This window comes from Rhynchophorus ferrugineus, unplaced genomic scaffold (genome assembly GCF_030347505.1).
Source record: "Rhynchophorus ferrugineus isolate W39M unplaced genomic scaffold, kcgeb_rfMv2 rfM1, whole genome shotgun sequence".
NCBI classification, from domain to species: domain Eukaryota; kingdom Metazoa; phylum Arthropoda; class Insecta; order Coleoptera; family Curculionidae; genus Rhynchophorus; species Rhynchophorus ferrugineus.
The window spans coordinates 35,494,088-35,566,176 of NW_027472580.1; the positions used below are offsets into that span (position 1 = coordinate 35,494,088).

General features: G+C 32.0%; 2 protein-coding genes and 1 non-coding gene across 5 annotated transcripts; 2 read left to right on the top strand and 1 right to left on the bottom strand.

The window, feature by feature from the left end:
- The first annotated feature begins 9,071 nt into the window (after positions 1 to 9,071).
- Positions 9,072 to 27,949, top strand: LOC143206768 (uncharacterized). Of its 3 annotated transcripts, XM_076419461.1 has the most exons (3): positions 9,072 to 9,249; positions 9,335 to 9,474; positions 27,358 to 27,529. In XM_076419461.1, exons 1-3 carry the CDS (start codon positions 9,208 to 9,210, stop codon positions 27,383 to 27,385), a joined length of 210 nt encoding a protein of 69 aa, XP_076275576.1. In that variant the 5' UTR covers positions 9,072 to 9,207; the 3' UTR covers positions 27,386 to 27,529. The 3 variants fall into 3 exon arrangements, 2 of the variants coding, with proteins under 2 accessions (XP_076275576.1, XP_076275575.1); XR_013008516.1 differs by lacking the exon at positions 27,358 to 27,529 and having other exon boundaries at positions 9,125 to 9,249; positions 9,298 to 9,409; XM_076419460.1 differs by lacking the exon at positions 9,072 to 9,249 and having other exon boundaries at positions 9,438 to 9,474; positions 27,358 to 27,949.
- A 23,700-nt stretch (positions 27,950 to 51,649) lies between these two features.
- Positions 51,650 to 51,721, bottom strand: TRNAD-GUC (transfer RNA aspartic acid (anticodon GUC)). The gene has a single exon. It is a non-coding gene; the product is annotated as a tRNA-Asp (tRNA).
- A 16,715-nt stretch (positions 51,722 to 68,436) lies between these two features.
- On the top strand, positions 68,437 to 69,655 carry LOC143193769 (uncharacterized). Its single transcript, XM_076400138.1, has 2 exons — positions 68,437 to 68,724; positions 68,779 to 69,655. Exons 1-2 carry the CDS (start codon positions 68,476 to 68,478, stop codon positions 69,571 to 69,573), a joined length of 1,044 nt encoding a protein of 347 aa, XP_076256253.1. The 5' UTR covers positions 68,437 to 68,475; the 3' UTR covers positions 69,574 to 69,655.
- The last annotated feature ends 2,434 nt before the right edge of the window (positions 69,656 to 72,089 follow it).

Sequence of the window (72,089 nt, forward strand, 5' to 3'; positions counted from 1 at the left end):
CCCGAAATATAGTAGAACTATGTATTCAATAAAGTGAATCAATTCAAATCAAATTACGTAAATCCGTTCCGAACATAATAGATTTCATAATGAGGCTCAAAAATAGAACCAAACGAGGCCATAATGATGGAATCGTGCAGCTAGTCGATCAATGTCAGTTACCTCAAACCAACCCGCGGCCACCCACGCCCCCCAGGCTCCGTTGAATTTCCAAAAATAGAAAGTTCATTTCCAACGGCCTTTCGACTCGACCAACCGAAACCCCAAAAATACCGCTTAAAACTTTGTTTCCAATTTTTTTTCCTTTTCACATTTTGGCCGCCTTCACCTTCGACCCCTTATTGGTTTGTATTCTCGGTTATTGTATATCGTTAAAAAAATTTCGACTTAGAAGATAAAAGTCATTGTCGATAAGTTATCGAACTTACTCAGACCGAAAAATGATTTCAACTTTAAATACCTTATAAAGTCTGGAAAAATTGGTGGTGCTTTTTTTACGGTGGATAGAGTCAATTGGAAAATTCAATTCACGAAAAACAGATTGCAACAAAACCACGCTTGTTATAAAAGAGGTTACTTCGAGAGTTATTTTGAGCAATGTAAAATTGTGCTATATTTAGATGTTATAGCGACAAAGGAAAGAATAAAATCCTGGCTTGTGAAGAAATTATTGAAGAAGTTAAAGAGAACGTTAAAGTTAAAGAAAATTATTAAAGACGTTAAAGTTAAAGAAAATTATTAAAGAAGTTGTGTCCGAAAACATCGAGTAATTTAAAATATGTCTTGCAGGAATGGAAAATTGGTTCACATACCTGGAAATCAGCAGCTAAGATTCCAAATGTATTAACAGATAATAATGATAGGTTCAATGGAAATAATAAGCTCATTTTTTAACTTAACAAATTGAAACGAGTTCAACAAATATCTAAAAATTAATTTGGTGCTCAGCATTGATAATTTTTCTAACATTCACTATAGCATTTTGACCGTCACTTACTATTGTCACAATATAGGTATCTAGTGAGATATCCAACTAAGTAAGACGCTGCTTTAAGGGCCTATGCTAATAAAGACATTAAAAAAATCGATTTCCTTTTCATATTATGGAAACTTAACCTTTTAGGAATATGTCTAAATGGATTTTTGAAAGCTTAAATTATTTTGTCACCAAAATTAATAATCTTATCGATAGTATCAAGATTGATGTATTCTTAACAGGCTCACAGATATGAAAGTTAATGGATTGGCAGTATTGATGTATTCTACTTATAATATGGGCGTTATACCGTTGAACTAGTATTTAGTCCCAACCTTCCTCTCTTCTTCTCTTAAGAGGGTTATTTTAGTACAAACACTTGAAAAAATCAATTTTCTATTCATATTTTCAAAGCTTAGCCGTATATTCTCTTAAGATAATTTTTCAAAATCTAAATTATTTTCGGAGTTATAATTATTTTTAGTGACGTGACATCTAAACCTACATTAACTTTATCCGAAGTTTTAAACGCGTTTTTGTTAAAACGACTTGTTTCAAGTTCTACCAATTTACCTATTTTTGAGAAATTAGAATTTTTTTATAAGTTCTTCGGTCTTATCACATTAAAACTAAAACAAAATTGGAATTTTAATTATTTAAAAAACGGCAAAATATGTATCTTTTTCAAACAGCCGTAATTTATTTAAAAAAATAGTTCTATAATATTTCTTTAGATTAAGAACTAATAACGCTAGTACATAGGAGATACACTTCTAATTCATCTGTGTTTTGTGTATCTGGCGTATTAATACTTACGTGTTTACAATGATTCTCTATTAAATACACATCACTAGACAATGTTACACAAGATCAAATGGTTTGATCGTTTAGAGTCTCTATCCTGGACTGGCGTTATCAAAGACTTTTGATATTTTGAAATTAACATGAGTATGATGTCTGTTCACATGTCTCCTTACAAATCTCTTGATTTTCTGAGTGACAACAGGTATCTGAAGGTCACGATGTAGGTATCAGTCCTATACTATCCGGGTGCACATGCAATACTTCTCATGACTTTGTTCTGGAGAAATTGTAATGTATTTAAATTAGTTTTCGTGGAATATCCCCTTAATTTGAATTACGTATGTCCATGTAGGTTTTAATACTTGCTGATATAATAGCATTTTATACCTCTAAATGTCTGTTTTTTCCTATTAACTAATACATTTTCCTTTATTTGGACTCCAATTCTCTCTTTCCATTTTTTATATTTGGGTCCTATTATTTATATTTTTACTCGCCTGTTGCAATTTTCGTGTGACTTCTTAGCTATTGTCTCCTACAGCAAGAATCGCATTGTAATCAGCAAATGTAGGTATCGCGATATTTTCCATTCCATTGTGGTATATCACATGTCTAGAGTAGATAAAGAATTTTCCCAATACATTTCCTTATACTTTACCCACTTTTATTGTAGAGTATAAACTTTTCCATAGCTTAGAAACAAGGCCATACCTTACCATACCTTATCGAATGGTTGTGCTAGGTATCAGCAGTAATGAAGCACATTTTGTTTAAATAAATTAATGTTTAGATTTCACGAATTCTTCACCCTCCCCCTTCCCCCAATATAGGTCCAGACTTACGATTCATTTTGCCGAAGGTTTTCATGAGAAATGGGCTTTTCAGGTTAATGTTTCATCCCCCGCTTTTACTTCAGGGTCAGTGGACTTGGGCTCCATCAAAACAGATTCAATAAAAAAGAATCCAGGCAAGCACATCGATTTATGGAACTAACTAGACGACGAGCTGAGCCATATCGCGAACCCCGTCGTCCATCGATGTTTCCCTCGGGTCCTCAACTTTATTAGTCCCCGTGTTATAGACATAATAAAAATGGTAATAAAATTAGTTTCTGTCTCTCTCGCGCTCGTTCCTATCTACTTTGTGATCATATACATCAGGACGGTGTGCTGTAATGGCGTTCTCTCCGTCTCGCTCCTGTGCGGTTATCCATCATCAGGGCCCTCTTCGTTTCCCGGGCTAATATGTGACGATCTCGCAACTGGTCGGGCCTTTTTTTGCGTGGTGATTTACTGGCCTTTTTGATTGGTTTTGGTAACGTGATTTAGTAGGAAAATGTGCGCTGTTTTATAGTAAGTTCGATAAAAGAGCCATCTATAATATATGTTTTTTTTTCGTATATAACTTGTTAGAAGTAGCCGTTTATCTAATATTATTAGTTTGATTTTATGTTTTATTATTGGTTTTACGTTTATAAAATTTTGGCAGGTTGGTCAGAATGAGGACAATATTTTTTTACAATAGCGATAATCTGCTCTTAGAATAACTACAAAACTGAGCGTATATGCAGGAGAATCCATCGGTCCTTATTTAAATCTCTACTCTACAGTAGTAATGTTAATTAATTTGCTGTTAAATACTCTTCACTGCTTTACACAATATCAAATGATTTAATTATTTTGAATCTGTGTCTTTGTCGAGTGTTACCCAAGAGTTGCAATACATCCTTGCAATACATCCTTATTGACATGAGAATGGCATCATCTTCTCTATCCAGATTTTGTAAGTAACATATTGTCTCTTGTCTGTTATAATACGACAGTAGTCAAGAAACAACAAGAAAACCAACAGCAAATATTCTGATGTCATCACCAAACATAGATATGGTAATATTCTTTTTTTGAATCATATATGTACATCTGATAAACAACTGACTCCTGTACATTTACTTGAAAGACATCTTCTTTAGTTTCTTTAATTATACATTAGGCTCCTTCTTTCTATTTCTAATATTCTAATATTTGTATTATGTTACAGTAAAATAACAGATCATTTGAAAAGTCCATGGTCAGACACATAGATGGCATTACTAGCATTAAGTACATATGTTTTTTTGTTAGGTCTAATCCTCAAAAGATGCATGTACAAATTTGACAGCTGTCGGATCATTAGTTTGTGAATTATAGCATTTTGAGTGAAGCAACTTTTATTATTGTGAAAAAAATGGTTCAAAAGGAATTTCGCGTGTTGCGAAAACATTTTAAAAATCCACAAAATTGCGTTGATTGGTCATAAATTGAAATTGAATGAAATAGCAGATACTCTAAGGATATCAACTGAACGTGTACATCATATCATTCACGAATATTTAGGTATGAGATAGCTCTGTGCAAAGTGGGTGCCACGCGAGCTCACTTTTGACCAAAAAGAAAGACGAGTTGATGATTCGGAACAGTGTTTGAAGATGATCAAGCGTAAGACCATCAACAGCTACTATTACATAGCGTTATTGGACCGTTTGAAGGATGAAATCGCCGAAAAACGGCCGCATTTTAAGAAAAAGGAAGTGCTGTTTCACCAAGACTATGCACCGTGTTACAACTCAGTGAAAAAGATGGCAAAAATCCATGCATCCACCGCATTCTCCAGATCTGGCGATTATTTCCTGTTCTCAGATCTCAAAGGAATACTCGCTGGGAATAAATTTTCGTCGAATGAAGAGGTGATCGCCGAAACTGAGGCTTATTTTGAAGCAAAGGACAAGTCTTACTACAAAAATAGTATCGAAAAGTTGGAGGGTCGCTATAATCAGTGTATCACCCTTGAAGGGAATTATGTTGAATAAAAAAAACTAATTTTGCTAAAGAATGTGTTTTACTATGGTAGGTCGGGGACTTTTCAATTGACCTGTTAGTACAATATATTTCCTTAATTTTCTTAAACATACAAATAGTTTAAACCCTTTCTCAAGGAATAATAGACCATATTAGCAGACTTAAAGTTTTATTCAAAAAATTAAATGATTAATTGAAAAATTAAAAAAGGTCTGCTAAAGATTTTATTTAAATTTAGTTCAGTTTTATTCAGGCTCCCACGTGAGTATGAAAAACCGTATATAGAAGAGAGCATACGGATAATAGAACATCAACGGTCTGTGAGATTCGGACATACGGGCAGGGCACCTTTAACCGAATACTAATAGATACAAAGACATTATATTAGTGGTCAGAAAAATAGTTTGATATACAAATTAACAAAACTAAAAAATATCCGTCAAAATGGTAAGCTTTAGAAGAATATTTTTGTACTATTTTAATAAAAATAAATATATTATTATAGTTAGTGAGCAAAACAGAAAATACTTAACTGCTAAATTGTGTACTAAATATTTTTTCTCGATGTCGTACATTGTCAATTTACAGAAATCATAATTAAATAACAATTCTTTTTAATCGGCATATGGAGAGGCTTTTTGAGCTGCCCCACTAATACCACTTTAAATATTGAATAAGTTGTATTTGTATGCTGCCTGTAATTGGCTCGTTACAAATATTAAAGCTTCGACAAAAAATCGGTTATAAAATATTCCTTTTTAACCATTTTAATTTTTTTAATAACTGAATCTTCCTCGTTAATAATCTTAGACTTTTGCTTCCTTTTTTTAGACTACCTTTTAGCCATCCTCTGTACCATGAGAATATAATATCGTTTTCCTTGCCCTGCTTTTACACCATTCGTTTGTACATTTTTTCTGTTACGGTGCAACAAACTGGTGAAATTATGAGCGTAGATCAATACATGAAAAAAGATTTTGTTTCCTGTAAATACAGCTGATGGATCAGAGTGGGATTTTGAGAATAGCAATTGAAGCTCAGAGACTGAAGGACTGTATCAAGAACTTATAAATTTCGAAGATGAGGAACTGTGAGGGTAGCTTGCTTGAAGACTAATTGCTGGTAGGAATGTTGATGCTAATTTATGGGATTGGATTTTAGTTCATGTTTTATCTGTAGTTCTAGAGAGTGCGAATCGGTTTTCGTGTTATTGTTATTGGGTAAAGATAATATCTTTTGAAATGGGTTTCTGTTTTTAACCTTTTGTGCTGGTTTGAAAACAGCCTCTATCTGCTTAAATTAATTAGATCAAGTAATTTTTATATGGACAAAAAAGTTTCCTCCATATATCCAAAAATTACCTTAAAATATGAAATAAGAATAGTAAATTATAGTAATGTGAATGTCACGTGTAATTAGCCATAGCAACGTGCAATGCATTAGGACTGGGGCGAACTAAGCTACACCAATTTGTATATATACTTTATTATTACTTGTGTAAGTGTTATTTTTTAGTATTTATCTTGCAATTGTCATGTTTGTGTGATATGCAAAAACAACAGAACAAAATTAATAAAATAATTTGTAACTTAAGCATATAGTACAATACTAAGCATATCAATCCAATATAAAGTCTGTTCAATAAAACAGTGAACTCACGTCATCTAAATTTATGACGTCTAAACGGCGTATTAACTCCGAGTTTTAGTTAATTTTGGCTCTAACATTAGTATTATATTTACATTAAACTCTTTTTCACCTCACCTATGTGGTGGAGTTTGTTTTTTATGTAGCCCGCAAAATTAACAATTGTATTCATTAGAGAGAGAAGTGATTTCATTAGAAAGCATATTTGCCTTTTACGTTTAGTTCTTATTTATATCGGTGCAGTGTTACCTTGTACGTTATATTGTGTTACCTTGATAAAACTAGATTTAATCACCGCATTCCCCCTAACGCATTTGCCGTATCAGTTAGTATTCTTTTACACCTCATACATTTTAACCAAATGATCGTGTATAACTTGAACAACTACACATTCATATCTATACACATACATCTTTTAGACTCTGTCATACAATTTCCTACAGTTATCATATATTAATTATATACGAACCTTTAGTTGTTTCCACTCTCATCAAATATCCAGAAAGTTTCTTGCAAGTAAATAACTGAGCTGTTGATTTCTAATCTTTCTAACAGTTGTTCACGATTCCATTATTTGTCAATTTCTTCTTGAATGTGTCTAATCGAATTTGTCGAAACCAAAGGCGTTATTAACTATTGCACATCCGGCATTAAGAACAATATATCTGCAATGAATTATTAATAAATGTTTTGTCTAATAAAACCTTCTACCGGTTACATTTTTCCATCAAATTTTATTTCTTTAACACTAATTTTATTATCATCTTGCCATGTGACCCAATGTCCCATTCGGAAATATCCCTGTCTCATCTAAATACACAAATTCAAATATTAAGTCTGCATCGATTTTATAATAGGCTTTTAAAGTTGTATTTTTTAAATGCAATGTCTGGAAGTTCCATTAAACCTCTTTGTGGGTTATCTTTACACAATTTAAAATCTATATTACTCAAAAGTGGTACTTTCCCGATTTTCTTTGAAAAGTTTCCTTTGAAATAGTTGTATTAAATTATGTTTATATTGAAAAAACTACTCATTATAAATTTTATATATTTGATCTCTGAGCTGACATCCAGGTGATCTTGATTATAAGGACAGTTTCTTTTCGGCAAATCCAAGGCTATATTTTTCATTTTTGAGATATTTTAGTGGCCGTACTTAATAGTAAATATGCTTACCTCTCTAACACAATTTACTGGCAAGTAAGGGCTTCTAATATTTCGTTCCTTTTCGAAGTAATTGATCGGAGGTGCAATTTATTCTGCTTGGTTTCGGCATTTTCAACCAGAGCATTACTAAACAACGATTTGAAATTTATCGGAACAAGTAAAGCGGTAAAACAACGTTTGCCGGTTTATAATCTACAGTTACTAATATTTTGAGGAATTTTGCAGACATTTGACAACGGCTTTCGTACGCTAATTCTATTATATGTTTGAACTTATCAGACAACGCTGTATCTGCTTTTAATTAGAATGAAATGAGAAGGAAAATATCTAATGCTAAAACGAATTTATAAATTATGACAGGCAATACAATAAACATCTTAATGTCGTGAATTCACTGTTATTTTGTAAAGACTATATGTTTCTCTTCTATGATTTAACAGAAATATCCAATAGTAAAGATTGACAATTTTATTATGCTAGATATAATTAATTTAACAAGATAGTAAATTCGAGTTAGTGTAAAAGCTAACTGCAAATATAATTCTGATACGTGTAATTTGACCTTTTCTGTCATCCAAATACTAAGACGCTTTTATACTGAATTATAGACTATACATATTTTGCTTTGAAACATGATTCATCACAATTACGATAGCCAGCTCTCTTTAAAAATTGATGAAACTAAGGCAACAGACGTTATATTAATCTATAATTCAAGACGATATTGATTCTTGGCTGCTCGTATTCTATATAACGTAAATCTGTTTGTTGCTTGTATCCCACAGCCACATACAATTTACGTAACCTTCGCAGGTTTCGATTAAATTATACGAAAAAAAAGGTGGTACGCGTAAGGACGAAAGAGCGAATTTACCGCCTCTCTCCGTCCCTACAATCAAATTAAAGAAACAAACGCGTACGCCCCGTTGGCCTCAAATTTATGAAGTTTTTGCGCTGTTGAGTCTCGCGCCGTTCCCCCCATGACCCCCGCTCTCCGTCGGTCGCCATAGAATTTAATAACGCCCTCCAGATAGGCATTCTCCAAATTGTGCCAGAAATAAAATTCGACGTACCTTTTTGTTCAGTAAATTTTCCCCCTAATGTTGGACAGCGACGTAAACAACAAGGGTGATAATGTTTAGCATATGAGATTTGTAGGGAGCCCGGGGTTGGTAAAGGTGTGGCAGGTAGGCCACTCGATCGTAATTGGAACGTACACCTGAGGAAATAAAAAGAATGCTACACAATTAAAGCTTATGTTGTCTGAGTCTACTTATATATGGTCAGACGGTCGTCTCTAAATTTAGGACGAGGTATTTTTTCTTGTATATCTTCAGATTACTGCGTACTCTTATTAATTTTTTCCTTCATATCGGGCGCCCAATATGGTACTGGATAACTTCGAAATTGGTGTATTAATGTTTGATTCAAAAATGATGAGTTTATTTATATAAGATAAGCTATAGCTAAGATATAGCAAGCAAATAATCTAAATGAATCGTTAAGTTTGAATGCTTTCATATTTCTCTACATAAAGTGACAATTTTTGATTGAATTTGAATCTGTAGCTGAATCTGCTGCTAAAAAGACTTATGGCAATTATTGATTTTAGTTGAAGTTGTCATTTTAATGCCAACAATAATGAGTGACCTGGAGGACCAAAACATCTCAAGGAATATTAATTTTAAATTTTATTGAACGAAAACTTAACGAAACCCAATAAAATCATGGGTTAGTCTAGGAGAGCCATCCATATCAACATCAAAGTGGAGTATTCATGGCCATAAAGTATTTCTGCACATGTACAGTGATCAGCAAGGTGTAGTATGTTACGATTTGTTAAAACCGAATAAAATGCTTACTGCAGGTGTATACCGATGACAATTGAAACGTATTCACTATAGTGCCATGAGTACTATATGCTTAGGTCGATACAGCATGTCTTGGCTCGCACAAGGTTTCAAAATGCAGGAACCAAACAAAATGAACAAACTACTTCAACTGTTTTGTGGAAACCGGACAAACAGATAGGAATAAGTTGGAAGTATGTTGGAAATTATTTTAATTTAATTTTTATTTCAATTTAATATATTCAATATTATCACAATAATGTATCACACATACAATATAATATCACAATAACACAATAAAATAATATTGTAAATAGATAAATAGGTTTAGGTAGGTATTAAGCTAAATTGTGTGTATATAGTAGAATATAAAATACGTGTAGCAGATGGGTTCAATAAGGTTTTTGTTTATTTCTATTTAGTTATTACATCGATTATTATGTACATATTTTATTTTGAAATATACTTTCTGTGTAAAAAATATAAGTTTGATTATTTTTTAATTTTTAGTGAGTTCCTTGTCTATTTTTTGAAGTCGGTTAAATTTTTTTTGTTAAAATATTTTACTTTTTTTTTTTAGTGTAAGATATCTACTAAATAAATTACACAGTTAGTTTATTTAAAATTACAATGGGCAGGCCAAGTAAAGGTGCAACTCGAGTGACGAAAAATAGGAATAAAAGAAACAATGATTGAAAATAAGGAGCGCTTCGGGCCCCGTAGTCCGCTACCTAGCCTAGGTGATTTGATAAAGGTTATATAAACTAAACTAGAACAACAAAAAGATAATGACCGCGCCGGGATTCGGACCCGCGATCTCAGTTTGGGAGCTAAACGCTTTAATCATTGCACCAGAGAAGCAGTAGTTTACAATATTTCTACGAGGTCTTATATGCTATGGTTAATGCTTAAAAAGCAAACTGAATAACTTTTGCACTGAACGACTTCCTACTTTCCGTCACATCAGCTTAGCAATGACATTATATACAAATATCTGATTATTTTAGATAAAAAATATGTGAAAACTTTGTACATGCCCTTGAAATTTAAGCTTTCTCCCGATTTCCTCCCCTTCCCACAACCGATCCTGACTTGGTTACAACGGGATTACCTCGGAAGTTTTACTCTTTCGAATAAAACCAACATTAAAAAAACATATATACAGCCGAATATAGGATCTACACCTTTTTCAAAGTCGGTTAAAAAGGTAGATGTGTGACGCAATAACTTCCTTAGCCATCAGACAATAACCTTGACATTGTTATTATTTATTCCCACTTCATAGCAGCTAATTTCGACCGAAAAAAGTTTAATACATTAGATGATAGGTATTTAGATTTCATTATTAAACCAGCACATGTATTTTATTGACTGAACCAAAAGTATCATATTTTTTTACCTTATACTTCGTCCGAATATATTTACATATTATATTCCTTATACAGTACCGAAATTCGTCGATTATTGGTGAATTAAACTTCCTCGCGTACTTACTGGCAGATGTTTTATCATGTTTGATGGCAATATTATGGCTGTCAGTTGATATTTGATCCAATCCTATTTTGAACATTTAGTCAAATGTCGTTGCTCTGATGAAGAAACGTTTGTAGTTCTTGGACCATAGTTTGCTTCAATTTTGGATTTTATCTGTGGAGGTGCACAAAATAAATGTCTGAGAGAAGGATCTGCAGGTGATAGTGGTAGCAATGCTTCGAGTAAGTAATGACTTTCCCGTAGTATCTGCAAATGTTATAGATTTTGTGTATAGAACTTATGTGTATTTCTGATACAAATTTGAATTTTACCAAACTTTATGGTATCATAACTTGAAAGTGACCATGAAATTATCCTGTACAATATGCGTTTCATTACTATTATATTTTTGAATGTTGGCTCCAAGACGTGGTTAACATCATTTTGATGCCAGAAATTAATGAGAGCCAGGAATCTGGTGATGGTACCGATCATGACAATTTTACTTTTTCAGCGGCACAACATAACTGATATTATTGAATAACTGATTTGAAGTAGAATGCTGCTCATATTTGACTACCATATTTCATCATACAAGTACAAGTATATAGTTTCATCAATAAGTCATTACATATTTCAACCCTATATTCTTGGTAAATGTCTACTCGACCGGAATTAGAATATGGTTTAAAATTACCGTTGGCACATAGTTGTAGTCCGTTTAATAAAACAGTGAAATCACGTCATTTGAATTGATGACGTTAAAATGTCACAATGTTGCCGTATCAACTATGAGTTTTAAGTCATTTTGACTTTGACATACCACAAAATTCTAATATAAATAAAATAATTAAACTGTTAAAAATAAAAAAACTATATAATTAATTTTTTTATTACTCTTCGTGAGTCCATAATCTGCCCTATTGGCAATAAGTATTTCTTATGTCTATATTATATATACATGGCATGTAGAAAATCACTTCATTAAGCAATCTTCTGTATAAAATATTTTCTTAATTAATTAGTCTTATTCTAAGGCTTATTCTAAAGTCTACATATGTTCAGTAATCAGATCAGGTGGTGTTAAACGTTTTAGTCTACGCACTTCACTATCACGTCGCATATTTAGCTGATTAGCGAGTACATTGGGATGCACTGACACTCTTTCGAAGTACTTCACACAAACACGTTGAATTACACTCGTTATAGGTTCTAGAGGAATATCGCGTTGTATTACTTTATTTGAAATATAGTACGGAGCATCAACAATGGCACGCAACACCTTATTTTGGAAGCGTTGAATGATGGATATATTAGATTTGCTAGCGGTACCCCATAGTTGGATTCCATATGCCCAAATGGGCTTGAGTATAGACTCATACAGCAATACCTTGTTATCTAATGATAACTTGGATTTGCGCCCGATGAGCCAATACATTTGATATAATTTTAGTCCCAGTTGTTTCCGTCTAGAGAGTATGTGTTTCTTTCCGGTTAGGCGTCGATCCAAGTGCATACCAAGATATTTAACATGCTTTGCTTGGGGGAGTTGACGATGATTGATATTCACTGGTGGATATGTTCTTCTACGCAGGGTAAACGTTATATGCGTGGATTTTGTTTCATTGGTTTTAATGCGCCATGTCTTCAACCATAATTGTATTTGCTCCAGGTGGATTTGTAGGTTTATTGATGCTGTGACTGGATCTTCATGGGATGCTAAGATTGCTGTATCGTCTGCATATGCTGCCACAGTAGTTAATTTTGTGGTGGGTAGATCAGCCGAATGCCTATCAGTGAGATACGATTTTAGTAACTGATAGTCCAGATGAGAGAGAAGTTTCTTTAGTTTAACATGCAAGCCCGTATGCCATACTTTGTCAAAAGCCTGAGATATGTCTAGAAAAGCAGCCGAACAATATCGTTTGGCATTTAGGTGAGCGTTTATTTTGTTTACAAGTCTATGCACTTGTTCTATAGTCCCATGCTTATTGCGAAAGCCAAACTGATGTTCTGGAATAATTTTTCTTTTTTCTATTATATAGTTTAGCTTTTTATGTATAATTTCTCCAAAACTTTCGAGATTATCGGTAATAAACTTATATGTCGGTAGGAGGTCACATCTTCTGGTATTTTTCCTGGTTTAAGAATCACTAATATTTTAGCTACTTTCCAGATACTCGGGAAGTAATTAATTCGTAGCATAGCATTAAATATAAATGTTAATAGTTTTATACCCTTTTCTGATAGTTGTTTTAAAATTTTGCCCGTAATTGAGTCATAACCAGGAGCTTTTTTAATATTAATCTCTCTCATTATTGTTTGTTTAACTTTTTTGACCATTAATTTCTCGTGCGGTAAATCCATTTGAAATGGCGAATATAGAAAGCTAGTAATTTTATTTTCCTCATATATAATTAATTTAAAAAATATTGTTATAAAATATAATTTATTTTAATATTAAAAGGACAAAAGGGACAAAGGTAATACAAAGGACTTAAAACTATAATTAAGTATACAGTTATAATAATTTGTAGGTTAGGGTTGTGTTTTATTATATTTACTTTGATTTTTTCCATACCACCTATGAGTTACAATTCCAGGCGTATGTTTTGAGGTAGTGATATATCAAATTGACAATTATATATCCAAGTAATATGTGTTACTTTCATTAGAGAGCATATTTACTTTTTACGCTTTGTTCACATTTCCTTCGCTGCAATGATTCCTTGTAAAGTCATTTTGATATCAATGTATTTCTCCTTAATTTGTTCTGTGACAACCTGTATATTTCTCTCTTGATAACACTAGATTTAGTCACGGCATTCTCATTAATGAATTTGTTATATCTGCAAAACAGTATTTTTTTCTTTCCTCGCACATTTTAAGCAAATGCTCATGTATATTCTCAACAATTTCACACCTATCTGTACATATAAAACTTTCGCACTCTACAATAAGATTTGCTCCAGTTATCATATGTTAATTATATCCCACCTTTAGTTGTTTCCATTCGCATCACCCTGTCTTGGAGATTTTCAGCATTGAATCATAATTCCATATTCAGAATGTTTTACTCAAGTGAATAACTAAGCTGTTAATTTCCAATCTGTCTAATATTTGTTCACAATTCCATCAAATTTTAATTTGTTCTTCAATATTCCTGATCGAGTTCTTCCAAACCGAGGGGGTTACTAAGTATTCCTGTTTCCAGTATAAAGAACAGTTTATCGGCAACGAACTAAAAATGTTATGACTATTTAAACCTAATCAATTTTTATTCCAGCGTTTACCTTTTATACATCAACCTTTGTTGTCTTAAGACTATTTTTATTATCATCATGCCATGAGTGACCATTGGGTATATGGGGACCAATATTCATTTCTCATCTAAATATACATATTGAAATAATGAATATTCATTAACTTTATTATATGCCTTTAAATGTCTGGAAGTTCCATTCGACCTCTTCGTGGATCATCTTTGCGCCATTTGAATTCTATATTACCTAACGGTTTATGAAAGGATGCTCTACATCCCTAAAAAAACTGCATATCTTTGAACTGAAATAATTGTATTAAATTAAATTTATATTGAAAAAACTACTCCTGTTTTTATACATTTCATATATTTCATCTCTGAAAGGGTTAACATCAAGCTGATATATCATTGTCATGTATAATCTAAGATTATATCATTCATTTTTTGAGAAATTTCAGTGACCCTGTCCATACTAATATTTAGAACAGCTGTAACACGCTAAAATATGTTCAATAACAATGGCAGCAATTACAGTAAAATGCTTACTTCTTTAAATACTTTTACTGGCAATTTTTTACTCGATTATCTCGTTCCTGTTCGAAGTAGCTGATTAGAAATGTAATCTGTCTTGTCTAGCTTCGGAATTTCGAATCAGAGTAAAAATAGGCAATGATTTGAAATATATTAATACAAGCAAACATTCAGACGATTGCTGGTTTATAACCTGTAATTGTTATAATTAATATTTTGAAGAATTTTGCAGACGTTTGACAACTGGATGACTTTGGCAAGTTGACTCGGTTGGATGTTCGAACTTTTCAGACAGCATTCTATCTCTTTTTAAGTAAAATAAAATATTCTCTGACTCTAAAACGAATTTAGACTTTGGGACAGGCACATATTGATGACGTGAGCTCACCGTTATTTTGAATAGACTATATATCTTATTTGACATCTGTGACATTATTATTATTATTCAATTGATTTTCACTTTATCTAATCGACGAACCTATAAAAAATATTTATATTTGTATGAAATATAAATAATTGTGAAGTATTAAACGGTCAAAACCGATACATTATCTTTAAGGTTTAATACATTATATATTCTAATCGCTCTTTGACAATAGTGGGCGGTATTTTAATTAGTATTCACCATTTTCAGTCAGAAAATAAATTTTCAAAAGTAGCCATAAATATTAGATAACCAACAGCAATGCCGATACTTCGTAATCAAAATTGTTATTTGTTGTATTATTCTCCTGGCATTATCCCATATTTTCTCACCATATAAAGCTTCCCTGGACTTCTACAAATATTTTAAAACCAAAATTAGCCAAATCCGTCCAGTCATTCTCGAGTTGTAACAAAACTAACGAACAACAATTTAATATTATTATTAGTAAACGGGTAATATAACAAAATAAATTGAAGACATGTGATTTTATTCACATTCAAAAAATTAAGCTAATGAAACTCAGAGAAATAATGATGTTTAAAAAAGCGACAGTTCATTTATTTTACCAGTTTTCCATTACCTAACCTTCTCCGTCTAGCAACCAAGACAATGAAGCTTAGCGATAAAAACGGAGCAATTTTTTCGGCATTCGATACCTTGCCATCACCCGTTCTCTTCCATCGTGCCCTCCCACATTCCAACGACAACGAGAACGGGTCTTAAAAAAACTTAATTGATATAAAGTTAATTTAAAGTTGTCTCGAACATCTTCTCCCATGTAAAACCCAACCGACCCTCCCCCCGTACCGTCGACCTTCCCTCCCGGGACTCCATATTCTCGTCCTCCACTTTTGTTACCCTTAGTCCTTGGCTATACCAAGCCCCGTCACCCCGAAAACCTGTCGTCCGCCCCCGGTACCGCGCCTCTCCTCTCCTTTGAAAAAATTTGAAGTGTTTAATAACGTAAAAGGCGGCGGCCGTTGAATGGAACGGAGAAAAAGTCCCGTCAAAGCGCTTATTTACAAAATGTCTGCTTCGTTTCGCCGTTATCTGGTTCGGTCTGGGGGTTGCTATGGCATCCCGATTCTCCCGAGAGGGGAGCGTGCGCCCTCGGCCCCGCGATCCCCGGTCTGGCGCTCCCTCGGCTCTGCTGGATCAGGGCTCGAGTGTTTTTGCCGGGCGGAATTCCACCGTTCGATTCCCGTCGTTCGACGAGTAACTGGGATTTGATTCCCGCCCATTGTTTGTTTTTTTGATGATTCCTGTAACGTTTCGCTGCCATGCACGGTATTCAGCTTCTCTGGTACGGCTATAATGTAACATTTATTACTCAGATTTTAGTGTGGTTCTAATTTTAAACTATAAAAATTATATATAAAATGATTCCCAATAAAACAGTCATCAATGTCGTCGAATGTATTTCCAGATTCACTCACTAAAGGCGAAAAATTCATTTTAAACGCGATTTACTCGGAAGCAGTTTTTCCTCCTCATTGTACTTATTAGCATTACGCTAGTTAAAAGAGGGCAGAATGAAGTTTGATGCCCATGATGATGTCCGAACATGTAACCGAATCAGTCTATAAAATTCGATTTACTGGTTGACCCATTTGTGTCAGATAATCGAGGTTATAAACCCGCAAATCTTTTGGCGCTTGTTTTGATAAATAGTTAACTGTTGTTTAAAATTTGTTTTCGACTGAAAAGTGTTTTCCTGATCTTGACCTGGAAAGATCTCTCCGATAGGTAGGACTTGATGAAAGCAGTTAGGTCATCTGGGAGGCCTAACTGCATACACTTTGCGATCAAACCGTCGTGCCAGACCTTGTCGAAAGCTTTGGTTAGGTCTAGGAGGACTGCTTCAAGCATTTTACGTTGGTCAAGAGCATGGTGGATGTGTGAAGCCAGACGGGTAACCTGATGGACGGATAAATGGTGAACGCAAAAGCCGAATTGTTAATCAGGAATGATGCTGTTTTCTTTTGTGAAATGGTTGAAAGCGTAGAGTATTGCACTTTCAGCAAACTTCGAAATAGCACTGAGAAGGCTGATGGCTCTATAGTTAGATATATTATCTAGCTCCTTTCTTGGGAATAACCGCAACATGTGCGTGTTTCCAAGACGCCGAGAAATGTTTCCATGATAGAGTTAATGATGTTTGCGATTACGGCTAGAGCGGTACAAAAGCAGGTCATGAATAAAGTTCAAATTGATATGATGATTGAAACGCAATAAAAACAGTGGGTTATTTTTTCATACGAATATCATTATTTTGGAAAAAACTGTTAATCTGAAAATCGATAGGGGGAATAAGGAGAAATTAGAGATATGCAGATCTTTCAGGCATGTAAGTCATCACTTCATACACTGTTAGGTTATTTTTATTGTCTTACAAACATTCTCTAGCACTGAAAAACTATGTTACTTATACAATTTGTTTTTAATAAACAGCCTCTCAATAAAATGTGATAGAGTTTTGACATGCATATAAATACAACATTGGCCGATTAGTAGTTCCACCATCATTATGCTCTAAATTGAATATTGTGGTCTATTTTTAGAGCTCTGTTTTATTTTAATGACGACGTTTATTCTATGGAATTTCTAATAATTCTGGAAATACCCATATAACATTTTGTTTGACTAAGTTAGAATTATAGTAAAATTTCCATTGATTCACGCTATCTTTATTCCATTTTATTTATATAAATATATGAATACTAAATATAAGCAGCTTATAATAAAAAGATTACGAAATCGACTACAAAAGTCTAATTGATACCATCGTATCGAAACCTTATTAATCCGATTATAATAAAAGAACAATATAGTTTTTTTCATTCTAGCTACACTTTTTCTGGTGTTTCTGAAAAACATTAGAGTTCTATGTCGATCAAATAATATATATTTTTATGAGCTGTTCTAGAGTAGCATTTTCAACGAAAACGTAATGTTATTTTTAGATAATAGAATACCACAATTATTGTGTTAAATAGCCCCACCAGATAAAAAATTAGGAGTCTGGAAACATTGATAATCGATTTTCTAAACACATCTTCACTGGTGGGCGGTCAGGGACAGGTCTACTTCTATATCTGTTTCTTAACTAATAAGCTCAACCAGCTCTTATTGCTGCCTCAATACTTCCATTTAAAAGGTAGAACTATATATTGAAAATACAGTAGACACAATAAAGAATGAAATAGATGTGGTAAAAATAATAGGAACCACTTTGGGATAAAGAATGACCAGTTGCTAAGTATATATTATTTCTACAGGAAAGGAAATAATAATTTGTCACCGTCAGGCGAACAACTAGTTCAAACAGATCACCCGTGTTATATGACGTCAGTATATAGTTAGTAAAATCATACATTTTGAAAAAATATATCTATTTTTTTCGAATTTCGAAAATATATAAAAAAAAATTTTTTTCAATAAACCAATTTTATTTACCCCATTTTTCAGACCAAAGCCCTTTATTGTCGAAAAATAATAACAATAATAACAACATATCAATATTTTTCCTTTTTTCTGCTTCCAATATATCTATTTCATTCTGCCAATAAACAATGAATATTCATTGGTATTCGTCGAACTGCTATCCAACTTTTTAGTTATCTTTTTTTTACTACATATGAAAATAAATTTATTTTTATATATCCGTATATTGTTTTAATCAAATAATAATATCAGAATACCAAATATACTAAGGAACCAAACCAATTTTAAAGGAACCCAAATAAAAATTCAGAAAGATAAAATCATCTGTAATGGAAATAACAGGATAAGGAAATAGAGCGATAATTGCGGATAAGAAATTAGAAGAATTAGAGACAGAGAGGGACATGGGCGTGGAAAAAGCGCAAAAAGTTAATATCTATACAGTTCTTTAGACGAAAATTTAGAAATAAAATATTTGTATCAAAAAAATTGAACCGAAAAATTAAAAAATAATCAAACTTAGATTTTTAACACAAAAAAAACATTTTGAAATAAAATATGTACATAATTATCGTCATAATAACTAAATAAAAATAAACAAAAACTTATTTAATTTATCTATTACATGTATTTTATATTAAACTATATACACACAATTTAGCTTAATACCTATCTAAACCTATTTATCTATTTATAATGTTATTTTAACCACTACTAACTGACTACTTTGATGTCGGTGCAGAACAACTGAATAAACTGAACTACGCTTTATTACCAAAAAGACCAGCAATAACGAGTCAGAACAGACGCCAGTCATCTTCATGCATACACTTTTGGACCTTGAATATCATAATAATGTATCACAATATCACAATAAAATAATATTGTAAATAGATAAATAGGTTTAGGTAGGTGTTAAGCTAAATTCTGTGTATGTAGTAGAATATAAAATACGTGTAGTAGATGGGTTAAATAAGGTTTTTGTTTATTTTTATTTAGTTATTCCAGCAATTTTTTTGTTAAAAATATTTTATATTTCTCTTTTTAGTGTTAGATATTTAATCAATAAATTACAATAAATAAAATTACAAATTACAATAATATAACAATGGGTAGGCCAAGTAGGAGTACAGCCCGTATGAGGAAAAATAGGAATGAAAAACTATGATTGAAAATAAGGAGTGCTCCAGGTTTCGGGATCCGTTACCTAGCCTAGGTGATTTGACAAATGTTTTAACTAAACAACAACAAAAAGCTACTATCTCCGCCGGGAATAGAACCCGTGACCTCCGTTTGGAAGCTAAACGCTTTAACCATTACACAATAGAAGCAGTTGTCAACAATATTTCTACGAAGTCTTATATGGTATAGTTAGTGCTTAAAAAGCAAACTGAATGGCTTTTGCACTGAACGACTTCCGATTTTTCGCCACATCAGCTCAAAAATGACTTTAATCACAAATATCTGATTATTTTAGGTAAAAAATATGTGAAAACTTTGTACGTGCTTTTAAAATTTTAGCCTTTCCCTCAATTTTCCCTCCTTCACCGCAACAGATCCTGATTTCTTCCAATGGACCACCTAGGAAGTGCACTTTTTCAAATAAAAAATAATTTTGAAAATCCGTCAAAGTCGGTTAAAAATATCCCTTCGTGGATTGTTTAAGTATATACCTATACAGGTATAATTTCTAGTAAATAATAATCGCAAACCCAATGATTTTAATTCAAATATTTACCGAGTCTAATATACCAGTGTCTCGCCGAAAGGAGACGAGAACACGATCCGTTCGCTCTCGCTACCCTCGCTCCCTTTACCATTTCCAGCAGCCGACACTGCTATATTGTCTTATAATTACGTCGAAACTGTTTCGGAGGGGGGAACGGCTAAATAATTTGTTAAATAAACTGGCCGAAGCCGACCTCCCGACAGTCCTCGAAATCTCCTCAAAACAAAGGCCATAATTTAAAAGGCGGCCGTGGCGGGATTACGGGGAGAGAACCCCGAGGACGCCGGAATCTGGCCCGAAAGAACGGCACGAAGATTCGGCCGAACGAACAATAAGATTCCCGGACTTAATGGCGAACGGCAGCTCCGAATCGTTATCCCGTAATTATTTCGAGAGTCGGAGGGTGGGGAGGGACGGACGGACGTTGTTTCGGAACAATTTGACAATTCGGGACATTTGTTGTTCGTGGAGTGGGTGGACCTTTTTCAGTTCAAACGAAGTTTAGTGATGTTTAAATATTAGCTCTCACTTTATTCTCCCCGTCAAGGAACTTTAACAATATTCTTTAGCAATTGGTTTTGCTCATAACATTTGAATTTAATAATTATTTTTTCTTAAAACACCATATGTGTTACGTAGTTCCACTGGTACGCCGCTAGTAATTCCTTGAGATCTGTGTGGCGATATTTTTAGGTGTTGGTCTTCAATTGGTGACAAGTTTTTGTTATTACATTTTACGTTAGAAATGATAGTACAAGAAAATCTTAACTTACAAATTAATTTAATACTATCGTTCTCTAGTACTTCATCACAAGCAGATCACAAGCAAGATGAGACCTAGATAAATATTTCAGAATATATTAGTCCATAATTAAAATCTAATTATACTTCCCATAGTTGAAATTAAATTAGACCACTTAAAGTAAAGTTAAGAGTAATAACTTAATAGTTCGTGTGATTTGGTTCGCTTCCATCTCCTGGTTGCCTGTGCGTTATCCAGTAGCTGTATTGCGTCCGCGTAACCATACTTCAGTTTTAAGACCGAATGGTGCAGTTGTTCTTTGGTTACATAGCAATAAGCATGGGTAATTAAACGAAGAACTTTTGACGCCTTAGATTACTGGTCGTATTAATATCTTAGTGTAATACCATATTTGTAGATTCATAAGACCAAATAAGCTTTCTAATTGACTGAAAAACGAAGTTCTTTCATCTTGTGTCAAGTTCCAAGTCAATCTTCCGACTAACCAGTACAGTTCTTTGTTTTTGACTTTGATCTGCTCTGCTTTTTGTCTAACGTGATGTTCCAACTGAACCTGTCATCGTGATGAACGTCGATATATTTTACTTGAGATATTGGTTCTCAAATCATCTAATTAGGATTATAATTATTTATATATAAAGATTCATTATTTATTTAATCCTTATTTATAAATATTTAATATATTACCAACGTTGTAGTTCGTATCCTTGAAACAAATAAGCAAATATTAAATAGAATAATCAGAGTTTACTGGAGTTCGGACAGAAGCTTGTGGTTCAGGGGGTAATGCCACTAAAGGCAGTCTGAAGTAGATTAGATGCTCAACTATGTTCTATTGAAATATGGGAATAAAATTTCGGACTTTGGAAAACCACTCTAGTCCATGGATTCCTAAGATTTATAAATTCTGAAGTTGAGGAAACATTTTCTATCCCTATATTACTGTTATTTGAATACAAGCAAGTGGTTCAAGGTATACAGCCACCAAATTAGGATTGAAGTTGTCAGTGTACAGATATTTTGCCTTCATTAAACCTTCTCCAGAGTAACTTCTTCGGTAATTCTATTTTCAGTTTATGAATTAATTAAAAAAACATGAGCTTGTAATCCAAAATTTGATTATATTTTCATTACTGAACATTGAGTTACAATAGTGTTATTGATTCTACATTTCAGTTCTTAAATTAGAAAATTTAATTAGAGCTATAATTAACAGTTAAGTTAATAAGGTTTGATTGGGTTATTAATTAGTTATTAATGTAAACGATTTGTATTTTTCTTTAAATCAAAAAATATAGCCTTAAAAAATTAAAGGCGCAAATATTCTCGCACCTACATAACTCAGACTTGTTTGTGATGCTTGTATTTTGGAATCGTTGCACTATCAGTTACGTGAATTGGCTTAATTATGTACCCTTTAAGATGATGTTAGCTTCATGTGCTTGGTCGAAAATTTTTGACCGATTTTCAGGAAAAGTTTTGGCGAAAACCTCTAATATCGTAAATGCTTCTAGGCCTTATATTTACCGAATCACTGTTGTAATACTCTAGTAAGCACAATACACGAAGGTTTAAGAAGCATTCCATATATATATTTTTATAGACATTTTAAAGATCTTTTAATTATTTTTAATAAACTTAATTTTCAAAGTTTGGTGCATTTTTTATGAAATATCGAAATTTTTCTCAGTGGCCGACATCTCTAATCCTAGTGATTGACTTTCCAAGAAAAGCTTTCCTATTGATAATTCCTCCATGTCCCTCGGATTAAGCGATTAAACAGACAAATAAAAATTATCATCATATCACAAAGGGTTTTCTTGAACAAAGTTTCTCTTGAGGAAATATTTAAAAGGGCGCAGTCCCACCATTTAACTCCAGTTTTACTGGACATTGCTAATGATACTCATAAACTAAACCAATAATTCAACTAACCGTTCTCCCATGACCAAGACTTACTTATTCATCAATATATAATTTAATGTTTATACATTGTCCTTCTTCATAAGTTCATTGGTAGTATTAGCATGGAAAAATCAATAATAGAAAAAAAGGAGATGGTAAGCTTCATAAAAACTTTTGAGGAATAAGTACCCTATCAACTGTTGTAAAAGGATTTAAATATAGCTAGAGCTTGTACAAGGAAACCAGCCGAGAAGAGCAGACAGTGTTTAGATCTATTTTTGGTTGTGTATATAAGATTTTAACATACCTCCAGTTTATGGAGGAACATGTTAAATGTGTAAAGACCGTGGTGGTCATTTATATTAATTTTCATTCTACTTTCCACTATACACACTGACCTTCACTTTGGTTAACTTTGGAAATTGAGCATCTTTCCGCAAAAATTAATAAACTTTTCAAGCATCGTTCAAGAATGGTTTCATTAGTGTTCTTCTAAAAAATGTTGTTGTTTCTTCGCTATTTTTAACATAGCCGTGGACGAAATTTTGCGAAAAAAATAGCGCATTCAGTATGATGCTATTTGCAAATTCCTTATCCGATCTGATATTTGTTGATGATAACGTTATATTTAATGATAAATGTGTTCTTTATGATATATTTTTCATTGCTTTAAAATTAATATTTTTAATATGTTTTATTTGAATGTTTCCATTGCCAATTTTTTTGTATTGTTGATGACATCTATTGATGATGAGCTTGACATTTTTCAAATCCTATGCAAACTAGGGCGAGATTCAAGTCCTGCAACACCAGCAACGACGTATTGCTTGAGAAATAGATAACCTCCCGAGTGGCAACCATAGACTGATGATGACATTTGCTTTTTTAATTGTAATTGAAAATATTAGGTTTCCTCAAGAACAACCCCATTAATTTCAATTAGTAGGTCGCCCGTGCCCTTCCTTGTTGGGGTAGTGTTGCGACGACACGTTGGGGTTGTTTCATTTTAAAAATGACCAATTAATTTAGCCGGAGACGAGGTGAGCGCCGTAATCCAAAAGACGGGAGCGGGGAAAAAACAACGATCCCGGCACGGGCGTCCTTATTACGTACGACAATTTGTCGAGGGCGGCCGGGCCAGCCATGGCTTGAGCTGCAGAGAGAGAGACGGGCGACTCGTTTTCGCTCATTAATCCAGAAACATACACCAGGTGGCTCTGCGCTCGTAATTTACGACGCTCAGCCCTTTAATGCCCGACACGCTCATTAAGCTGCACAATTAAAACTACACAATGGCTGCTCGACAATCGGCCGTCTTGTTTTGTACGGTCTCGTTGTTGTTACTCTTAATTTTTTCATTGCTTCCCATCTCTAACACATTTCGCGCAAGAGTTACAATATATATAGCACAATTCTGTCACAACATGTCAAGGTTTGACGTATTAACAGAATGTTATTTGAAAATGTTACATATAGTTTAATCAAAGTCTTTTTGTATATACGTCATCTAAATTTGTGACGTCAAAACGTCGCAATATTGCCACATCAACTCTGAGTTTTAATTTATTTTGTCTTTCGCCTAATATATATTTGACAAAATTCTAATCTAAATAAAATAACGAATCAAAAATATTATCAAATATAATTTGTTTCAACATTGTAGTATATCTAAAAATGACAGTTAATTATACAACCACAATAGTTTATAGGTTAGAGTTATACCCTCTTATTATTTTTTATACTATTATTTTCAAGAATTTTGCATACGTTTTACAACAGGATGACTTTGACAGGCTGGTTCGGTTACAAGTTCGAACTTATCAGACAGCATTGTGTCTCTTTTTAACTAGAATAAAATGAGAAGCATTATTGTTATTGTCTGATGCTGAAACGAATTTAAAAATTGCGGCAGGCAATACATTAAACATCTTAGTAATGTATGTACAAAAAACGTCGAATATGCAATATACATTAGGTGGCCAAGTTGTTAGGAACAATATTGAGTATATTTATCTACAGTGTATAGGTGTCCCATGCCTTTGTGTGAAATAACAGACTAACTGGGTGTTCTAACCTCTCTACAAGGGATTTGGAGTAGAATTGTTCACCAAGGCGTGGTCTTACATAATAACTTATGGAAGGTTGATTCGTCAGAAGAGCATACCAGTAAATTAATAGTATTAATACTATAAAATCGTTATTGACCAATTGTATTGTTTAAAGAAGTTATCCTTATTCGAGTCCAGTCGGCAACATTCATATTTCGATATTGTCAAGCCCATTGGAGTGATTTCTTTTTCATGCTGTCGGTTAGGTGTGGTTTTTTGGAAGGTCGCCGTCCTATCAAATTCTCTTCAACCAACGACATTATCCTCTCCTCAATCGATATTTTTGATATTTTTTTGACCTTTATATATCGATATTTTTCGATATTTTCTGAAAAAAAAATTAATTATATTTCTTAAACATTATAAAAAACCTTTGATGGTTTCTTAAATATGTCGCCACATGTTTTTTTTAAATATTTAAAGAATATCGATAATTTTTGGGCCAATATATTAATACTTATAATTTTTCATAAAAATATCGATATATATTTTGTAAAATATCGATGTATTTCCTAGTTATTTTCTAAATATTTCTCGACAATCAAAACCCCTACTACGAAGTACAACAAACAGAGGACTGTACTTGAAGAACAAAACTTGAAAGAAGGTTACTAAATTACAGAAATAAAGACAAGCAAAAAGTTCCATATAGAAAACCATATAAATAGACGCAATGCCTTAATTAGACGAAAATTTAAAAAAAATCGAATAAAAAAACATTTTCAGGTCCTAATTAACATTTGAGGGAAACATTTTCCAACACACAGAAAAAGCATTATCTAATTTAAAAATTATTAAATTTACGAAATGTTTTCATTAACCCAATAATATAATTTTGAATGGGAATCTACTGAAATGTTTATTCTTTAAGAGATTAAATATAATGTAAGCAGATAATATGGTTTTCATTCAACATTAATAAAAAAAAATTTCTATATTAACCACAGTTAAAATGATAATATATATAAAATGGCCCATAGAAATTCTATTAACTTTTCTCTTTAACCAAAACAAACACTTATTTTTTGGTTATCTTATTGCAATGTCTTGCTGAAAATGCTCACTTCACAAATGAATTAAAGTTGGTTCCTTGTACAGTTAAATAAAATTTAGATAACATAATAAATATGTCAGAAAAATGAAAATATATGTAACAATTATTCCCTGCTAAAGTATCACAAATACTCTTGCTCTTTTTGGTACTACAGATCTACTACTGCTGTACTACACTGTTCGTATTAGCACAAATAATCTATAAAGAAACAAATATTACAATGCTCAGTTTTCAAAGCTATTAATTTACTTCTTTTGACAAAAAGTATTGAATTTATACTTACTGCTAATTCTCTTTGGAGGTTCTAATGTGAACTGAAAAACTTCTGTTGATTCCAATTTTCAACTGGTGGCCATATTTTCTTTTTTCGATTGGTTAAAGTAACAGTTTTGTTAATAAATACATGTTATGTATGTCAATTCCATGGCTGGATAACATCACGTACTTGGGTCTCCACTTCGACCGACGATTCGGTTGGCATCCCAAATCCAGAAAGCAATCCATAAAGGTTCGGGGATAGCAACCCTGCTACCTTCTCTAATCTACCCTTCTAGCAGACTTTCCATCTGCATCAAATGCTTATTATGTTAATTTGATCCGTACTCCTCTACGGATCTAATGTCTACTTCAAGTTTGTTATACCCAACCAGGTCAAACGGCTTCAAGTTTTCAAAATAAGCTCCTCAGAAGAATCTTAAACGTTGGTTTGTTAGAAATAATCAAATTCATAGGGAAACTAACACTTCAGAAATCAAGCACTTCATATCCCAATCATTCCACAAACAACAACTCAGCTCAAGTTCTTCTGAAAATCAAGTTTACTCAAGTTCGTGAATCAATAAAATCGCTGGGTCGTCATGCCCAATAACGGCTGCCCGATCAGCGGATGACAAATCACCAAATTTAATGCAGTTGTAGTAGCGATCCACAGGGATCAACTGTGAGGCGGTTTCGGTTTAGGGTATTGGTAAGAGTCAGTCCCACATAACCCGGTCCAACTTGTCACTCCAGGGCAGCTCTCCGCGACAAAACAAAAACAATATGCAACTCCGAAATAGATATAATTCGGAATTTCATATTGTTTGAGCAACGCTCTTTCACATTTGGATCTATAACTACCAGGTCTGAAACACGTTGGCGTCATAAGAGATTTTCTTAAGTTTATCCTTGTTAAAGACTCATTCCTGCACTAGATCAGAATCTTTTGGAGAAAATCATTATCAATTTAAATAGGTAAATTTGATATTAATAGGAAAAAACAAATAATGCCTAAGAGATCTTACGTAATAATGACGAAAAAAACCTCAGACCAAAACGAAGAAGCAAAAATATCTGTCAGTTGATCTTGATTTTATTTTATTATATATTTGTTATATTTTAGAGTCTCCTTCTTACCAACTAGGGTTTAACTAGAATGGACCTACTGCCTCCTCGTTACTTATACGTTCCTCGGTATACGATCCAGCTTGCCGACTGGCGGGTAACCAACTTTAGAAATCATTCCAGAAGACATCAGGTCTTACCCAGTCCAGTAACTGGCTTGACCGGCACCATTTTCCTTGTCGCATTTTACACTCTTGCATTTTGGACAATTATAATTATAAACAATCACAAACATAAATTTACTACCATGCCGAGCAGGATTCAGATAGAAGCAGTAACTATCTCAACAGTAGGAAAACCGCCCTGTCGCCTTGACTACTGCGTCAATCAAGTCAGCAGTCCTTGCTTTTATAGGTCTCTGGTAACCAGGGAGTACAGTGAGGACAAGGTGGACAGCGAGAAGGAAACCCAAATATTGAAAATACCAAAACCACACGAACTTGTACAGTGTTACTATTAACTTTAGTTGAGGTTAATAAACGACTATTAAGTTTCGGGTCTTACTTGTGAACTGATGATATATATGAATAGTTGGAACAAATTAATTTATAATTAACAATGTATTAAGTGATCGTATACGAATAAGTGTATCCAAGACTAAAATATCAGATACTAAATATAGGACAGTAGTGACGAAAGAACAAACTTGTTTCTATTTCCATCTTGTTTAAACCAATTAATCTGATTTCAATAAAATAGTCTAGGATGGATTTATAGTTCAGTTAATGGCTAATAAAAACGAAATTTTACAGGCATAGCAAGAAGTAACCCACTTTTATTATATATAAGCTTAAAACCCTTTTTATTTTCATTGTTAATTACCTTAAAGATAATGAACGTAACCAGAACTGTAAGCTCATAGATTAGAACATTTTAATTGGAAATATGCCTAATTGTATAATATAATAATATTATATTATATTCTTAATTATTATCAATAAGACCATTCAGTTTTAAATTTTTATAATGTTCCATAGATATAAAAATTAAAATAAATATCTTTATATCAAGTATAATTAGTGTTTTTGTTCTTTCCTTCATTTAAATGTTTCTTTACATAACATCATGAATCTATCATCTAAAATCATTAAAGTTTATTATCATTAAATTATGGTCATCAATTGTTATTTACTATTAATACAGTATAACGAATGTATTATCACAAATACTCTTGCTTTTGTTCTTTTTGGTACTACAGCCTTACTACTGCTGTACTATACTGTTCCTGTTTGCTAAGTTTGTTTATTGATCAAAAAAATAGTAACCTTTTTAAACAAATATCAAATATGCATTTTTTTTTAAATATATGCATGTATTTCATGTCATCATTGAGTAAAATTGACTTTTGGTTACTTTTTCTTGGAGTTTTAAACGTTTTAAAATTTGTTGAATGTGATGTCCTCGAGACGATTTTTGTAGATTTGGGAATAACCAGAAGCTTATCGGCTCAACTATCCAAATTAGGGGAACAAAGCAATAGCACTCATATTAGTTGTTTTTTTATGAAGAAGTCGCGAAGAACCAGTGCCGTATGAGAACGCATTGTCGAGTTTTCGGGTATAATTGCAGTCCACTAAGACGAATAGATTCAGCTAGATATAGCATGAAATATCAATTGTACAAAATTTTGAAACGAAGAGGACTATCAGCATAATCTTGATTTTCAACTGCTTCTGATGTAGATTTCTTTTCGCATATTTCTCTTGTAAAAAAATTGTAAAACCATATCTCGTCTGCCTTAATGACGCTTTTGATGATATATTGACAGCCAGAGATCATGAAGGTGGCATCAAATCGGAATATCTGCACCCTGATTCGAAACGTGCCTTCTGGAAAGGGAGAAAATCAGGAATGGGATAGAAAACACATCTGGGATTTTTTTGTCTGGATGTGAAATGAAATCTTACAAATTCTCCTGAAGTTTATACATTTAAGCACAAACATTTTCTCAAGATTTCATTACTAAAATCAGGGGGTTTTCGTTTCGCGAAATTGCCGTATTACATGTTTCGTAATTTTTTAACTACGTAATATATTCAACAGTGTAAAATAATATCAAACAAAGCATTGCATATTATATAAAACAAATATTGTTACGAAATAGAATTTTTTCAATTTTATTTTCATGTCAGAGTACCAAACAAATATTTTGTTTAAAAATATCATAGAACTTCTTTGCTGAACTTTTTGCTCTATGTAGGAAACATTAGTTCAATGGACATTGACACAAGAGTCATTAAATATTGTTGGAAATAGAGTTAATGAAATTAGGTGCGTGTATGTTCATGGAGATTTAAATAGCAATAATTAAAATATTTTGTTGAATTAGCTCATAGTTGGAATTTAAGGCTGAAACGAAAACTTGTGGAATTGGAATATTAAAGCGAAAAAAATATCTATAGTACGTTGCCAATTGTTGACATTTAATTTCTTTTAGTCTATGAATACTCTTTAAATACTCGCACTGATTTACGTTTTAGCTTTTACCTTATACATTTATTTCTATTACTATTATTCGTTGTATTTATTCGATGGTCCTCATTAGGACTTGCTCAACATTTTCTAAATTAGAAAAATAATAAAGCATTTTGCATTCATTTTTACTTTTCTGTTAAATTCAATGGACATTGATACAAAAGTCATTAAATATTTTCGGAAATATAGTTAATGAAATTAGGTGGGTATTTGTTCATGGAGATTTAAATAGCAATAATTAACATATTTAGTTGAATTAGTTCATAGTTGGCATTTAACGCTGAAACGAAAACTTGTGGAATTAGAATATTAAAGCGAAAAAAATATCTATAGTACGTTGCCAATTTCAGTTGATTATTATACAAACATATTTTTTGAAAAATTTCTTTTATATCTTCTTTTAGTCTATGAATACTATTTAAATACTCGCACTGATTTATGTTTTAGCTTTTACCTTATACATTTATTTCTATTACTATTATTCGTTGTATTTATTCGATGGTCCTCATTAGGACTTGCTCAACATTTTTTAAATTAGAAAAATAATAAAGCATTTTGCATTCATTTTTACTTTTCTGTTAAATTCAATGGACATTGATACAAAAGTCATTAAATATTTTCGGAAATATAGTTAATGAAATTAGGTGGGTATTTGTTCATGGAGATTTAAATAGCAATAATTAGCATATTTAGTTGAGTTAGTTGATTGTTGACATTTAACGCCCAAACGAAAACTTGTGGAATTGGAATCTTGAACCGAAAAAAATATCTATAGTACGTTGCCAATTTCAGTTGATTATTATACAAACATATTTTTTGAAAAATTTCTTTTATATCTTCTTTTAGTCTATGAATACTCTTTGATGACTCGCACTGATTTATGTTTTAGCTTTTACCTTATACATTTATTTCTATTACTATTATTCGTTGTATTTATTCGATGGTCCTCATTAGGACTTGCTCAACATTTTTTAAATTAGAAAAATAATAAAGCATTTTGCATTCATTTTTACTTTTCTGTTAAATTCAATGGACATTGATACAAAAGTCATTAAATATTGTTTGAAATAGAGTTAATGAAATTAGGTGGGTATTTGTTCATGGAGATTTAAATAGCAATAATTAGCATATTTAGTTGAGTTAGTTGATTGTTGACATTTAACGCCCGAACGAAAACTTGTGGAATTGGAATCTTGAACCGAAAAAAATATCTATAGTACGTTGCCAATTTCAGTTGATTAATATACAAACATATTTTTTGAAAAATTTCTTTTATATCTTCTTTTAGTCTATGAATACTCTTTGATGACTCGCACTGATTTATGTTTTAGCTTTTACCTTATACATTTATTTCTATTACTATTATTCGTTGTATTTATTCGATGGTCCTCATTAGGACTTGCTCAACATTTTTTAAATTAGAAAAATAATAAAGCATTTTGCATTCATTTTTACTTTTCTGTTAAATTCAATGGACATTGATACAAAAGTCATTAAATATTGTTTGAAATAGAGTTAATGAAATTAGGTGGGTATTTGTTCATGGAGATTTAAATAGCAATAATTAGCATATTTAGTTGAGTTAGTTGATTGTTGACATTTAACGCCCGAACGAAAACTTGTGGAATTGGAATCTTGAACCGAAAAAAATATCTATAGTACGTTGCCAATTTCAGTTGATTATTATACAAACATATTTTTTGAAAAATTTCTTTTATATCTTCTTTTAGTCTATGAATACTCTTTGATGACTCGCACTGATTTATGTTTTAGCTTTTACCTTATACATTTATTTCTATTACTATTATTCGTTGTATTTATTCGATGGTCCTCATTAGGACTTGCTCAACATTTTTTAAATTAGAAAAATAATAAAGCATTTTGCATTCATTTTTACTTTTCTGTTAAATTCAATGGACATTGATACAAAAGTCATTAAATATTGTTGGAAATATAGTTAATGAAATTAGGTGGGTATTTGTTCATGGAGATTTAAATAGCAATAATTAGCATATTTAGTTGAGTTAGTTGATTGTTGACATTTAACGCCCGAACGAAAACTTGTGGAATTGGAATCTTGAACCGAAAAAAATATCTATAGTACGTTGCCAATTTCAGTTGATTATTATACAAACATATTTTTTGAAAAATTTCTTTTATATCTTCTTTTAGTCTATGAATACTCTTTGATGACTCGCACTGATTTATGTTTTAGCTTTTACCTTATACATTTATTTCTATTACTATTATTCGTTGTATTTATTCGATGGTCCTCATTAGGACTTGCTCAACATTTTTTAAATTAGAAAAATAATAAAGCATTTTGCATTCATTTTTACTTTTCTGTTAAATTCAATGGACATTGATACAAAAGTCATTAAATATTGTTTGAAATAGAGTTAATGAAATTAGGTGGGTATTTGTTCATGGAGATTTAAATAGCAATAATTAGCATATTTAGTTGAGTTAGTTGATTGTTGACATTTAACGCCCGAACGAAAACTTGTGGAATTGGAATCTTGAACCGAAAAAAATATCTATAGTACGTTGCCAATTTCAGTTGATTATTATACAAACATATTTTTTGAAAAATTTCTTTTATATCTTCTTTTAGTCTATGAATACTCTTTAAATACTCGCACTGATTTATGTTTTAGCTTTTACCTTATACATTTATTTCTATTACTATTATTCGTTGTATTTATTCGATGGTCCTCATTAGGACTTACCCAATATTTTTTAAATTAGAAAAATAATAAAGCATTTTGCATTCTCTTTTACTTTTCTGTTAAATTCAATGGACATTGATACAAAAGTCATTAAATATTTTCGGAAATATAGTTAATGAAATTAGGTGGGTATTTGTTCATGGAGATTTAAATAGCAATAATTAGCATATTTAGTTGAGTTAGTTGATTGTTGACATTTAACGCCCAAACGAAAACTTGTGGAATTGGAATATTAAAGCGAAAAAAATATCTATAGTACGTTGCCAATTTCAATTGATTATTATACAAACATATTTTTTGAAAAATTTCTTTTATATCTTCTTTTAGTCTATGAATACTCTTTAAATACTCGCACTGATTTATGTTTTAGCTTTTACCTTATACATTTATTTCTATTACTATTATTCGTTGTATTTATTCGATGGTCCTCATTAGGACTTACCCAATATTTTTTAAATTAGAAAAATAATAAAGCATTTTGCATTCTCTTTTACTTTTCTGTTAAATTCAATGGACATTGATACAAAAGTCATTAAATATTTTCGGAAATATAGTTAATGAAATTAGGTGGGTATTTGTTCATGGATATTTAAATAGCAATAATTAGCATATTTAGTTGAGTTAGTTGATTTTTGACTTTTAACGCCCAAACGAAAACTTGTGGAATTGGAATATTAAAGCGAAAAAAATATCTATAGTACGTTGCCAATTTCAGTTGATTATTATACAAACATATTTTTTGAAAAATTTCTTTTATATCTTCTTTTAGTCTATGAATACTCTTTGATGACTCGCACTGATTTATGTTTTAGCTTTTACCTTATACATTTATTTCTATTACTATTATTCGTTGTATTTATTCGATGGTCCTCATTAGGACTTGCTCAACATTTTTTAAATTAGAAAAATAATAAAGCATTTTGCATTCATTTTTACTTTTCTGTTAAATTCAATGGACATTGACACAAAAGTCATTAAATATTGTTGGAAATTTATGTTCATGGAGATTTAAATAGCAATAATTAGCATATTTAGTTGAGTTAGTTGATTGTTGACATTTAACGCCCAAACGAAAACTTGTGGAATTGGAATCTTGAACCGAAAAAAATATCTATAGTACGTTGCCAATTTCAGTTGATTATTATACAAACATATTTTTGAAAAATTTCTTTTATATCTTCTTTTAGTCTATGAATACTCTTTGATGACTCGCACTGATTTATGTTTTAGCTTTTACCTTACACATTTATTTCTATTACTATTATTCGTTGTATTTATTCGATGGTCCTCATTAGGACTTGCTCAACATTTTTTAAATTAGAAAAATAATAAAGCATTTTGCATTCATTTTTACTTTTCTGTTAAATTCAATGGACATTGATACAAAAGTCATTAAATATTGTTGGAAATTTATGTTCATGGAGATTTAAATAGCAATAATTAGCATATTTAGTTGAGTTAGTTGATTGTTGACATTTAACGCCCAAACGAAAACTTGTGGAATTGGAATCTTGAACCGAAAAAAATATCTATAGTACGTTGCCAATTTCAGTTGATTATTATACAAACATATTTTTTGAAAAATTTCTTTTATATCTTCTTTTAGTCTATGAATACTCTTTGATGACTCGCACTGATTTATGTTTTAGCTTTTACCTTATACATTTATTTCTATTACTATTATTCGTTGTATTTATTCGATGGTCCTCATTAGGACTTGCTCAACATTTTCTAAATTAGAAAAATAATAAAGCATTTTGCATTCATTTTTACTTTTCTGTTAAATTCAATGGACATTGATACAAAAGTCATTAAATATTTTCGGAAATATAGTTAATGAAATTAGGTGGGTATTTGTTCATGGAGATTTAAATAGCAATAATTAGCATATTTAGTTGAGTTAGTTGATTGTTGACATTTAACGCCCAAACGAAAACTTGTGGAATTGGAATCTTGAACCGAAAAAAATATCTATAGTACGTTGCCAATTTCAGTTGATTATTATACAAACATATTTTTTGAAAAATTTCTTTTATATCTTCTTTTAGTCTATGAATACTCTTTAAATACTCGCACTGATTTATGTTTTAGCTTTTACCTTACACATTTATTTCTATTACTATTATTCGTTGTATTTATTCGATGGTCCTCATTAGGACTTGCTCAACATTTTTTAAATTAGAAAAATAATAAAGCATTTTGCATTCATTTTTACTTTTCTGTTAAATTCAATGGACATTGATACAAAAGTCATTAAATATTTTCGGAAATATAGTTAATGAAATTAGGTGGGTATTTGTTCATGGAGATTTAAATAGCAATAATTAGCATATTTAGTTGAGTTAGTTGATTGTTGACATTTAACGCCCAAACGAAAACTTGTGGAATTGGAATCTTGAACCGAAAAAAATATCTATAGTACGTTGCCAATTTCAGTTGATTATTATACAAACATATTTTTTGAAAAATTTCTTTTATATCTTCTTTTAGTCTATGAATACTCTTTGATGACTCGCACTGATTTATGTTTTAGCTTTTACCTTATACATTTATTTCTATTACTATTATTCGTTGTATTTATTCGATGGTCCTCATTAGGACTTGCTCAACATTTTTTAAATTAGAAAAATAATAAAGCATTTTGCATTCATTTTTACTTTTCTGTTAAATTCAATGGACATTGATACAAAAGTCATTAAATATTTTCGGAAATATAGTTAATGAAATTAGGTGGGTATTTGTTCATGGAGATTTAAATAGCAATAATTAGCATATTTAGTTGAGTTAGTTGATTGTTGACATTTAACGCCCGAACGAAAACTTGTGGAATTGGAATCTTGAACCGAAAAAAATATCTATAGTACGTTGCCAATTTCAGTTGATTATTATACAAACATATTTTTTGAAAAATTTCTTTTATATCTTCTTTTAGTCTATGAATACTCTTTAAATACTCGCACTGATTTATGTTTTAGCTTTTACCTTATACATTTATTTCTATTACTATTATTCGTTGTATTTATTCGATGGTCCTCATTAGGACTTACCCAATATTTTTTAAATTAGAAAAATAATAAAGCATTTTGCATTCATTTTTACTTTTCTGTTAAATTCAATGGACATTGATACAAAAGTCATTAAATATTGTTGGAAATATAGTTAATGAAATTAGGTGGGTATTTGTTCATGGAGATTTAAATAGCAATAATTAGCATATTTAGTTGAGTTAGTTGATTGTTGACATTTAACGCCCAAACGAAAACTTGTGGAATTGGAATCTTGAACCGAAAAAAATATCTATAGTACGTTGCCAATTTCAGTTGATTATTATACAAACATATTTTTTGAAAAATTTCTTTTATATCTTCTTTTAGTCTATGAATACTCTTTGATGACTCGCACTGATTTATGTTTTAGCTTTTACCTTATACATTTATTTCTATTACTATTATTCGTTGTATTTATTCGATGGTCCTCATTAGGACTTGCTCAACATTTTCTAAATTAGAAAAATAATAAAGCATTTTGCATTCATTTTTACTTTTCTGTTAAATTCAATGGACATTGATACAAAAGTCATTAAATATTGTTGGAAATAGAGTTAATGAAATTAGGTGAGTATTTGTTAGATTTAAATAGCAATAATTAGCATATTTAGTTGAATTAGTTCATAGTTGGCATTTAACGCTGAAACGAAAACTTGTGGAATTGGAATCTTGAACCGAAAAAAATATCTATAGTACGTTGCCAATTTCAGTTGATTATTATACAAACATATTTTTTGAAAAATTTCTTTTATATCTTCTTTTAGTCTATGAATACTCTTTGATGACTCGCACTGATTTATGTTTTAGCTTTTACCTTACACATTTATTTCTATTACTATTATTCGTTGTATTTATTCGATGGTCCTCATTAGGACTTGCTCAACATTTTTTAAATTAGAAAAATAATAAAGCATTTTGCATTCATTTTTACTTTTCTGTTAAATTCAATGGACATTGATACAAAAGTCATTAAATATTTTCGGAAATATAGTTAATGAAATTAGGTGGGTATTTGTTCATGGAGATTTAAATAGCAATAATTAGCATATTTAGTTGAGTTAGTTGATTGTTGACATTTAACGCCCGAACGAAAACTTGTGGAATTGGAATCTTGAACCGAAAAAAATATCTATAGTACGTTGCCAATTTCAGTTGATTATTATACAAACATATTTTTTGAAAAATTTCTTTTATATCTTCTTTTAGTCTATGAATACTCTTTGAAGACTCGCACTGATTTATGTTTTAGCTTTTACCTTACACATTTATTTCTATTACTATTATTCGTTGTATTTATTCGATGGTCCTCATTAGGACTTGCTCAACATTTTTTAAATTAGATAAATAATAAAGCATTTTGCATTCATTTTTACTTTTCTGTTAAATTCAATGGACATTGATACAAGAGTCATTAAATATTGTTGGAAATAGAGTTAATGAAATTAGGTGGGTATTTGTTCATGGAGATTTAAATAGCAATAATTAACATATTTAGTTGAATTAGTTCATAGTTGGCATTTAACGCTGAAACGAAAACTTGTGGAATTGGAATCTTGAACCGAAAAAAATATCTATAGTACGTTGCCAATTTCAGTTGATTATTATACAAACATATTTTTTGAAAAATTTCTTTTATATCTTCTTTTAGTCTATGAATACTCTTTAAATACTCGCACTGATTTATGTTTTAGCTTTTACCTTATACATTTATTTCTATTACTATTATTCGTTGTATTTATTCGATGGTCCTCATTAGGACTTGCTCAACATTTTTTAAATTAGAAAAATAATAAAGCATTTTGCATTCACTTTTACTTTTCTGTTAAATTCAATGGACATTGATACAAAAGTCATTAAATATTTTCGGAAATATAGTTAATGAAATTAGGTGGGTATTTGTTCATGGAGATTTAAATAGCAATAATTAGCATATTTAGTTGAGTTAGTTGATTGTTGACATTTAACGCCCAAATGAAAACTTGTAGAATTTGAATCTTAAACCGAAAAAAATATCTATAGTACGTTGCTAATTTCAGTTGATTAATATACAAACATATTTTTGAAAAATTTCTTTTATATCTTCTTTTAGTCTATGAATACTCTTTGATGACTCGCACTGATTTATGTTTTAGCTTTTACCTTATACATTTATTTCTATTACTATTATTCGTTGTATTTATTCGATGGTCCTCATTAGGACTTGCTCAACATTTTCTAAATTAGAAAAATAATAAAGCATTTTGCATTCATTTTTACTTTTCTGTTAAATTCAATGGACATTGATACAAGAGTCATTAAATATTGTTTGAAATAGAGTTAATGAAATTAGGTGGGTATTTGTTCATGGAGATTTAAATAGCAATAATTAGCATATTTAGTTGAGTTAGTTGATTGTTGACATTTAACGCCCAAACGAAAACTTGTGGAATTGGAATATTAAAGCGAAAAAAATATCTATAGTACGTTGCCAATTTCAGTTGATTATTATACAAACATATTTTTTGAAAAATTTCTTTTATATCTTCTTTTAGTCTATGAATACTCTTTGAAGACTCGCACTGATTTATGTTTTAGCTTTTACCTTACACATTTATTTCTATTACTATTATTCGTTGTATTTATTCGATGGTCCTCATTAGGACTTGCTCAACATTTTTTAAATTAGATAAATAATAAAGCATTTTGCATTCATTTTTACTTTTCTGTTAAATTCAATGGACATTGATACAAGAGTCATTAAATATTGTTGGAAATAGAGTTAATGAAATTAGGTGGGTATTTGTTCATGGAGATTTAAATAGCAATAATTAACATATTTAGTTGAATTAGTTCATAGTTGGCATTTAACGCTGAAACGAAAACTTGTAGAATTTGAATCTTGAACCGAAAAAAATATCTATAGTACGTTGCCAATTTCAGTTGATTATTATACAAACATATTTTTTGAAAAATTTCTTTTATATCTTCTTTTAGTCTATGAATACTCTTTAAATACTCGCACTGATTTATGTTTTAGCTTTTACCTTATACATTTATTTCTATTACTATTATTCGTTGTATTTATTCGATGGTCCTCATTAGGACTTGCTCAACATTTTCTAAATTAGAAAAATAATAAAGCATTCTGCATTCATTTTTACTTTTCTGTTAAATTCAATGGACATTGACACAAAAGTCATTAAATATTGTTGGAAATTTATGTTAGATTTAAATAGCAATAATTAGCATATTTAGTTGAGTTAGTTGATTGTTGACATTTAACGCCCAAATGAAAACTTGTAGAATTTGAATCTTAAACCGAAAAAAATATCTATAGTACGTTGCCAATTTCAGTTGATTAATATACAAACATTTTTTTGAAAAATTTCTTTTATATCTTCTTTTAGTCTATGAATACTCTTTGATGACTCGCACTGATTTATGTTTTAGCTTTTACCTTATACATTTATTTCTATTACTATTATTCGTTGTATTTATTCGATGGTCCTCGGTTTAATTCCTAGTGGTGGTTGTTGACCAAATACACCCTCTACACATTGGCTCGCCACATGCGTGCTGAGGATGTACATCCATTTCTTCAATGCCATTTATTTGAGATATTGGTGAAAAAGTAATTCAGTTTTGTCAGAAACATATTATTTGTATTTGTTTGTTATTTGTATGTTATTTCAAAACAGACAATTATCACTCTAAAGAAAACTTGAGGAATTGAAACTCAGAAAAATCCACGTGATTTTGAGATATTTCTCTTATATATTAGGCAATACATTTATTAGTGTCATCTTGACTTATTTTGGGAAATACATACTGATATATGAATCCCGTACTGGCCTGGTTTGTGTATTAATGAAAGTACAACAGAACAGTGCTAATAATTCAATTTGTAAATTAGGACTGTACTAAGCATATCTAATGTAGGATGTACTTAATTAAAAAAAACTTGATTTATGTCTATCGAATTTCATTAACTGAATATATTTACGTATTTTGGACGACACACCATAGTTATTTAAAAATTTACCAGGGGTAAATCAAGTTCAAAACTCGAATATTAAAAAATACACCAAATCCAGCCATGAAAAGGATCGCTCGGGCGACACATCATCTCTCGGGTACGTCGTTTTTCTTGTGAATCTTTCCGCGCATTGTCGGGGAATGAAAAGGGCGCGTTTCTATCCGCAAAGACATCCTTCACTGTCGTCTGGCCTTCACCCTCCGGGCCTCGATCCGGGCCGACGCTCGTATTATTCCGTGGAGGGGGGGCGGTAGGACGACCGACGGGCCGGGATTTGGATAGCGAGATCCTTCTGATGGCCGTCTTTCAAAGCGCTCTAAATCCATTCCCCCGCAACCCTAATTATATGTAAGTCCATTCGAAATCGCCGGATCCCGATTCCGGACGGGTTTTGACAGGCCGGATTTGTAGGGCAATTCGACTTTAATCATAAATAACCTTAATTAAAGAAAAATAAACGGTATTCGAAGGTTTCGGGTCGACCTTATATCGATGGTATAAAGGCATTAGACTCTGACATCTAGTATTCTTCATTCGGTCAATCCGACATGGATTTTTCGGATTTAGGATCTTTATTGCCTTTTAAATTAATCACTACAGATATGTCAAGGGGAGTAAAACTTTTTATTGATGGTAAAAATGTGGTAAGGTGGTAAAAATAATAAAAGTAAAAAGGTTTCTTAAGATTGGTTTTCTTATACTATAATTATTTTCCAAGTTTTTGTCTTTATTAAACTAGTGATGTATGGTAACATTAATTTTGATCCTAATGTTCAATACACTACTTTTAATATGATTGTATGAGTATTGAATGAGATAATAGTACGAGTATGGACGAGATAGCAGAAATATGATTACTCATAATTTAGTAAAGTGTATCTCGGTTAAAAATAAAAATAAAACTGTAATTTTTTAACAAGAATATTTACCAAACAGTGAATTAACTACTGTGCATCAATGATTTCTTAGAAGAACCGCAAAATATGACATAATTATGAGTGGGGAATTTATGGTTTTTGTTTTATTTAGCTTTGGGAACTTTCGAAAATTGACTATCGATTATTTAGTAATTGACTAATTTTTACTATTGACTGTTTCATTGGCTATTTTTGGTTTGACTGATATTACTACTACTACATATTACTTTTTGTCAGTCACTGTTTTCAATCGCTATTTTCGGTCCGACTGATTTTTAACTTTCCGGCTCTGTCGTCTTAACCGCGACCTTAACAAAATTGTACCCAATTTATGCTTACTATATGTAATGTATATATATATATATATATATATATATATATAAATGTATATATATATATATATATATATATATGATTTTTTTGTTAGTTTATATATTCTATATTAATATTTTGTATGTTTTATATAAACAGCATTTTGGAACGACATTTTTCAAGATTTTTAATGTAATACGGTGAAAAGATTAAAATTGTGAATGATACATAGTAAAATACTTTTGACTGTTTTTATGGTAATAATAGATTACTCTCTCGATTTTTTTCAAAAATATTTCCGATCAATAATAAAGCATTTACTTTATTTAAAACAGTTCTAGTAGTTACTGTGCGATCATATTTAATCATGTCATGGATTCTTTTTTTTTTCTATGATTAGTTATATGTTTAATTTTTATTTAGTATTTATGGTTATTGTACATCTTTAGCTTTTAGGTTTTGTTTAAATTCTGTTGTGTTTTCTATATTTATTATATTATATTGTTTAAAAATAGCAATTAACATATTAAAATACAATAATAAATTTGTGGAGTTTTATTCGATTCCATAGAAAAATTCGATTCATTTTTACAGATCCACAGTCCGTTAATAGTACTCAGTAATATTTTTTTATTTTTCTTTTTGAAAGTTAGTACCTGTTTTTACATATGTACATCTCCGTCTCACTTATACTACCGTTGAACCGTTACAAGCATATATAAAATTAACTGCTCCAAGCAATTATCTCCATCCTTTCCTCTCTCACAATTTATACAGGAAAGGATTCATACATCTTCGTCTGACATCACGAATTGAAAACAGTCGAAGCGTCCATTTAACTGAAAATATTAATTATTATTTTCAGTGGCTAGGTTTTTGAATATAGATTGTTTCGATTATTTTGCGACAATCGACAACTTCGACTGTTTTCAGTCGATAATTCCCAGCGCTAGTTGTTAGTTCATGTCAATTGAAAAGTCCCCGGTCTGACACATAGATGGCGGTACTAGAATTAAATCCATATATATTTAGTTAGCCCTAACCCTGAAAAGATGCGTGTATAAATTTGACAGCTGTCGGTTCAATAGTTTGTGAATTATAGCATTTTTAGTGAAGCAACTTTTAATATTGTGAAAAAAGTTCATAGAAAGGAATTTCTCGTGTTGATAAAATATTGCTTTTTGAAGGGGAAAAATACAGTTGAAGCAAAAATTTGGCTTGATGCCGAATTTCCGGACACTGTCCCAAGAAAATCAACCATCAAGCATTGGTATGCTAAGTCTAGACATGGTGAAATGAGCACCGAAGACGGTGAACGCAGTGGACGCCCAAAAGAGGTTGTTACCGACGAAAATATTAAAGAAATCCACAAAATGTTATTGAATGAGCGTAAATTGAAATTGAATGAAATAGCAGACACTCTAAAGATATCAACTGAACGTGTACATCATATCATTCACGAATATTTGGGAATTTTGACCAAAAACAACCACGAGTTGATGATTCGGAACAGTGTTTGAAGATAATCAAGCGTAATAAACCCGAGTTTTGCGTCGGTATGTGACAATGGATGAAACATGGCTCCATCACCAAAGCTCAAGCTCATCCACCGACAAGTCATCATCAAGTCCGATCGACAGTCATCCAAATAGTCGCCGAAAAATGGCCGCATTTGAAGAAAAAGACAGTGTTGCTTCACAAAGACAATGCACCGTATCAAAAATCCATGAATTGGGCTTCGAATTGCTTCCTCATCCACCGTGTTCTCCAGCATTTCCTGTTTTCAGATCTCAAAAGAAATTTTCGTCGAATGAAGAGGTGATCGTCGAAGCTGAGGCCTATTTTGAAGCAAAGGACAAATCGTACTACAAAAATGGTATCGAAAAGTTGGAGGGTCGCTATAATAAGTGTATTATCCTTAAAGAGAATTATGTTAAATAAAACAAAACTAGTTTTGCTAAAAAATGTGTTTTACTATGGTAGGCTGGGGACTTTTCAATTGAGCTGCTACTTAAAGTGAATTTTGAAAATCCTCGAAAATCTACAATGTAATGTAGTGCCTGTTAATATTGTAAGGTAATTGAGTAGCTTATTACGACAAGTCATATCAACCCTACAAGAGTGAAGCATTTTATGATATTAGTAGGACATAACATAACGATAACATTATAAATAAGAAAATGGTTGTTAATTCAAAATATTAGATGCTTGCATGAATTTCGATAAGCGATATCTATGAGTGAAAATCCAAACATCTTCTAAACAGTATCAAAAACTAATACTAAAAAGTATCAATATAAACAACTACTAAACAACCTAAGCTAATTGTTAGACAATACAATTAATCGAACCTTTAAAGGAAAATATGTATATTATAACAAAAACGAACGCTAAATTAAATAGCATAACATTAAATTTAGAACATTCTACTTTAATTTAGAAGGTCATACAAACAAGCAAAACTGCACATATTGGGCCGAATATTGCGTATTTGGGAAATCATTCTAGGAGATCACAGTTAACTACCACTGACTGGTTTGGATATTCCTATAAAGAATAAAACCATCATTACTGAAACACGAATGGCCCACATGTTTCATAAAAACTTAGTTGGAGCTAAACTAAAAGAAACTAAAAGAAAATTTCGAAGAAAACCTTGTAATATGATGATCGCAAAACACAAATTATCCCTAAATAATGTATTTACTCGTAAAATAAATTAAGTACGGGAACAAATTTTCTTCAAAGGGCTTCAAATTTGCTTTACATATTCGTCAGATATTCCACCAGTTCCGGGCGCCGAACGTTTCCCGAGAACCTTGTTCCAGATCGACCAAAACACGCTTTATCTATGCGGGACGGAGTTCAAAGTTCATTCGGTTACTTGACGTCAAGGTCCCGTCAATTCATTTCAGAAAATGCTATTTTCATATAGAAGGTTGTATTGACGAGCCTAACTGTAGATATTAGACTTCAACTAACTCAAAAGTGAAACCTTACGTTTTTGATTGTTATCCAAATCCAAATTTATTTAAAGCTTTAGACTGCGTGACATAATTTATGCTAGATTGAACAAGCTTTGTATTTGAAATTTAAATACTATTTGTTGAAACAAATGTGACGGTTATAATACCATCGAATATTGTTAAAAATGTTACAGTATAGTTGACGAAAACAGATAGTTGTTGTTGTTGTTGTTGGGAATTTTAAAACAAACGATAAAAAACTCAAAACAAGACGAAATCATCTTGACAGATAAAATATATGTAGATAACACATAGGTTAAAAAGTCCCGGGAGTAACAAAGAAAACGCTTTTTTGTTTTGTTCAACATTGGCTTTGTATAACGTAAATCCAGTACATATAAATTCCAGCGAGCTAACATTTCAATACCACTTGTAGAACGATTCATCTTTTGCATCAAAATAGACCTGTCACCAGTTGCTGTCCACTCAGATGATGATCGTTTTGATTCCGGAGTGAAGTGATGGATCCATGTTTCATCCATTGTCACATATCGACGAAAAAATTCCGTTTTGTTACATTTAAATATGATCGAACACTGCTGAAAATCATCAACACGTCCTTGTATTTGGTGAACAGTAAACAAACGTGGCACCCATTTTGAACAGAGCTTCCTCACGGTCAAATACTCAAACAATATAAAACCGACAAGTTCATTTAATATCTTTACGCTGTTAGCTAACTCATCCAACCTCGCGTTTCGATCATTCAAAATGATTTTGTCGATTTTTTATGTTTTCTGGTGTTACCACTTCATATGGACGTGTCTCTACGACAACGTTTGAAGTCAGCAAACCAACTTTTTATTGTTGTTTCTGATGGAGCGGTGTCCTTATAACACTTTTCAAGCCATTGCTTCGCTTGAACGGTATTTTTCTCATCAAGAAGCAGTGTAAAATTAAAACATGAAATCGTTTTTGATCCATTGTTTTAATAATAACAAAAGTAGTGTCACTCTTAGCATAATAACTCACAAACTTATGAGTAGAATATCATGACATTTTAACAGCTTTTTTTTGAAGGCTAGTACTAACTGCAAACCCGTTGAATGCAAGAGAATTAGCGCCATCTATGTGTTAAGCCCAGGACTTTTCAGTTAATATGTTAAAAGGTTAAAGATAAAATGATTATTATACAAAAAAGAGCGATCTATATGAAAACATAAATGGGACCTATTAAAGGAAAAATTCTAAGAATCTTGTATAGCCCGTACAGTGAAGTCACGTCATCTACATTTATTACGTCAAAACCTCGCAATGTTGGCGGTACAACTTTAAATTTTAGTACATTTTGGCTTTGACCTATAGGAAAATTCTAATCTAAATGACATAATGAAATAAATGTTCAATGTTCAATTAAATATAGTTTATATTAACAATATAATATATCTAAAGTCTATATTATCAACTTATATATAGTCACAAAAGTGTATAGGTTAAGGCTGTGTTTTATTATATTTATTATATAGAACTCCTTTCCTCACAACCTATGAGGTAGAGTTCTATGCGCGTCTTTTATGCAGTGGTATGCCCTGAAGGAATTTTTTAATAATTATATACACAAGTAAAATATTTTTACATTCACCAGAGAGCATATTTAATTTTTAAGTTTAGTGCTTGTTTCTTTCATTTTAATCTTTCCTTGTCAATTCATTTTGAATTTGTATTTCTCCTTAGTTTCTTCTATTACTACCTGTGTACACCTTTGTAATGCATTTTCCATATATGCAAAACAATTTGTATTCCTCTTGCCAATTTGGTCTTCAATATATCTGCTGAAATTCATCCAAACTGATGGTGTTATTGTAGACAATTCTTCTTTCAACACATCCACACAGTTATTGCTCGTATATCTCTCTCGGCTTACATGTCCACTGCAATAATTATTTGCCACGTTATATTCTTTTAAAAGCAATTCTTGAAAGTTAAGTTAAACATCTTCATGGACTACCTTTACACATTTTAAATTCTAGGTTTTCTTTTGCAAATCCTATTTTTCTACAGATATCTTCCACGCTAACAGTTACCTCCGATTTTATTGTATTTAGCTACGTTTATATTAAAAAACTACTCACTGTATTCATGCACTTCATACATTTGATCTCTAATAGTGTTAACATTCAGGCTATCTTGATTCGGCTCCATATAAGGTCACTTATAGGGTTTAGTTTTTTTTCGGTCAATCCAAGATTATATAGCTTTTCTTTTTTTTCTGGGATATTTACAGTGCAGCTGCAACATGTTAAAAGATATTTCCATTTATCAGAGTAATAATAAGAAATAACATTTTAGGTTCAGTTATTGTTTCCTGTAAAGTTATTTTAATATCACTGTATTTCTCCTAAGTTTCCTTAGTCGTTCTTTAAAGTCATCAAAACAAACGAAGCGACAAAATAACATTTGCTGGTTTATAACCTATAATTTTTATGACTAATATTTTAAACAATTTTGCAGACATTTGACAAACGGACGACTTTTCTAGGCTGATTCGCTTACATTTTCGAACGTATCAGACAGCTTGGTATCTCTTATTAACTAAAATGAAATGTGAAGAAACAAATGAATTTATGAATTGAGTTAAACTTACATTAAACACCTTGATGACGTAAGTTCACTGTTATTTTGAATAGCCTATATACTTATTATTATATACAAAATATCCCCAATTGATGTATTTAAAATAAATTAAGTACGAGAACAAATTTTCAAAAAGGCTATCAATTATAAAAATGACCCTATTATATTATAAGTGTTAAAATTTCAAATTTGCTCCAGATATTTGTGAGATACTCCACCGGTGCCGGTCCTCGAACGTTTCGCGAGGACCTAGTCGAGGGCGACGTTCCAGGTCGACGAAACACGCTTTATCTATGCGGGACGGGGTTCAAAGTTCATTCGGTTACGCGATGTCAAGGTCCCGACTGCAATTCGGACACGTCGGCTGCCGAGGCGGCAACGTCGCCGCGGATGTGCCGCGGCCAACGCCATTCAGGGGGGTGGCGGGCGCTCGACGGTAAATGGGGGTGCCCTGAGCAGCTGCGGAGCGATGGGAGGAAAAGGAGAAGATCCGACCGTAGGAGGCAGCTGGAGAAAAAAGTCCGCATTATATATATACATATATATATGAAACCAGTCGCATAGGAATCGAACCAATGAGATATAAAACAAAAATTTCCGAACTATTTTTAGTTTAATAAAGGAATCAACTAATTTTGTTTTGGACTTTGTTCTGCGCCGCACAGTGTGATGTACTTTGGACAAAATTAACTAAAAACTAAATTTCTAACTTTTAAATTTTAGCACTTTTATAAAATAGGATTGTTGGGCAGACTATTTGTCACTAAACAACATAAAAACATCACATTATCTTGGTTGGCCGCGCTTTTGTTTAGCAACGCTTCTAAACTTTGTACTATTTACATAATATAAAAATGAGTTCTTTTCAAGTTGGTAAGTACTTCATATTGTTATAGATAAAACCTACCGCCAAGTTCTGTTAAGTTTTTTACAGTTTAGAAATATCCAGCCAAATTTGTGTAAATCTTCGAGCAATTTAAATTTTCATTCAAAAATCCATTTGCGTCACATTTGATTAGAAACTCTAATAAGTTATCGAAAACAGCCGTTTCATGAAAAAATATTGTCACTTCTTAATAGTTGAAGAACTACCAAAATATTTTAAAGATAAAATACTGAATTATAGTAAGGTTTTTAGGTGGAGAATGCCCACTAAATATGAGAAAGTATGTCGTTCTCGCTGGCGACTTTTAGTAATTTACAAGAAACAACATCTTTGGATATAGACCAACCTAATCCCAGTTTAAATCAGAGAGGAAGACCCCGGGTTCTTTTTGCAGAGATTGAGTTAGCGGACAGAACTCTAAATGAGCTACAGTTTGCTTCACACGTGGCATCGGAAATTATTCAATATTATATTATCAATATTTAATCAATATCTTCACATCAAACCTTACTGATTGCACACTTAGGACAATTTTTTTAAACTTAAAATTTGAAAAATACGTTTTTCTTTTCTTGGCAAAAGCTTCATAAATTTATTTCTGGATAATTTAGAACTAATATAGTTTTGGAGATACTGTATATTAAGTAAAAAATCCTAAATATCTTGTGGTATATTGTTAGATCATGCATTAAATTATTAAAAACCGTTTACAGAATTAAAATTGGTATTTTTATTTTTCAAATATCGAATTTTGTCTTTATACCGTATACCACGTCACACTGTGCGCCGTGGAAATCTGTTTCAGAGCAATAAGCCACTGTGTTGTCCATCTTCTGGACTGTATGTTTTTTCTAATGATAGAGCTTCAATCTGTGGGCACAGCTCCCATCCCTCAACATGAATCTGTTGTTCCGACTGATGTCGCATGTCTGAGCCTCACCTGTGTTGTCCTCTTATTCCATTCAGTAATAACGCCATCTCATTTATATGTTGCGTTTTTCTCTGGTACTTTACGCTTACTCCTTTGCTGTTCACACATCGATATCCAGATATAGTTATTGCTCATGCTTTATTTTTAATTTAATTATTACATTGTTATTAATGGCTGTCGACTAATCTATTGTATGATTACAGTAACTTAAATCTAGATTTATATCTAGGATGATCCATCGGCCCATTCTCAGTCTCTAATATTATTTATGTATTATCATTGTTATATTTTTACTTTCTATTAAATGCACCTCACTGCACTACAGTGCACAAGATTAAATTCTAATATTTAATAATATTAATAATTTTAATTCTGTGTCCTATTATAGGGTTATCTAAAAGTCGTAACATTTTGATATTAACATGAGAATGTAGTCTCTCCTCGTGTATGTTTGTGAATCTCTTGATTTCCTAAGTGACAGTCCGTATCCGATGGTCTCAGTATAAACATTCAGTTCTATAATATTTAGGTGCACCTACAATACTTCTCACGACTTTTTCTTGGAAAACTTCTTTTTAAACTAGTTTTTGTGGAACATCGCCATCATTGAATTCGGTATGTCCATCTAGGTTTCAATACAGGTTTGTGAAATAGCAATGTATTATGTGCTGATAATTCTTAATTTTTATCCAATTAACCAATACATTTTCCTCTATTTGAACTCCAGTTCTTTCATTTTCCATTTTACGTGTTCCTTCCAGCAGTTTTGCATCAAAATTTATTCCGAAATACTAGCGTTATTGCTATATGGAATGATAGTATTATTTATTGTTATTAGTGCGTGTGGGTTATGATTATACGTAACCTGGGCATACACAGATTTACTTTCGTGACTTTTTATTTTCCAGATTTGAGTCCAATTATTTATATTGTACCTTGCCTGTTGTAATTTTTCTGGCTTCTTCTATAATATCACTGACAGCAATAATCGCAGTATGTAGCCGTCGATATTTTCCATTTGTGGTATATATGCAGAGTCGCTAAAGAATTGGCCTCAATACACTTCCTTGTAGTAGGCTTGCTTTATCTTATTTAATTGTAGAGTAAGCTATCTCTTAACTCTAAAAATTGTGACTGACTGTCACGTAAGATTTTCAAGGAAAAAATGTATCAAAATAAAGGGCTAAAATAATCTTTGCCGGTTTATAATTTGTAATAATAATAACTAATATTTTAAATAATTTAGCGTACATCTGACAACCGGACGGCGACGAGCTGTCAGACCTATGTAAAATTCTTGAAAGCAATAGTCATAAGAGGTTTTAACTTTTACTATACATTATTTTGGCTGTATAATTAACTGTACTTTTTAGATGTAGTATAACGTTAAAATAAATTATATTTGGTAACATTTCTGTTCAATTATTTAAGTTAAATTAGATTTTTTTTTGTATGTCAAAGCCAACTGAATTAAAACTCAGAGTTGATGCGCCAACATTGTAATGTTTGGACGTCACAAATATCCACGACGCATTACTAAAGCAACTTTGAATAGACTAGAAGATGTAATTAATTAAAAAAATAACAACAAGTAGTAGAAGAATAACAAGTAACAGAAGAACTATTACCAGCATATTAAATGTGATGTATATTGTAAATACTGGTTATATTTAATACCAACTGTCTAAGTCTAAAGTGCTCAAAGCTAAAATATAGTTATGTATAATTTATATTATAAACGGCTTAATTATTAACTACAGCGCCTTCACCACATTCATAATCTTAAGAAGTTATGTTTGACCATTAAAAAAAGTAACCTTTAGATATAGCTATTTTACTGATTTTTCTTTACAATATTTATATGCGATAAGCATATATTGAATATATTCTTATTTGTCGTCTGTGGCCTTTGACCAGAAAATACAGTGAAATTTAGTTTTTATGTAAAATAGATATTTTGAAAAAATAAACAAATATTTTCAGTATTTTCAAAATTCGAAATCCTAATTTCAAATTTGAATTGACTTTTGTCTTACCTACTGATTTACATTAAAAACAATGGATTAGTAGTTTTAAAAAGTTATTTAAATAGTAAAATTTTAGTCAAGGCCTTTTGATTTGTTATATTTTATATCAAGTGATATTTTTATATATTTATTGTGATATCAAAATTGTTAGGAATTAAATAATTAAAACAAGAAACAGTAATTTTCCAAAAATAATCAAAAAGGCAAAATTTTAGTATATGTAGCATATTGACATGTTGTTTGTCAATTTATTTGAATTCAACCTCATACGTATCGGCTTTACTTTATATTCTTCAAATTTTTAAATTGCCTATTCCTTAGAGATTTTAATCAGAATTTTAAGTAAAATGATTTTTCCAAATGTTTAAAAAAAATGTGTTATGTTGAAGCAACGAGCAACGTTGAAGAAAATTTCGTCGGTTAGATAAAGATCTGATATTATGTGATAATTTGTTATGAAAACCAATAGGTTTTGTGTTGTACGAAGGGCTGTATAAAAATAAGTACAAAAAGAGAGTTTACGACCAAACCAATCCTATAACACATTTACAGGATCAAATCAAAATTCATACTCATCTCCAGTTCAGATTTTTAAAAAATGGTATTGATTCTAACTCCATCTTTTTAGATTGTCCTCTTAATGCAAAACTGTGCTGAATCAATTAAGTAGAGCAATAGCCAATGCGACAGGAAGGTTACTCTGCGATATACACCGATTCAAAAACACTCAGAACGGTGATGGTCAGAACTAAAGCCTTACAAAGCAATAACCACCTTAATGTATAAATAAATAGAATTCCGTATTACTTTATATTTATATACATCAAATTGGAGAGTAGCAGTCAATAGGATTTAGACAAGGACGATGATTAGAGATCGAATTTACCAGAAATTCAGCCCATATATACTCTACTCTCTGTAGATTATTGTGTATTCTGAGCATAAAATTCAATAAGGGTTTGAAAAGGTTAGAAATAAGCAATAAATTAAAAATCTAGCTTTTAAATTATTTAAATTTTGAGCACTTTCCTTGATGAAATGGCGAAGGATATTTTTATAAGATATCCATAATGTTCGATACCTTAGCAATGCATTGATTTTTACAATACAATAGTAATTGAAAATATTATTTATGATATAATGTAATTGATATAATGTATTAGTAATCGTCGATAGATAAATTGACCTTAATTGAGGTTTAAGATTAAATAAAATTATTTTTTTTAGATTAACTTGTTATTAATTTTAATTTTCCACACTAATTTATTAATTTTTATAAAAGTTTACATCGAAAACTTGTTAAAAATAATTTATTATTTGGGTAATGATAAAAATTTTAGAAAAAAAGGCCCTCTTCGGCCGGGAATCGAACCCGGGTCTCCCGCGTGACAGGCGGGGATACTTACCACTATACTACCGAAGACTTATTTAATTCTTGTTTAATATAGCTCTATAAATCGACTACATGTTTACAAGTCGTTTTAATTTTTAAATCTTATTAAGGGTCTCGATATCATTTACAAATTGTCCACTTCTTATCGCCTTTCTTCTCGCTATTCCAGGTAAAGACATGTGGCCGATGTGCAGGTGTCTGGGGAATGAACCACCGACCGCACGGGCACCACCTGCCTTTTTTTGAACTGGTTAATTGTCGCACAACGTGCTGCTTTCGGATTGATTGATCTCGGATTGAATCGTTTTTTTTTTTATATAAGGCGCCTTAATTATTGGCAAAGCGTTTTTATCCGCCTGGATAATGATAATCCCTACGAATAACTCCTTTCGATACGATGTCGTACATTGTTTATAATTGTTTTTAGTTAGTATATAAGTATCACTGCGATCAAGAAATTGTAAGACTTAATATAAAACAAATGAATTACTTATTTATTCCAAATTTATTTCACCGCCTTCCAACAAATTAGTCTTGGACTAATCCAGGTATATTTACCAGGTTTTTTTCTGGCCTTTGAAAGTGTTGTTGAATTGGAATTCTAAAATAACCATTAAAATTTCCTTTAATTCGATATTGATCTCTTTAACTGACTCTAAACAATATTCTGCTTTTTATCTTCAGTTTATTCAGATGAGGGGTAGATTAGGAGCGGTTATGAAATAATATGAGTTTAATTTTTATGAAAATTTGGGAAGAACTAATATCAAAAATTATCGACTTTTAATTTTGGTATTTTGAGATTAATAGCTTGGCGCAAATGACGCAAAGTATTTTGCAAATTATAGATTTGGTTGTAATTTGCAACAAAAAAGGTGAATTAGAATTACTGCCAGTAAACATAAATGTTGGATTCGGATGTAATTTTAAATTGTGTAAATTAGATTTAATGAACCGAGTGCTTAAGTATTAGAAGATTAGGCTCTAAAAATACAAAATCAATAGCTTTTTGTGGATGCTTTTCCGGCCATAGAGTGAAACCGATTAGATGTATTTTGATTAGTAAATAATGGTGTTCTATGTTACATTGTTTTTTAAAAAATGTATGGTATTCAATACAAGGGTCTAGTAATACCAGCTAACATATTAAAATAGAAAGTAAATAAATATTTGTTATATTATTATTAAATATTAAATATTATTACTTAGGTTTCTAGTATTAATGCAATTTTATGAGAGACAAATTATGAGAGACCTCTTTTAATAAAAGTCTTCTGAATAGAGTGAATATTTGTTTCATTATTACATTATATAATCCACCTAACTGTCTTAAGTTATATTAAAGTTATATTAATAGTATATTTAGTTTTATGTTCTGAATATGGGGTTTGAGAACTGGCGATTCTGCTGGCCAAGAGAGATGTCTGATGATATTCTGGTGCTTCTCAAACTAAGAGATGTCTGATGATATTCTGGTGCTTCTCAAACTAAGGCTGAACCTTTTTGGCGATGTGCATTGGATTATTACGATTTTGGAATATGACAGTGTCTGGCAGCAATATGTTAGCCGTAGTAAGAACTTGAAGAAGTCAAGATATTAATTCGCAGTAATCCGACCGGTACTAGTCGGTTTCTGTCACTTAACTTTGGATTTCGCCCATTATTCGTTTTCGCCGATGATATTTTACCATGTCTTATGTATGCGGTTATTACCGTGGATACTGTCGCTTATGAAACGTCAAACATCTGAGAGATAACACATTTCACCGATCACTTGTTTTAATTGTCATAGAGCAAAGCGTATAATATACTGAAATGTAATCTACAAGACTTGACATATAAACTGATTAATAGACACGCGTCGCATTATTTACACAGAAGCAGGGTTACTAACATATACACAAGATGAGCTATATCGTATGCTGTTCAAATTTTTTCGTGTATGCTACTAAATATCAAATAGTTGACTAATTAAATAAATTGTGCAGATATGATGAACACCAGATATTATGATTCCACTTATTATATTTTCTCATCAAAATATCAACTTCATCACAGAATTTTTGATTTAGAATTGTATGTTTACCAAGTACATGGATTGGACATAGTTTTTTAGTGTAATAACTGAATGGCGATCTACGGTGTTAAGTTAGAACTAACTTAGAAACCATCTCTGAATACGTCTATCATCTCTGAAATACCCCTGTAACTCAATATCATCATGCATGAGTTGAATTATCTTTAATCACTCCTAAAGTTTTGTGACAAAAAATAATGCAAGGTGGATTTTTGGTTTCAAGAAAATAATTCGTTAAAATTTGGTTAAATGCATTATGAGTGGGTGCTTAAGATCATATTAATTGGTTAGCTAGGAAATAAATTATTAAAAAAGATAATAATATTAAAATTTGAAGTTATTTTTAAATAGTATTCTAACGCACAAAGCATTGTAACTGTCGGGCGATCATCATTACGTATAATTTTTGAAAAATATTTGTAATTGTGTGTTTTTGTTATCTCAAGTATTCTATACACTTGTATCGATCTGTAAGAGAATTTACGCTTCAAAGGATAATGACTAATTAAAAATGTAGCAAATTGTATTAATTTCATTAAAAAGAAATATCAAAGAGGACATTGAGTTGGAAAAATGAATTTCAAAGGCGGAAGGAGTGAAAGGAAAAAAATGACCCCGAGAGGTCCTCGAACAGCCATGAATACTCGGTTCTTTCACCCCCGAAATCCAATTTACATGTTTATTTTTGTTTATGTGCGCGGGGAATACAAAACAAAAAATACGCCTCACAGATGGCGTACGTTTCTATGATTTACCGCTTCCTTGATTTTAATATCTGAAAATTGCTGTTTGAGGCGGTTTAGAATGCGTTAGTAGTACGTAAAATTTTCAGATTAGCGCTGTTCATCTAAGAAGAAATTTTGCATTTAACAACTTGTTAAAAAGAATACTTCTTTAATTTTATTTTAATTATTTTCTATGATAGCCAATTTTAAGTGATTTTATGTTTAATTTGGTTTGTTATCATGAATAGACTGCAAATTGTGTAAATTGAATCGACAGCTAAAATCATAATTCTTCGCTTTCTAGTGATCGCCTATTCGAGATAAGCCTCTACGGAGAAGAAGTTATTAAGGCTGCGGAACCTAACAAAGACGAAGACCCAAATTAGTTCATCCACCATCGTATTCGAGAACAATATATATACATTATATCGTCACAATATGAAAGGTTTTGCGAAATTGTTTGGGTTTAAAGATATATAAAATTCAGATATTGGGGCATTCACTGAGTTGGCCCCCACTGGCTGGAGTTGGCATTCACTTGGTTCGTGCCTTTTTATCTAAAACAAATGAATCACTTAGTTGTTAAGGAAAGGATTCATTCAATTTCAACTTATAAAAGAAATAAACTCAATAAATGAAATAAAACCATTTTCACATTCTATGTCCAATAACAAACTCAATATTATAATCCTAACAACTTATACAGATCGGAGTGGGTATCAAGAAAATTTTTGAGAAATTGTATATAAAGAGGCTTAATAATATAACAGAAAAAGGAAAGATTATTCCAGAACATGAATTTGGATTTCGTAATAAGCACGGGACCATAGAACAAGACTATGGACTTGTAAACAAAAGAAATATGTACTTAAACGCCAAAAGATATTGTTCGGTTGCATGCCTGGACATATCTCAGGCCTTTGATAAAGTATGTCACATGTGGCTTCACGAAATTAGAAACTCCATCTTTATCCATATTTTCAGTTTCTAAAATCTTACCCCACAGATAGACATTTCACTATAAAACAAAACGATGAATTCCCTGAGTTACATCCAATATATCCAAGAGTACCACAAGATAGTGTACTGGGCCCGATAATGTGTCTGCTATATAGAGTCGATCTATCGACCACAAAAATAACCATCTTAGAATCTTACGAAGATGCAATAACAGCACCAAAGAACCTCCAACACACCTCGATAAAATACTACCGTATATATAGACTGAAGACTATTGTTAAAGAAAACGAACACAGATCTACCCCTGTAACCTTCACTTTGAGTAGAAGAACATATCCACTAGTGAATATCAATAAATGTCAACTTCCACAAGCTGAGGATGCTAAATATCTTGGTATGCATCTACACCGATGCCTAATCTGGAAGAAACGCATACTTGCGAAACGAAAACAACTTGGACTTAAACTATATAAAATATATTGGCTTATTGGGTGCAAGTTCAAGTTATCATAACATAAGTGTTACGTGCCCTTGTCGATGTTCCTAATGAAGTGATACAACGCGATAACCCTCTAAAACGCATAACGAGTATAATTCAAAATGTTCCCTCAAAATGATTCAAAAGTCCTGAATGACGGTATATATAAGTTGGTCAAAAAATCTGGCTTAATCTGGAAGATTTTTTTACCTGTGAGGTTTGAAAACTGTTGTTCGTGCATCATTCAAAGGTGGGAACACGCCTCGTTTTAGCGATTTATGAATGTGCGGCTGGCTGGAAAATATCTGTTTCGCTAAAGCATCTGCATTGTCATTACCATACATTGTCACGTAGATAGGAACGCGTGCTAAGGAGATGCTTGAAGCTCAATGAAAAGATTTTTTTAATTAATTACATCTTACATTAGATATGCTTAGTACACTCTTAATTTACAAATTAATTTATTACGACTGTTCTGTTATACAATACACTGTTCTGTTGTTGCATTAATATAGAAGCAAGGCGAGTACGGGATTAATACATCACTATGTATTTCCCAAATTAATATAAAACTATAGTAACTAACTAGCTATTTAAGCTAAAGTTAAAAATACACTTATAGACTAAATAAGTTCGTGTTGTTTAATTCCTGTATTGTGTTGTCCAGCAGCTGTATTGCTAGCCATGTTGCTGTGATTTAACAACCTTATTTCATGTTTTAATGCGAAATCTTTGATAACTTCGTATATCTTTTGATATCTTAGCGCAACACCATAGGTCCAAATTAGCTTTATGATTGACTGATAAACCAATCTCTTTTATTTTAGGTCAAGTTGAGAGTATCTTCGGACTAGCCAGTATAGTTGCTTGACCTTGAGTCTAATCTGCTCTACATTTTGTCTAAGGTGATGTTTCCAGTTTAACCTACCATCAAGATATATTGTGAGGTATTTGGTTGATTCTGTTTGAGAAATCAAGCATCCGTCAAGTGATATAGTTAGGTTTTTGTCATTTCGCCACAATGCAAGATTAACACGGACATATTTGGAGCTGTTAAGATGTGTTTCCGGTCTTTTGTCCATTTGTAGATTTTGTTGACAGCTACTTGTAGTTTTTCTACAGCCTTATACATCTTCTACCATGATAACTGTGTCGTGGGCAAATGTTCCAGGTACTGTTTCTTTCGATGTTGGGATATCAGCAGTATAGAGCAGATGTGGGAGTGGTCCCAAGACAATACCCTGTGGATCTTCAGCCGAAATAGGTTTAAGTGTTGAGAATGCCCTTTCATGCGAAACTCTTTTTTTTTCGAAAATATATAATTCCAGCAGTAGATAGTAATTCCGCGGTAGCAATTTGCTCATTTGGTATGTTAATCCCAAATGACATACCCGGTCAAAAGCTTAGGGACAGAATGAAGGATAGATACTGGAAGCCCAGAGGCAATTATCGATATCCATATACCAGAAACCATATTCAAATAAAAACGATAAAAGATAAACTTTAACGCAAATTAAGACATATTTATATAATTTGGTTTAATTTTAGTTGACTGTTTCATACTTATACTTTCATACATTCATACTTTTTATCAATTAATGAGAATGTTGAAAGGTAAATTTAAAATAAATTGGAATTGTTTTAAACCTAAATATTAATTATTAATCGTATTCAAATAAGAAACATATGTTTTAGAGGGAATTCCAAAAAAGAGGCCAAAACTGAATTTAATTGTATTGTATTGTAACTAAAATGTGATTTTAAACAGAAACTGTTATACAGTAGTAGGATTAGAAAACATTTTAACTACGTTTAATTACGTTTTACTAATATTATTCATATTAAGCTGACTTGTTACTAAAATAAGATTACAGTAAAGATTACTTATCATTGTACTTAATATTGTTTGTTTATTTGAGAGAGATAATGTGTTGAGCCATTTCATAGCAAACATACGCGAAGCATCTTCTTTGGGATTATTTGAATAATGTCTGATTATTATTGGCAGTACCTCACAGCTGAAATAGTGTTAGGTCGTGTGCCTCATACCCAACATGAGACCTTTATGTCGCTTACAATAATCACTTACATGGTGTTTTATTAAGCAAGCTGTATATCACGTATATATTATCAATATATTTAATGATTTATTATGGATATATAAAAATGTTATTAGATGATCTTTTTTGGTATACATTGGCTGCAAGATCATCTTATCGGCTTATCTATTTATTACTTTAAACTGACTTATACAATGACGCCACAATATAGCGTAACAGTTCAATTGAAAAGTCCCCGGCCTACCATAGTCAAACACATTTTTTTGACAATTTTTTTTTAATCAACATTAATCCCTTCAAGGGCGATACACTGTATATAGCGACCCTCCAACTTTTCGATACCATTTTTAACCGTAGTACAATTTGTCCATTGCCTCAAAATAGGTCTCAGTTTCGGCCATCACCTCTTCATTCGAGGAAAATTTTTTCGTAGCGAGCATTCTTTTGAGATCTGAGAACAGGAAATGGTCGCTGGCGGCCAGATCTAGAGAATACGGTGGATGATGAACCAATTCGAATCTCAAATCATGGATTTTGCGATCGTTTTCACTGACTTGTGACACGGTGCATTGTCTTAGTGAAGCAACACTTTTTTCTTCTCGAAATGTGGCCGTTTTTCGACGATTTCGTCATTCAAGCAGTCCAATAACGCTATGTAATGTTGATGGTCCTTGCTTTTTCAAGGTAGCCAATGAAAATTATTCCATGCGCATCCCTAAACACAGATGCCATAAACTTGTCAGCCGATTATTGCGTTTTCCCACGCTTTGGAGCGGGTCTGTCGTGTGCAGTCCACTCGGATGGCTGTCGATTCAACTTCGATGTGAAATAATGGAGTTATATTTTTTCTATTGTCACATATCAACGCAAAAACTCGGGTTTATCACACTTGATCGTCTTCAAACTCTGCTCCAAATCATCAACTGGTCGAGTGTCTGCTATTTCATTCAATTTCAATTAACGATCATTCAAAATCATTTTGTGGGTTTTTTTTAAGTTTAAAACTGTATGTCAAAAGAATATTGATGCTTGGATTCCACATGAATTAGCAGTGGAACATTTAATGAATCACTGAGAACGCTGCTGAGATAAAACAAAATTGAACAATTTTTCAGATAGCTCCCAGAAGCTCCAAACGCTAATTAATGACCTCAGTGGAAACAAAGCAGGCGATATTAAGCGTCTGATTAGATTGGAAAGGAGCTCAAATATTCGAAACTCAAAAAACTATTAATACGACTTTCAGTTATTCACGCTCAAAAATTTTACAGTGATGGAATTCTGATTCTACTAGAAAGGTGACAAAAAAGTTATGGATATCACTGATAAGGATTTGAAATATATATGAATAAATTTCCGTACAAAAAAATTAAGGAAAACGAAATTACGGTCCTGTTAATGTTAGTTGTCGCCTTTTATAAGAACATCTCAAAAATAAAAATATTGTTACAACCGAAACATCATAGGATTCAAACAAATGACAGCTTTTCAAAATGTTTGTTCATTCTTCACATTTATTTAATTTATGAATAATAGTTCATTTCATTGCTTTTCTTATTTATTTTATTTATTTCCTTTTCCTGCAACTGTGCTGTGTTAGAGATCACCAAGATCCCAGAAATAAATTTATATTGCAGGGCATGGATGAACTCGTGTGATTATGTCTAATTTGTATGAATTTAATATGAAATTATGCACGCATTTCAAAACAATGTTGGGTTTAAGTTTCGAAGTAATCGATGTAGGTTTTGCGTTGTAATTTATATAAATGGTTTATAAATATAAATTTTAACCACATATCAAATAAACCTCAAAGGGATTTTATAAAATAAAACAATTATTAAAGTTAAGTTAATATAGCAGTTTTTACCTTCCAATTTGTAGTGTGTTTATTTTGAATAATAAGAAATGAAACTGGCTAAAGTGCTTTGTGTCATTTCTCTTCTTCAGAATGCCCCGTACGCGAGAGCAGCAGCAACAATGGATGGCATAGAAGCACATACGTCGAAAATTGGATGCATGAACTATAAAAAAAAACACCGTTGATTCAGACGGAATTGCGGGTTGGTTACGTGGTCGACATATGGGGTTGGAGAGGGTCGACGCATATATAGGTCATCGTGTAGAAGGCAGATCCGTAACGAAATTAACTTAATAATTAAAAAAATTATTTACAACAATGTTGAGTTAGTAAAAACATAATTTTATCTCTGTATTGATTCTATAGCGATATTTATTAAATAGACTTTTGACACGTTTTTAAGTGTAAACATTTTTTAAAAATTATTTAATTGTTGTTACTAGTCGTTTCCGACTATTGTCCTGACCTTCAATTTGTCTTTATGATAACTTAAATCGAGGTATATAACTAGGGGGGCCCATCGGCCCTATCTCAGTCTCTAGTGAAATAATGTTTATACATGTCATTGCTGTATTTTTTTTTATTATAAGCACCTCACTACACAACACTACACAAGATCAGATGGTTTGATTGTTTTGAGTCTGTGTCCTGTTCTGGTGGTATCCAAAAGCTGCAATATTTCAATATTTTCATAAGAATGGAGTCTTTCCTAATGCCCCGTTGCAATTCTCTTGATTTATTGACTGACTCTGGGTATCTGAAGGTCTCGATGTAGGTAATCAGTCCTTTAGCATTTGGGTGCGCCCAGAATGCCTCTCAGGAGTTTGATCTCAAAAATGTGTATTTTGTTTATGTTACTCTTTGTAGAACATCCCCATAATTGAACTCTGTATGTCCATATAGGTTTCAGTATTTGCTTATATTATAGCAATTTATTAAGTACTGATAATTGTGATATTCTTCCAATTAGCCAGTACATTTTCCTATATTTCAATTCCAATCCTTTTCCTTTCTTCTTTATATGTTCCTTTCAGAGAAGATTTGCATAAACGTAAACAATGAAATACAAATAATAATGCAAAATCCAGTAGAATTGCTATGGCCTCTAAATTAATTTTCAAATGTCAGTGTAAAGGGTATTCCAAGATTCACGCCAGACTGGAATTTAATGCCATTTGTGCAACAGAACGTGCATTTCTCATTTTTGCGCAAAATTAGTTTAAAATATTTCTTAATTAAACAATTTAATTACACTATGTACTATATATAATATTACTTAAATGTACATAGAATTTTACAAAATCGTGAATATTTTATGCATAGCATTGTTCAATTTACGAGTAGTAGTGTTAGAAGTTACAAGCTGTAGGCTTCCTAGTGGCAGAGACAGTGCGCCAATTTGTAATTGCTGGTGATGAGAATCTTCTTGTTTCTAGTTCTCTCTGTGTTTAGCTGTTGGTCTCGATGGCTTATAAACCCTGCTTGATGAAAAGAATACTCCACTTGACTGAGGGGTAGTGGTTTCACCCATGACTGATTATTTCATCATGAACTTTAGTACCAATTAGACTTGTTCTTCTTCTTCAAGGTTGGTCAGTTTGAAATCTCTAATATTTAGCTGATGTTGTTTGGAATTGTGGGTGAATTGGTTTGCGGGTAATAAAAATCCTAGACTAAATCTGTGTATGTTACAGTTAGAACTAACGACATTCGGCGAGTTATGTATGGGTAGAGATTTGATCAGGGGGTTGGAAGATCCAAGGGAGAAACCCACACTGAACATATTTGTGACGCTTTTAATATAACGCATGCCTGACTTTAGTTTCATCATGAATCAAGTAACGTTGAGTAATGCACGAACTTTTTTAGATTGAGAGACCTAAAGTTGGGCAAGCTATCGCAGGCGTGCTTGGTACTGATGAGACTTGGTCCTTGGATGATGAGTCGGTTACAGTCAGTTTGTTACACAAATTCTTCATGAATCTCAAATTCCTGTGCTGCTTATCCTCAAGGGATTGAAAATATATCCAACTGAGTCCTCATCTCAATGTAATTAGGAATTATGAGCAGGTATATAAATGGGCTGGGAAACTATCCAAAATACGTGATTGTGCAATAATTATAAAAACAATGTTTTAGCGACAATATCCAAGTTACTAAAACACTATGGGTATTTTCGGTAATTTATCTCTCTTTACAATCTACATTTTGTGGATATAAACTACGATATATTTGTTTAGATACTTACGTTCATGCTTCGGTAATAAGTATTGGTTATTCAAAATCAAAGGCCACTTCCAACAAATCCATAATCTCCCCTCAATCACTTATTGAAGAATACTTAATTAATAAAATTTAGCATTTTTTGTAGAAAACAGTCATGGAAAATGTTTGACAAAAAAGCTCCTATGTGTCAGCAATGCCGTGGTGATCAGTTGCTTAATGTGTTATTCAGTATTTAACTTTATGTACTATTTATTCAATACTACACTTTATTATACAGTATAATACATTTTTATACTTTAAGATTTTTTTATTCTCTTAGATTTTCAACAGTCTGCCCAGTGGCTATTAAATATATTTTGTGATTTTCATCATATAACTGACCTGTAGAGATCTTAGACCAATGATGATTCTATCTTATTTTAAATATTATTCTATATGGGCATATTAATCAGGTCCTACGGTGCATACGACTTAGCCTATGCGTTCACAGCTCATATCGCACACATTTAACTGTTTGATAAGCGCCACTTTGGATTATGCTCATTATGCTTTTTAGAGGGATATCGCCCTGATTTATTTTGCTAGAGACGTAATACCGACGTTAAGATGATCGACGATTTATTGAAAATGAACATTGAAGTAGACACATACAATATAAATAAAATATTAAAACAAAAATATGAATAAGTATAATTTATTCTGACATGGTATTTTATCTGATATATTTTTATAAAAGGGGAAAATTGTACCCAAATACCGATAGACACCAGGTTGTTAGGTTGTTTTTACAATGAACTCTTTTCCACACCACCTATGAGGTAATGTTCTAGGCCCGTTTTTTTTTCAATTTGTGGTGGTTTCCCTGTAGGTCTAATCCAACTTTTGTTAGTTTTAAAAGTAAGAAAAATAATGAGATAATATATTGAGGTTTTGGTAAAATATATTTATCTTAGACTTGGTTGGACATTTGGTTGTTGAAGTATTAAGTTTTCCTTTTGGGTTAATTTTTTTGTTGACATATTTATTTTTTTTATATCAGTATCGATATATGATAATTACAGTAATCTTTTAATAGTACCTTAAAACGTTCAACGACACTTTACATTAAAAGGGAACTATTACAAATGATCGTTTCTCTGTTATAATATTGATGAACTGTAGATGATAATACATTCAATACAGAACATTCAAATAATAACGATAAAGCCAAAAAGAAATGTGCCTATTTTATTACAAATTCTAATTCAGCTGAACATCATCTGTGATTTTTTTTTAATTATCCTTTTGATAACAGCCCGGCCCTGTTCATCGTCGTGGTCATAAATTAACCGAAGAGATAAAAGTTATGGCGCAGGTAATCGAATGAGGTGATGGGTTTTTGGTTTTTGAGATGGCGAAAAAAATTCAGAAACTTGTCTGTGATCGTCGTCAAAATTTTCAGCCGGTGACGAATCAATGCTCGCTCTTTCGCACGCACATGCCCGCATGTACGTGAGTGTGCGCGCCCTTGAAGACCACCGAGAAAGTACGCGAAACGTTTCGAATCATTATTTGCGACAGGTGCGTCCGTAGCTGTAACATAACCCCTCAGTCTTCCCGAAAATAATAATAAAACGAGATAAGCTGGCACAGATGGAATACACGGAGATTTTCGAAGCAGGTGGTGCCGCCTTTCGACGACCGTCACCTGGTACCGGTGGCTGGCGGAGGAACAGCTGATGGGTGTGGGGCGTGGTACCGTCAAAGTACCTTTACCTCATCCGGTCCCTTTGTTTGTGGAAGACCTGAAATTTCGTTAAAAGTGTTCTAGATATCGAGTAGGGTCGGTGGGAAACGCATTCATCAACTGCGTGAAGTGGAAGGTGTTTCGTATACAGGTTGAGCCTAAAAGAAAACAAACATTGATAGGGAAGGAACATCTAGAAAATACTTGTTATTTTTGTATTTATTAAAGCAAAGCGTATAAAAATCTGTTTTAAAATAGTTTATTGCATGTATATCTAAAACTGTCGATAGAGTTGAACTTTGTTGCAAATTAAGTTTCTATTTTTTTAATTAACAACACAATGTTATAGCCAGATCTTATTAGTAATATTACTAAGAATTAGAAGTAAAATGGAGCTTCAGTATTTCAAGGAGGCTAATATAAATTCATTTTGGATATTGTTCGAGAGAAACTTCAAAAGAACTCATGGAACACAAATTTTAAATACAAAAGAAATACAAGTCATTATCAAATATATTAATATCAAAGTGTTTAGGTTGCAGAAGGGATAAATTTTACAAGTCTTGCTTTCTGGATTTAGAATGTAATATTCTTCAGTTAAGAACTTTCTGACTTTAATAAAAAATATTAAAATGTTCTACATGTTGGTTATTGGTAAGATATACACTAGAGTTAATCTTAGTTATATTTGAGACATTGTATGTTACGTAATAGTATTAATGTGTTTATTCTACATTGTAATTTCATACTGACTGGGAATGTTGACACAATTAGTTAACGTTAGTCTTCCTCAATTTACTCGATTTTTCTTGTATTTCCTTCTAACAGGTCAATTAAAAAGTCCCCAGCCTACCATAGTAAAATACATTTTTTTGGCAAAATTAGTTTTTTTTTATTCAACATAATTCCCTTCAAGGGTGATACACTGATTATAGCGAGCCTCCAAAGTTTCGATACCATTTTTGTAGTACGATTTGTCCTTTGCTTCAAAATAGGCCTCAGTTTCATCACCTATTCATTCCACGAAAATTTCTTCCCAGCGAGCATTCTTTTGAGATCTGAGAACAGGAAATAGTCGCTGAGGTCCAGATCTGGAGAATACGGTGGATGAGGAAGAAATTCGACGCCCAGTTCATGGACTTTTGCAATCGTTTTCACTGACTTTTGACACGGTGAATTGTCTTGGTAAAGCAGCAGATTCTTTCTCTTCAAATGCGGCCGTTTTTCGGCGATTTTGTCCTTTAAACGGTCCAATGACGCTATGTAATATTCGCTGTTGATGGTCCTTCCTTTTTCAAGGTAGGTAAGGTAGTCAATGAAAATTATTCCATGCGCATCCCAAAATACAGACGCTTTGCTAGCCGACTGTTGCGTTTCACCACGCTTTGGAGCGGGTTCATCGTGTGCAATCCACTCGGATGACTGTCGATTGGACTTTGGAGTGAAATGATGGAGCCATGTTTCATACATTGTCACATATCGACGCAAAAACTCGGGTTTATTACGCTTGACCATCTTCAAACAGTGCACCGAATCATCAACTCGTCGTTGTTTTTGGTCAAAAGGCAACTCGCGCGGCACCTATTTTGCACATCGCTTTCTCATACCCAAATATTCGTGAATGATATGATATACACGTTTAATAGATATCTTTAGAGTATCTGCTATTTCATTCAATTTCAATTTACGGTCGTTCAAAATCATTTTGTGGATTTTTTAAATGTTTCCGTCGGTAACAACCTCTTTTGAGCGTCCACAGCGTTCACCGTCTTCGGTGCTCATTTCACCAGGTCTAAACTTAGCAACCAGTCCTTTGATGATTGATTTTCCTGGGGCAGTGTCCGGAAACGCGGCATCAAGCCAAGTTTTTGCTTCAACTGTTTTTTTTCCCTTCAAAAAGTAATATTTTATCAACACGTGAAATTCCTTTTTATCCATTTTTTTTTCACAATAACAAAAGATGCTTCACTCAAAATGCTATAATTCACAAACTAATGATACGACAGCTGTCAAATGTATACGCGCATCTTTTGAGGGTTAGGGCTAACTAAAAAACATATGGATTTATTTCTAGTAGCGCCATCTATGTGTCATGGCGGAGACTTTTCAGTTGACCTGTTATTCTTCCATTTCCCTTCCTCCTTCTTTTCTTATTTCGTTTTAAATTCCATTCACTTTACAATTCCACTGTGTTCTGAAGTTTAAGTGATATTTTCCACTATTCTGTTGGTGAAATTCTGTTGGTGAAATGTTCCTTTCAAACATTTTTTATATATTCTCCATCTGTATCTAATATAATATTCCTCCGAAAGAAACTGTCTTAATTTTGATTTGTCATCTGAAGAAATTATGGCATTCAAGATACGCCAAAAAATGTTGCAACAAGCTGAATAAATGATATTCAGATGGCGCCATGTTTGGTCAGTACGGTGGGTGCGGCATAAATTCCCATTCGATCTACAATAGTTTATAGTTCACCATTTTGGCAACTTGTAACCGAGCACTGTCATGCAACAGGATAAATTTGCGCCTATTACTCGTTATTCAATATATTCAATTGACATCTGTAGACAACTATAATAAGAGTTTCATTCAGTTTTAGTAACTCCTAATACATTTTACACATCTCACTATGTAATAGCTCACCACAGAACGACATTTTTGGTCATGAATTTGTTTACTTTGTCATCAAAATGGATGGCTCTACTGAACTAACCAAAGCCTGTTTGTGCTTAAGATTATCGTAGTAAATCCACTTTTCATCGCCAACCACAACACGCCAGAGAAAACCGCTTGTTCAGCTTTTGTTTGTCCTGCAATGAAACGGTTTCGAAACAAAACCGGGTCTGCAATGAAATGTTGAATTTTAATTTTTCGGTCAAATGCTAGCTAGCCATTTTTCATCCGTATGGATTTATCTATTGCATGCAAGCATCTAAGCAGTTTCAGCTGGGTTTCACAATTCATTATCTTCGAACTTTTTGTTCCTCCAGGCTATTCTGTATCACTGGCATGTATTCGATATCTGGTCACTGGCATCAAAACCATAACAAACAATGACAATGACAAAGTAACGTCACCATAATATAATTTTTTTTTCGAATTGTACTTGATGTGTGTATGTTTTTTTTTCTGGAAATGTTTCTTCTTTTCTGCTTCCTGTATATTTTTTGTCATATTCATTGATGCTGTTTCTATGCCAATTTCGGTTTGTAATGGTAAGATTGAAGAGATGATTCTGTCTAATTTTTCTCTAAATAGCGGCAGTTAGTTCTATTATTACACAGAGAAGGAGATTTTTCTTTGAATTAATATGATGTTCAATTAGGAACATTTTTAGTTCCCTGGTCTGTTGTTGGAGGTCATTGGCATTCCAGACTCCGATTTTGGGTTTTATTTTTTCAGTCGTTAGGCAAGTTTGGTGACGACGGTGGTAGACTAAGCTACATACACATTTGTTCCATTAGTTTAATCATTATGCTTTCCAATTTAGTGATGTTGCTGCTAGTTTCAGTCGGTTGTGGTGTAGTTACTGGATTTTGAGTTGGGCCATTATCAACCATTTGTGCATATAGTATATCTGGTTGTCTTGGTCTGCTGGGTAGCTAGTTTGTTGATAGGTGTGAATAGTTTTTGTTGACTTTTTTTCAGTTTTTGTAACTACTAATACATTTTACTCATTTCACTATGTAATATCTCACCACAGAGCAACACTTTTGGTCATGAATATTCCACTTTGGCGTCAAAGTGGATGGCTCTCCGGAACTAACTAAAGCCTACTTGTACTAAGATTATCGTAGTAAATCTACTTTTCATCGCCAGATGCAATACGCCAGAGAAAACTGCTTTTCCAGCTTTTGTTTGTCCAGCAATGAAACGATAATGTTGAATTTTAATCTTTCAACCAGGTCCTAGCTATTTTTCATACTTATGATAAATATCCATTGCATCTAGACAGTTTCAGCTGGGTTTTGCAATTCATTATTCATTATTTCTTCTAAGTTGTTTGGTCGTCCAGGCAATTCTGCATCACTGGCATCAAAACCATGACAAGCAATAACAATTGAAAAAATAACAGTAACGCCACCACAAGTTACTAAAAGTATTTGATGGCTTCGGCAGCAGATTCCTTCAAATCATACAGAATCAACATAACAAAAAAATGCAATTTTGAGCGTTCTGTTATTAGAATCTGTATACACTGGATAACTCAATAATACTAAATAGAAAGCTGTCATTTATTGTAGCGAAGTGTTAAAATCCTCGATTTTAACAGTAAATACTTCTTGATGTAATACTTCGAATTTACACTAACTGATTTCGCTGATCAAAATACATGCAATCACCTTTTAATATTGCTTCAATGCCATTTGTAATTTAACAAATATGACATTGTTAATAGTATGAAGTGCTATCGAAACTTTGAAAAACTCTATATTTGTTGGATGATTCGTTTATTGTGGTTAGTTTTTATTAATTAGTTTTATCTATATTCCCATCATTGTGGTTTCAGTAATCAAACAATATTGTTTTATATTTATTCAAATAATTACCAATACTCAGATACATACTAATAAGACTATGGTGGTAAAATTGATTTATTTTTGTAACATATGTCAGTCATCGCTATTAGCAATAGTTGCACAGTAAATTAATTACCCTGCTTGTAATATGAATCGTTTAAGTGACGACCCTTGGTTTGGATATAATGTTTTATCACTGGTATGCGATTATCTGAACGTTGCAGATATCTTAAACGTCTCGAAAGTATGCAGACTATGGCGTGATGTGATTAGGGATAAGTTAAAATTCGAAACGCCAATATTCAGTTGCTGTAAACATCTCGAGGATATTGGTGAACAATACGGCGATGTAATCTGTAAGCTTTGTGTGATAGATACTCATCATCTCTCATTTAAGGTTTGTTTCATAGTTAATGAAGATTTTTCATGAAGTGTGACTAATATTTTTCAGGTTAAAACTAGTACGCTTCTAAATTGCTCGCATAGAATTCAAGTGGTGTGCAAAACGACTCAATATTTTGCGGGACTATATCGATCGCAGTGCCCCTTTCCTATAACCAATGTGATCGTGACTGCTTTTGTTAATATAACTAAATTGTGTATATATAGTGACTCGCCTATTCCGTTACAATTTCCATCACGTTTTACAAATCCGGATAATCTGTTCTATTGGTGCTCATTGAGAAAGTTGAAACAGTTGAAGTCTTTAGAACTAAACTTCTATATAGTAAATAATTTCGGTTTTGAGGTGTTGGTACATCTTCATGAGCTCGAGGTGCTGATTTTGCACTGTTATAGTGGAGACGACGAATCGCTTTTTCATAATCTCTCCTTTCTGCCAAAACTTCGACATTTGACAGTATTAAAAACTTACTGCAATAAAGATTTACAGACTTATTTGCCGAAAATGCATCAACTAGAACAACTTGAATTATTTTTGAAAGCACCGGGAGATTGGAATTTCAAGCAACTGCTCGTATGCGTCAAAAGTATGGACAAAGGAGCATTGCGTAAATTTACGTGGATAGTTAGAGAAGTTTGTTTGATTGAGACATTTTTTGGCGACAATTGCCAAGAATTATTAAACATGGAACATGAAGTAACTCTTGCCAGTATTCGTACTGCTTTGAAACAATTTTTCTTACAAGTTTCAGTGGATATTTGCATTGAATCTGACTATTTTGACCGTCGTAAAAAATATTTCAAGACTTGTGTGAAATGCGATTCTAACTTTAGTGAATTCTAAATTTTACAACGTGTATTTGATTAATATTTTATTACTATATTGATTTAATTGTAAATTATATTGCATTTTACGTAACGTTGAAGTTTTATTATCATATTAGTACCCATTCTATTTGTAAAATAGTTTTAGTCGTAAAAAAGAAAATTTGGATAAAAAACTTTTTTTTCATAACATCTTTATTAGGTACCCTTAGTACAATCTTAATTATAAATTAATTTATTACTAAATTTCATTTGTACTTTCACAAGCAATATTTTTTTTATTATTTAATTAATATATTGTTACTAGTCGTTTCCGTCTAATCTACAATTTGTCTTTATGTTAACTTAAATCCAGGTATATAACTAGGAGGACTCATCGGCCCTATCTCAGTCCCTGGTGAAATAATGTTTATACATGTCATTGCTGTATATTTTAATATATGCACCTCACTACACAACACTACACAAGATCAGATTGGTTTGATTCTTTTGAGTCTCTGTCCTGTTCTGGTGGTAGCCAGTAGTTGTAATATTTCATTATTCGTGTGAGAATGGAGTCTTTCCTCATGCCCCCTTGCAATTCTCTTGATTTTTTGACTGACTGTGGGTATCTGAACGTCTCGATGTAGGTAATCAGTCCTATAGTATTTGGATGCACCCACAATACCTCTCAGGACTTTGTTTTGAAAAATTTGTATTTAATTTATGTTACTCTTTGCAGAACATCCCCATAATTTAACTCCGTATGTCCATATAGGTTTTAGTATTTGCTTATATAATATTTATTAGCAATAATACAATTTGCCAGTAAATTTTCCTATATTTCAATTCCAGTTCTTTTCTTTTCTTCTTTATATGTTCCTTCCAGCGAAGTTTTGCATCGAGATTCATTCCGAGATATTTAGCGTTGTTGCTATATGGAATGATGGTATTATTTAATGTTATGGGTGCTTGTACGGTCTGTTTATAGATGGAATGCACATGTACTGATTTACTTTCATTAATTCTTATTTTCCAAGCTTGTGTCCAATTATTTATATTGTCACTTGCCTGTTGTAATTTTCGTGAGGCTTCTTTACAATTGTCTTATTTTAGTTTTATTCTTTTTAACAGAAGTTTTTCAGTACCTTTGACATTACTGGTAGCAGTGATATAGGTCTATATCGTTTGCTGACTTCCCAGGTTTTGGGATCATTATAATTTCCGCCATCTTTCAAATGTCTGGGACATGTTTTAGTCTAAATGCTGTATTGATCAAGTTGGTTAGTTCTATAATTCCCTTTCTTGGTAGTTTTTGCAGTAATTCTCCTGTTATTAAATCGTAGCCTGGTGATTTCCTGTGGTTAATATCAGTTTTAATAACTTTGGTTAACTCTTTCGGCGTGACTAATTCAATCATCGAATTTTCAGTTTCTATGTCCGGCAAATTATGTTCAATATTAGTTTCGTTTGGTTTGAAAGCTCTTTCTAGATATTCAGCAAATGCTTCAGCTTTTTGGTGATTGTCACGTGCCCAAGACAAGCAAGATGAGTCCGAGAAAATACATCAATATATATTTTATATATCATCAATTATAAAATTACAATAACTTAAGATATACTTTACACTAAAGGTATACACTTTATATAAGTTCGTATGGTTTGGTTCGCTTCAATCTTCTGATATCCTGCGCGCTGTCCAGCAGTTGTTACTTCTACGTTAGTATGATTTAGTAATCTTCTTTCATGTCAAGGCGAAATCTTGGATAACTTCACAAATCCATTTGATGTCCAGGTGATCGGGCAGTTCTTCTTTGGTTACGTAGCGATAGGCAACGGTAATCAGTCGAAAAACCTTGTTTTGACAGCGTTGGATAACTAGGACAATTTATGAATTATAAAGCTCATTTCAGTTTAAAATTTTTTAAAAATTCATTGATTACTAGGATTTAATGTAAACTGATTGGCTACAAACAATCTCTAAATAACGTATCGTAATTATTTAAAATAACACAGTTACGCAACAACAATTTATTAACTAGCAGGAAACACTAAGACCAAAATCTATATTAAAATAAAATTAAACTTAAGCTCGTTTATTGAACATTGTATTTACGTTGTGAATAAGTCATTATTTAAATTGATTTAGCTACTCTGTTGATCTAATTTAAATGCTCAATGTACCTATATTATTTCTATAATTACTATTAGTTGAATGTCAATAAAATAAAATAAAAAGAATATTTTACTTACTATTTCTGTCAGTTTTATGAATTCACCCGTACGTCAAAAAAAATCCAGGTCAAATTACCCCATACAGTCTTTGTCGTGTAGAAGATGTTTTGTCCTTCTCTCAGTCACTCCTGTTATAAATTTCTACCTAATAAATTATGTATCGGGATTTCAGAACTCATAAGATCTGACTGACTCAGGAGCTAAGTCTATCGTCAACGTCATATGTTTGTTAGCTGGGGTTAGGATAGTTTAAGAGATGTGTTCAATCTTGACGGAAATATCAATCAACAAGGTGCGATTATGTCTTGCGAACTCGCGGAT

Bases quoted from the DNA above. Each gene is read 5' to 3' on its own strand.
- LOC143206768 (XM_076419460.1), top strand. From the start codon at position 27,391: ATGGACCTACTGCCTCCTCGTTACTTATACGTTCCTCGGTATACGATC.
- LOC143193769 (XM_076400138.1), top strand. From the start codon at position 68,476: ATGAATCGTTTAAGTGACGACCCTTGGTTTGGATATAATGTTTTATCA. The intron at 68,725-68,778 runs GTTTGTTTCATA...AATATTTTTCAG, and splicing joins CTCATCATCTCTCATTTAAG to GTTAAAACTAGTACGCTTCT.